At 41.6% G+C, this 65,499-nt stretch overlaps 3 protein-coding genes across 7 annotated transcripts; 2 read left to right on the top strand and 1 right to left on the bottom strand.

Moving 5' to 3' along the window:
- Window positions 1–5,626: 5,626 nt before the first annotated feature.
- Window positions 5,627–8,173, bottom strand: LOC308097052 (beta-crystallin B1-like; the record flags this gene model as incomplete). The annotated part of the gene is made up of 5 exons (XM_080444634.1): window positions 5,627–5,798; window positions 6,565–6,707; window positions 6,922–7,054; window positions 7,442–7,560; window positions 8,078–8,173. 5 exons carry the CDS (start codon window positions 8,171–8,173, stop codon window positions 5,627–5,629), a joined length of 663 nt encoding a protein of 220 aa, XP_080300760.1.
- Window positions 8,174–17,418: 9,245 nt separating this feature from the next.
- On the top strand, window positions 17,419–21,257 carry LOC308097061 (beta-crystallin A1-like; the record flags this gene model as incomplete). Its single annotated transcript, XM_080444645.1, has 5 exons — window positions 17,419–17,493; window positions 17,879–17,997; window positions 19,721–19,862; window positions 20,335–20,477; window positions 21,110–21,257. 5 exons carry the CDS (start codon window positions 17,419–17,421, stop codon window positions 21,255–21,257), a joined length of 627 nt encoding a protein of 208 aa, XP_080300771.1.
- A 5,646-nt stretch (window positions 21,258–26,903) lies between these two features.
- Window positions 26,904–64,439, top strand: ctnnd1 (catenin (cadherin-associated protein), delta 1). 5 transcript variants are annotated; one of them, XM_080444285.1, is made up of 21 exons: window positions 26,904–27,062; window positions 40,728–40,875; window positions 43,683–43,757; window positions 45,189–45,314; window positions 45,442–45,734; window positions 46,021–46,111; window positions 46,556–46,746; window positions 46,961–47,216; window positions 47,321–47,392; window positions 47,962–48,112; window positions 48,909–49,110; window positions 51,499–51,616; window positions 52,092–52,251; window positions 55,306–55,371; window positions 55,705–55,832; window positions 57,620–57,770; window positions 58,208–58,403; window positions 59,370–59,563; window positions 60,154–60,207; window positions 60,541–60,623; window positions 61,758–61,852. In XM_080444285.1, exons 2-21 carry the CDS (start codon window positions 40,735–40,737, stop codon window positions 61,815–61,817), a joined length of 2,808 nt encoding a protein of 935 aa, XP_080300411.1. In that variant the 5' UTR covers window positions 26,904–27,062; window positions 40,728–40,734; the 3' UTR covers window positions 61,818–61,852. The 5 variants fall into 5 exon arrangements, with proteins under 5 accessions (XP_080300411.1, XP_080300414.1, XP_080300415.1 ...); XM_080444286.1 differs by lacking the exon at window positions 26,904–27,062 and adding an exon at window positions 62,271–64,439 and having other exon boundaries at window positions 61,758–61,841; XM_080444288.1 differs by lacking the exon at window positions 40,728–40,875 and having other exon boundaries at window positions 26,924–27,062.
- The last annotated feature ends 1,060 nt before the right edge of the window (window positions 64,440–65,499 follow it).

Raw genomic sequence — 65,499 nt, 5'->3', positions numbered from 1 at the left:
TCTGAGACTTTTTCATAGATGCAGTGATTGAGCATCAGAACAGTAGGCCTATGACGCACACCAACTGTCGCTTTCAAGGTTGTGTGAGTGTGTGTGCATGTGTGTGTGTGTGTGTGTGTGTGTGTGTGTGTGTGTGTGTGTGTGTGTGTGTGTGTGTGTGTGTGTGTGCGTGTGCGTGTGCGTGTGTGTGTGTGTGTGTGAGCACACAAAAATAAATTTGGGAGCCTGACGTCCCCCCTTTTTTTGTAAAGATGAATCCTAAACGGTAACGTCAAATGCTGACAGAAGAGGTTACATTACTTATAATAAACACTTTTTTGAATAAACATTTATTGAAATATGTATTTGCCAATCCTCTCCTACTCAACATATGTACACATAATGGTTCCAAACATGTGCAACATTTACAGCAGCGCTACTCAACCCGCGGCCCGCGGGCCGCATGCGGCCCGAACGCAGCATCTTGGCGGCCCCCTCATGGTCAAAAAATAAAATAATAATAATATATATATATTTTTTTTTTCTAGCACAGGATAAAAATATACATTTCCGTTCAAATATATGGGTTGCTAAAACATTTTTAAAAAACAAACAGACAGACATACATACAGGTGCGTCAATTGTTACAGGTATAATGCATAGTTTTCAATGCGTCGCGATGCGACGCATTGTGAGCTTGTAGATCTGCTATTTCAATCTCTGGGAGTTGGCAACCCTAACCTTGCCATACCTTAGCTTTTGCTGAACTGATGCCACTGGACATACACACAAAATAAACTGGTACAGTGAAAAGAATATGATGTCAATGTACATTTTCTTGTGTGTTACAAAATCGAAAAATCCAAAATAGGACCGTCATTTTTATGGCGGCCCCTTGGACTTTTGGTATTTTGCTGAGTGGCCCCTGAGCCATCTTAAGTTGAGTAGCCCTGTTCTACACTATGGCATATACATGTATGGTTGTGTTTAAACATAGTACATACAGACTTCTGTTTAAACATAGTGTATGGTTGTGTTTAAACATAGCACATACAGGCTTCTGTTTATGGTTGTGTTTAAACATTGTACAATACATGTATGGCTGTGTTTAAACATACATAGTACAATACATGTGTGGTTGTGTTTAAACATAGTACACACGCCACTTAAACTATAATTTCTTGTCAAATACCGACAAAAGGTGTTTGTTCATCTATGACCAGTGGTGGACAGTAACGAAGTACATTTACTTGAGTACTGTACTTATGTACATGTTTTGAGTATCTGTACGTTACTTGAGTATTTGTATTTTTGTATACTTATGATTTTGACTCTGCTACATTTCAAAGACAAATATTGTACTTTTGACTGCACTAGGAAAAAAGTTAGGAATTAGGAATTAACCACTTAAGCCCTATTTCAAATATATTTCAAATGTAGTGAAAATAGCACATCAACAAGCTCACAACGTGTCGCATCGCAACGCGCTGTGAGCTTGTAGATCAACTATTTTCACTATTATTGATATTATTTGAAAAATGTCTGGAAAATCTTTGAAGTTTTTAACCCATTTAGACCTGTTACACCTTTACATTGTTATACCTTTTAAGCTGGGAACGCCTCTGTGTCATTTTAGTTGATATCGATGTTGGACAGAAACCTCTTATCTCTATATTCTAACTTTTTAATTTTTTCCTTAATTAATGCCCTATACTTGATCATACAACAGCCAGCGTCACACAAAATTATCAAAATTGGCAGATTCGCAAGCTCGAAATGCGGCTCGAAGTGCCGCGTTTTGAGCTAGTAGATCTACTGCTTAATTTTTTTTATTTGAATCCTGAAAAGTCACAGTTTTTGACATACTGGTTTCCACCCGACAGAGACGATATAGCAACATATTATTATTATTTTCCTCTTCTTTTTGGAAGTTTTTCAGAAAACAAGCAACTTTCACTTGTATATTTGACCAGGAGTATCTATACTTTGACTCAAGTACTGGAGTTGAGTACTTTGTCCAAGACTGCCTATGACATTCCAAGACGCTATGGATTCATGTGTTTATATATGCAGTGGTGTAAAAAGTTCTCAAATTCTTTACTTAAGTAAAAGTACCAATACTGCAATATAGAAATACTCTGTTACAAGTAAGAGTCCAGAATTCAAAATTTACTTGAGTAAAAGTACAAAAGTATTGGCATCAAAATGTACTTAAAGTACCAAAAGTAAAAGTACAAAAATATTTGAAAATAGCAGATCTACAAGCTCACAACGCGACGCGTTGTGAGCTTGTAGATCGGCTATTTTCAAATAGCCTAGGTATAAAATAGGCCTAAAGTGGTTAAAGTATGTTTCATAATATAATAATTTATATCTGAAAAGTAACTAGTAACTAAAGTTTTCAAATAATTGTAGTGGAGTAAAAGTACAATATTTGCCTCTGAGATGTAGTGGATTAGAAGTAAAAGTATTGTAAATTGGAAATACTCAAGTAAAGTACAGATACCTCAAAATTGTACTAAAGTACAGTACTTAAGTACATGTACTTAGTTACTTTCCACCACTGTATATATGTAGGTTTGTGTTTGTACAACATAGGGTTGATAAATCAAAGGAAACATATGAGTGACACAACAGCATCAATCCTCTTCTTTCTGATTTTCTCTGTTGGTTTAGTGAGTTCCTCAGCTATGAGAAAACTCTTAGCTTGCTGAAAATGCTATCTAAAGTAAGAATATACCCTTCCAATTACACATCTAGTAATTATAGATAAGGGATTTTATTTGTTATATTAACACTGACGATTTCACTTTATTTTATTGTGTTACTTTTTTACCAGAAAGAGGACAGGCACTAGGGCAGTGGACACTGGTTCTCAATATTGGGTCCCTTAGGGTCCATTTGGTTTCATTTGTTTACACTCTCAGAGTTCAAACTGATGATTTTACTGTTCAGATTGCAGTCCCAAAGACATAAAAATCATATCAAATTGGGGTCCGTGGCCTAATGCAAATCAAACTGGGGGTCCTTGAAAAGAAAAAGGTTGAGAATGATTGCACTATGGAATTACAGGCGGATGTTTGTCCTCTAGTGTTGTTGAGATAGTGTTTTACACCCTATAGAACACAATAAAATGGGTTGATGACTAATTGATGTCATCGACTCAAAATAAAAGATTCTGCGTGTTGAGCACTCAGAGAGAAAGTTCAGAACATGAGCATGGCCGCGCATCTAAACCACCAATAACCATGAGCCACTGAGGCAGCAGACAGGAGGAGCAGGGGAATTGGTAATGGAGCGGTTTTATTTGTGTGTGCGTGTGTGTGTGTGTGTGTGTGTGTGTGTGTGTGTGTGTGTGTGTGTGTGTGTGTGTGTGTGTGTGTGTGTGTGCGTGTGCGTGTGCGTGTGCGCGTGAGTGCGTATGTGTGTGTGTGCGCTTATGTGTCTCCTATCTTTCCCTTCGTTACCAGTTCACCCACCATGGTGTCATTCAGCTCTCAACAGCAATCCCATAATAACACCATGTGGCTGAGACGGTCCCCAATTCCCGCAATGACATCACAGGGCTGTGGGCAAGAATAGTTGCATCGTGTAAATGTGTGACTGCGTTGAATGAAGAGTGTGTACGTGCCTGTGCATACATGTATGTGTGCAGTCAGTAGCCTATGTCACATGACACGTACTGTACATTGGCATGTGTGTCAGCCTGACGTCAAAACTCCTACAATCTATATTTAACCTGTTAGTGGGAGAAAGACTTGCATCATTTCGTAGGTGTCTCGTTAAACTGTATTTATAAACTGAAATAAAAATGGTGTCTACCTGGCAGATGAAGCTGTCTCTCTAATTTGAAGGGAGACAAAGAGATATACACAGCCAGGAACTGCAGGGGGACCCCATGCTGGAGGCAGGTGAAGGTTTGCCTGCCTTCAAGTTGAATGGAAATGTAAAATAAATGCAGGAATGGGAAAGAGTGGGAAACTAGAAAAATGGGCTCCTAGGATTACAGGTCTCCGCCAGGCCAGGTAGTAGAAGTCAATCTTAGCCAATCAGGATACAATATGAAAAATCTGACAGGTCTGTCTTGATGACATGACTATAGAGATAATGTGTACCGATTAGCGTGATGTTTGGAAAAATATGTAGGAGTAATAGAACAAAAATTGTTTAGCAAAAATTGGCCTCCAGGCGGCGCTATTCACCTGCTTCCTAGGCTGTGTGTTTTCCACTTCCTGTCGATTTCATTGGATATCATTGGTCATCTGACCAGTTTCATTGGATTTCATTGGATCAAATCGACAGGAAGTGGAAAACACACAGCCTAGGAAACAGGTGAATATAAAAATGGTGGCCCAGGTTTTTCCTTGGCCTCTACACACACACACACACACACACACACACACACACACGTGACACTCTGCCAGGCTGAATGGATAGATTTTCACATAGCACAGACATGAGATAATGACATTAAACATGCTATGGTATGTTCTGTTGGGGACAAATGCTGACAAATGAATGCTAATGCTTATGAAGTAGCCTATGTTCATAATAATATGATATGTCATGAGCAATAATTCCTGAAAACTTCTGGGTATTTTGCGGTTTGCTACAGTAACTGTTCTCACTTCTCAGTGATAACATTATGTGATAACAGTAAGTGGAGTGCAACATTACATTTTCATATTACATTGTGGAAGTGCTTTTTAAATATTTAACAACAGTCCTAGAAAAGCAGGGAACAGAACTAAATAATTGAATGATGAATATCCATATAAAAGAAAGTGCTTGTTAATGCAGAAGAATGAGTCACTGTGCGATAGATAGATAGATAGATAGATAGTTGATTGATTGGTTGGTTGATTGATTGATTGATTGATTGATTGATTGATACTATAAGGAAAATGTGTTCAAGCAATGAGAATCTAAAGAATCAGACAGATCACATAGAGCAGTTCGAGAGAGCCTTTATTAGGGTTCAGGGAACATGTGGCTTCAGGATCCCAGTACAATGACTTGGAGAGAGCAGAGCAGACCACCGACCCCAAATCTCTTTACAGACCCCTGTTGAGGTCAACTCCTCCCTCTCCATATCAGAACCTCCACCACAAACATGCGCGCGCCCACACATGCACACACACACGCACACACAAACACACACCCCACAATCAGTCACATGATAGGCTGAGTGAAAGTTGAAGAGGGGTTAAGGATGGTGGTATTAGAAAACCAAGTATGTGAGGGGAAAAAGGGAGGGGAGGGGAAGGGAAGTGAAGATGAAGGGGGGGCTGACAAACAGAGATGGTAAAAAAAAGAGGGTAAATGGAGAGAATAAGGAGGGTTTATTGTTAGACCTGAACTCAGTGGTCCCTCAATGGTTTCCCAGCTATGGGGACAACAGCATGCTTGGCTCATCATCACATGCGTTTAATCAGCACTTGATCACATGTTTCACCAAGAACAACCCTCTAAATCCCTCTCCATCTCTGACTTAAATAACCAGGGGACTTCAGGGCTGAGGAGCACATTATCACACCCTCTCTCTCCTCCTCTCTTTCTTCGCCCGGCCTCCTCCCCCTCCATCTCTATGCCCGCCATCTCCCTCCATCTCTCCTCCGCCGCCTCTCTTCCTCGCCCTCAGTGGATTTCACTTGGCAGACATGGTGTAGCAGCCGTGCTGGTGCCACTGCATGTCGCGGATACGCCTCATGGACTGCATCTGGGGGCAGCGGGCACCGAACTCATTGAAATGCCTGTACTCGCCCTTCTCCAGCAGATACTGGCTACCACGGTATCCAGGGAACTGGTAACCCACCCAGCTGGTGAAACAGAGAGGGAGAGAGAGGGCAGAATGGGTATAGGTAGTTAGAAACAGAACGGTCACAGAGACCGAGAGTATGGAGAAAGAGAAGTGGTGGAGGATGTTTTCGATTGCGGAAAACTAGAAACAACAGGAGATAACCCACTGAAAAGGTGATTGCTTCAGAGCTCCTGCTTTCCAAGCAGCAGGTAGTGTTTAGAACAAAGTGATCACACCAGACTGAAACTGTCAAGATGTCACACGTCTCGATGTGTAGACACAGATAGACTGCTGAGCTGTGACGTCTATGACACTCTAGCAGGTAGCAGTCGATAAATAAGCTCTATTTTTACATACGTATCCTCCCAGACAAACAGCTATAGCGGCAGGTCAGATATCCTGTTGGTGACTACACATCTGTTTTTCTGATTATTATGTTGTGATTTTTTTCCCCGTAGTCATTGCCAATTCCTCTACTTGTTGGTCATGGGGAGAGGGTAGACAATCACATGTCTCCTCCAATACAGAGCCATGTCTTTTCATCTTAACAGTGGGGAGTTTCACCAGAAATGCTTAACGCGTGTGGAAGATCTGTATGTTACCGTTCAGTCTATGTTTGTTGCTTACTTGTTACCCTACTTTGTAGCTTATCCTACTCGTAGCACCAAACATCACTAATTCCTTGGTCACCCTGTTGTTATTTGACAAATGTTTATGGCACTTGCCCTTTTTAAAGTCACTCTGGATAAGAGCATCTGCTGTACGCCTAAACAAGGACGACTCACGTTCCGCAGCTAACGATGATGCTGGCCACCCTGTCAGTGAAACCATAGGCGAACAGGCTGGGGACGTCATCGTCCATGATCTCCATCTTACGGCCCTTGAACTCTCCCACCTCGTACAGGCAGATCTTGTGCTTCTCGGGGTCCTGGAAAAGAGAGAGAGAGGGGGGGGGGGGTTTAGTAAGAGGAAGGATAATAGCCTCTAAAGTTTGATTTATACTGTACTTGGCTACACGCCAGTGTCGTGCCATGGAGTGAGGCGTTGCAAGCTTGTAAACGTGATATTTTTGGTGCGCGACACCGGCACGCAATGAAGTATAATGGCCCTTTCAAGCCAGGATAGACAAAAAGATGGTTTACCATGCGGACGGGCCTGAAGGACAGCAGGTAGTCATTCTTCTGGCAGTTGCTCCAGGAGTCCCAGCGGGGGTACTCTCCCTTCTCCAGGATGAACATCTCCCCACAGAAGTTCATCTGCTCAAAACCCACAAAGCTAGGGGGAAAGGGGAAAGCGGTGCATCAGTGAAATTGTTGTTTTAACTGTACTGTACTGTATATAACACAAGCAGTTACAGTACTCCAAGGTTTTATTGCTATGAGCCAATTAAAAACTTGCTTCATTCAGGAGTCAGGACAACAAAGAAATTAGGAAATGAAGTACTGTAGGTCCCAAACTGGATCCCAAACTAGGACATAATGTGGTCAGTATATTACGTAATTGCTTTAGCCACCAGGGAATCCGAAATCTACTTGCATTTCTGACCTAATGCCTAATTTGTCTTTACTTGAAAATCTGTTCTTGTAGGAAAGCAACATCGTCGTGTGATGTAGTATAAATGAAGCTTTACAGAGTTGGTATGTTGGGGGGGAGGTTACTCACGGTCCACAGTCAACGCGCAGGGAACGCACCCTGTCCATTCCAAAGTCACACACGTTCACACACTCGCCGTTGATCTCAAAACAGCGTCCCTGGAAGTTCTCCTGATCATACACACTCATCTGGGGGGGACAGAATATTATAGAAAGCAAGAGGTTTAACGAGGCAATGACAAAGAAAGGAAGGTATGGGAAGACAGTGAAAGCTGACCATATTCACACAGCAGGCCATTATTTTCCCACCACGATTATGAGATAAATGGCTGCTATATGTGAGAGATTCTGGGAGGAGTGATTAAGAATAAGCATGGTGCGATGGCTTTGCCCTAGTCACAGCTTTCACTTCAAAGGAGGACCTCTTTGAAGAGAAAACCATACATGGTCTTGTGTCACTTCTGTTGGTCCAACGCCTCCACATATAGCTATGGCAACTGTAATGTTTGAATCTGAAATCTTTGTATATCATGCTGTGCAGGTGACAGCTGCGAGATTGAGCGAGGGTGTTTGCATTTGTGAGTACATTATGTTTGTGTGCATGCACAAGGTGTAATCCAATCCAAATGAAGTACTCACAATTGTCAGGTGTGTGTGTGTGTGTGTGTGTGTGTGTGTGTGTGTGTGTGGGGGGGGGGGGGTATACCTTGTAGGACATCATGCCCATCTCAGTCCTCTTGCCCTGAGCAGCTTTCCCGTCAGTCTGGGAAGCAGCCTTAGACTTCTCTCCTCCAGCAGACATGATGACTGGATTGAAGAGAAGAGAAGAGAAGAGAAGAGAAGAGAAGAGAAGAGAAGAGAAGAGAAGAGAAGAGAAGAGAAGAGAAGAGAAGAGAAGAGAAGAGAAGAGAAGAGAAGAGAAGAGAAGAGAGACATTCATACATTGATAATTATACCCGAGTCAAATCAATATATTGTCCACTGGTGAACTCTTTTGGGATTTTTAGGATCTCCCATATTTAGAACTAATTAGAGGTATATGGTAGTTACAAAACGTTTGATACCTATATGATACATTTGTATCATAAAGGAATATCTTTTGACTTAGCTTATACATTAGCACTAGTACAGCTTAATATAATTTACTGTGTACAGATCTACTTTATGGTAATTATGGTAAAAGTATTCTTCTTTTTAAACTGTAACTTTAATGTTGCCATTTTTTCCCGATACTTTCCGATTTTCCGTACTATATGTAAAAACTTGATGACTGCAACTCTGCATGGTGTAGTTTTGAAACCAATTTAGCTATGATGCTACATTCTACTTTTACACTGGCAAACATCAGTACCGTAACTTTGGAATAAACTAAAAGGCCTAAATGCATCAAGCACAGTTCTATTTCATTTGCTTTTGACATCTGTTTTGACCGGTATAATTGACCTTTGTCTAATCTTTTTGTTGTAATTGTAATTTACTCTTCTCTAAATTGCCCCTTTAGTTTATCTCTTTCGCTCATTCTGCCCCCTCCTCTCCCATTCTTTCTATCTCTCTTCCTTTATGTTGATTGACTACTGTCTTACCTGAGGCAGTATGTGCGTACAAGAGTAGATACGGGGCTGAGAATGGTGGTCTGTGTGTAGGTGCCCTGGGCCTCTCACCGCTTTTATATGCTGGCGCTTAGAGAGAGAGGATTATAGACATAGAAACAAAGTCGCTGAGCTCACAGCCCCATAGAATAGAATGACCCCATCATCAAAGAGAGAGAGAGAGAGAGAGACAGAGAGAGAGAGGCAGAGACAGAGACAGAGACAGAGAGACACAGAGAGACAGAGAGAGAGAGAGAGAGAGAGAGAGAGAGAGAGAGAGAGAGAAAGGGTGAGGGAGGCAGAGAGAGACAGGGGTAGAATGGCAGAGAGAGGGGACAGAAACAGAGAGAGAGACTGGGAGGTAGAGAAAGAGACAGGCAAGAGACATGGAGAGCAGAAGAAACCGTATGATAGTTGATATTGATGAATGATGATGAATTACAGCCCTCATTATTTGACTGATTTACTATTTATTTCACAAACTGATGAATGGATTTACCTGATTGGATACATTTCAGACACATTATTACAGCTGCAAATCAAAATACAAAGCTATGGTGAAAATCATGTTATACTGCTGCATCCAAAATTGTAACCATAATTAATTCAGGTCCGGTATTTTTATTGGTTAATTATTTGCTTTTATTTGTGTTTGTTGAGAACTTGTGCCAAGCAAACTAAAGCTCATAATCACATACCCAGCCATTATTTGACCTGGTAGAGTGTATGCATATACTAGTTCTTTCCTGAAAGATTACAGATATAGTTGTTATGTGAGGTAAGAAACCCTAGGAGGGCTTATAAGAGAACTTCACCGTTTACATTATATACAATTAGAATGTATTAATATTATTAATATTTAAAAAAAACAGATAAGAAAATAAGACAACAAAAATATAAAAGTACATACTGAGCAGAAAAGACAAAGACAAAAACATAAGACAAAGCAAAGACATAATGCTAACTCATGTGAAATAAGAAATGAAATGAAAATGAAAAGAGGTTTTATGTGACAATATAAATGTATTAATAGGGTGATAAGCTGCTGTACTTTCCCTAGGGATAATACACAGGTGCAGGCACGTGGACACAGTGCCCGAGCACCTACTTTTATGCCTATAATTCTTTCGTTTATATTTGTCTTGCCAAACCACAGTTGCTATCTGCCCTTGCTCTCATTCAATTCAAAGGCAAGTCCAGGTTGTTTTGTTTTCCCTTCCAGATAAGTCTGGTTTTAGAAAGAAACAAGGAACTGGCGTGCTCAACTCAAAGTTATTCAGAGTATGTTGGGTGTCAACCCAAAAGTAACAAATTAACAATTTAATAACGCACAGCAGCAGAAAAGGAAACGTCCCTAGACGTCCCTGACACGTGGATGTGAAGTAAGGGTTTAGGACATGGCTAGCACATCTCATGCACAGCAAGCCCAACAGTGTGAACTACATTCTGTTAATAGGCTCTTTGACCGGTTAATCAGCTAAACTTATTAGGGCTTAATTATTTTTAGGGTATTAATAATTATCATCCATGTTTAAAGAAGCAAATTAAACTATATTATTTTGTCTGGTGTTCATTCTGGTCCCCTCTTCTGGGACACCAAAGATAGAAATGCAGGGTGATGGGTCCACATTCAGTGCTAATATTTCGGAAATAATATCAAAGAAAGATCTCCAGTATTCCGTCAGGCTTGGGCATGACCAAAACATATGAGTCAGATCGGCTGGTGCCTGAGAGCATCTGTCACAGGCATCAGAGAGATCTGGGTATATTCTCGATAATCTAGCTTTGCTATAATGTATCCTATGAAGTACTTTGAATTGAATGAGACATAGTCTCGCACAAGAAGAGGCTGAATTAATAGTTTTTAATGCGGCATCCCAAAATGTGTCTGACAAAGTGATGCCCAGTTCAGATTCCCACCCGCCTTGATCTTAATCAAAGCGGGAGGGGTCGGTGCCGATAAAAGTTCATATAAAAAAGAAATGTGGCCTTTTGGCAATTGAGTAGCTGGTAGAATATGGTCAATACCCAAAGCCGGCGGATTCTGTGGAAATGATAAAGTATTGTGTCTAGCAAATACGAAATACGAAATAGAAAATATCTGAATAGATCAGAGTGTTGAAGGTTAACTATATCACGTATGCATACTTTTGCTTGCCTGGGTCTAGATTGTCCTTCAGTAATGAATATTATTTTCTTCTTGGAAATTATTGTTATCCAGCATGCACGTTTTTGTTCTTTTTTGTTTGTTTGTTTGTGTTTGTTTGTTTGTTCATTTGTTTGTTTGTTTGTTTGTTGGAGTGGTTTGTGTGTGTGTGTGTGTGTGTGTGTGTGTGTGTGTGTGTGTGTGTGTGTGTGTGTGTGTGTGTGTGTGTGTGTGTGTGTGTGTGTGTGTGTGTGTGTGTGTGTGTGTGTGTGTGTGTGTGTGTGTGTGTGTGTGTGTGTGTGTGTGTGTGTGTGTGTGTTTCTGTAAAGTGCCACTCTCACCATGAGTGACATCTGTCCTGAAGGAATTCACCATGTCAAACATAGATGAAGATCAGCGACCAAACTGGTGCAGATGGTTTGGTAAAATTATTGAGGATAACTGAGGATACACTGGAGTTTATCCAGATGCAAAGTAACACCAACACATATGTGTGAATAAATAATTTTATTATGGTATAGAATAAACAAATAATCACTCAGAATTCACCTTTCCTCAAGGTTATGCAACTGAGGTTGGATACTGATATTTCTCTATTCTTTACCCATTTCTGTCTTTCTTTTTCTTTTTACACCTTTTTCTCCCCAATATAGTCATTATGCCAATGAATTCCTCTCACCACACACATTTCTGTGTGTTGTCACTGCTGTTGTATCCTACTGTCTCACCTGTCAGTGAGGCGCACAATTACAAAAAATATCGCCCTCCACCCCCGGCTTCCCTTTCACCGAACACAGGCCAATTGTGTTCGTATAGATGCTCGACAAAGCCGGATGCACCGCGATGGATTCGAACCCCTAGACTCCATGCGCGCACGCACACACACACACACACACACACACACACACACACACACACACACACACACACACACACACACACACACACACACACACACACACACACACACACACACACACACACACACACACACACACACACACACACACACACACACACACACACACACTCAGAGACATTCAGAGACATTGGCGATAACAGGAGCACAACTTCCTGTGAGGAGTAGTCAGGGCGGCAACATAATTAGTTTCGATGGGCCTCGTACATTTTATGACCTCTCACAAAATATTGTGAGAGGTGTTGTATGGGTCTAATATAGTGCCTGCCGGCACTGGAAAAATAATAATGAGAAAAGCAATAAACCAAGGAAAACAAGGATCCAGAGGTTCAGTGTAGGTTCAGTGTAGCCATAGATATGAGGCAACATGTCACTTCAATCCCCGGTGAACAGTTTCAGGGCAGGGAAGCAAATTAATCAAGACAGCGAACTTCTGCCAGAAATGAATACAGTTGTGGCCACAACATACAAGTGGTTCACCCCAAGTCCGGTTTTCTTCAAGTATCTGCATGACATAGGTGGCCGCCTCTTTAGGAGACAAGAAGTAAGGTTGGAGTCTATTAATTCCAATGGGAGAGTCAACGTAAACACAGCTTCTGATTGATTCTTTAGCCCTCTAACTAAATATTGGACCCAATCGTCACAAGCCACACAATCTTCTGACACTAAAATGTTGTTTTAGTTTTTCTTTGTTATTGACCTTTCTCTGTCCCAGCAACACACTCTGGCAATATCTAGCACCAGTAAACATAGGACGTTCTTGAGATCTGCCATCAGACGGAGCCCACTTAGGAGACCATTTGCCTGCGGAGCTAGCTCAGACAGACAACTCAAGGCAGCGCGCCAAACCCTGATCAGGTGACCTTTCCTGCCTACCTGATCATTCCTCACTTCCTCTCGCTGCTTGCTGAGTTGCTCTGCTGCTGCTGCCCAATTGCCTCGCTGTCTGCTGCTGCCCTGTGAAGTTTTTCAATCCCACTGCCTCCCCAGCATCCACCAGGACTCTGTTTCTATTTTCCCCTTTGGGGTCTGAATTCATTCCCTGTAATTTTATTTGGCATAACACTTAATTGTAAAATGTTCATGCTGACAGGGAATGAATAGAGACAGAGCCCTGATGCGAAACTATGCTTCAGATATCTATGGTCAATTTGACCATAGATATCTGAAGCATAGTTCAGATATAGCATAGTATCAATAAAAAGATTATCAATTATTTATAACAAATAAAATTAATTCAAACCACTGACTGAACCATAAGTTATGAAGGTAACCCTTGGTTTGTGAATTCATGATTCACAAAACCTGGGTCTTCGTAACCTAAAGTTTTGTTTCATCTTATAAGGTCACTCATTATGGGAAAAAGATATGGAAACTCCCATGGCATGAATTGCCCAGAAGACCATGCGGCCTGCCAGTCCTGGGAGGTCGCATGACCCCGAGGGCCGGGGCGTACTGTGCATCCGCCGACCACTCGCACCGGGACACTGACTGTTTGTCCCGCCATCACAATACTCCACCGGGGTATTAGTGATGGCGGGCTCATGGATATGGATATGCAATATACCTGGCTGCGATGGGGGTTACATTATTTTTTATTATTATAAACATTATTATTATACCATGCAGTCACACACACAACAATTAACAGCTACTGACTGAGGCACACAACTGTGAACATAAAGTCTGTCGCGCATCATCTTTGGCGGGCTGCTGGGCAACCTGTAGGCTATTCTGCTGGCCCCACTGAAAACCCCCTGAAAAAGCCGTCCGAGAAGTGTGTGTGTGTGTGGGTGGGGGGGGGGCACAGGCACTCTCCGGCTCAGTCCCCAACTACCATGCTGCGCGTTTCTTTCTCCGCTCCGAGCGTCTGTCGGCTACTGTGTGGGCAGTCGCCACTCCTCAGACGGGGGAGGGGGAGGGAGTCTGCTTCTTGAGGTTACTTCAGGTTGTGGGCCTCTGGCTGCCGCTGAATCTTGGCCTGATGCAGCAGGGCCTCTTTGGGATCCTGAACTACCCTTGAGCTGCTGCTGCTTGCGCAAAGGTTCAGCGTTGAAGCTGCGGAGGGGGCTCCTTCCTGAGGAAACACGTTACCAAGGTCTCCCCATCCTTCTTTTCTTCGCAGTGATGCAGCATTATGTAGCAGGGTATTGCCTAACAGACCAGAAGGGCTCACCTCTGCGTCGAGCATAATCCTCTCAACCTCATTGAGCCAGGTGATTGTGGCTGATGTGGGAGCGTCTTCAGCTCGAGTGTGCATGTTGAATCCGTACTTCAGGAGGATGCGTCGAGGGCTCTCAAGGCAGTTGAAGAACAGGCATAGGGCTCTCTTTGCCAGAGAGGACTGCTGTATGTCGGCCATGGCAGAAAAGGTGGGCTCAGTGAGCAACTGGGACCTCTGACCCAGATGGGCATCGGGCACGGCATATGGAGCCGTCGCAGCTCCTTTGCCTTCTCACACTCCCAGACATGGGGACTTAGCAAAAGGGTGGTGTACAGTCTTTTCCAGCCTCGTCTCGGACTCCTTCCGACAGTGAGGAAAGACGGACATTATCTTCTTTGTGGCCTGCGAGGCCTTCGGGCACTCAGTCTGTCATAAGCTGACACAAGTCTGCCTTGTGACGCTCACCACAGGCCACAGGAGGTTTAGCTCTGCACAAGCAGCTTCACTGGGTCATATGCCCCACGTTCCAGCTGGGCCTTTCCCTTCACAGAAGTAGCCGGGATCATTTAAGGTGTGGGGGATGGAGGGTTGTTCTATTGCCTGTGGGGGGAGGAGGACTTGTGTAAATATCATAAAACCATAAATAAACACTTCCTGGCTACTGGCAAATATTGAGGCTATAGGCCCATCTGTCTCTGCATATTTAACACATAAGGGCCACAATAAAGATGTTTTCATCCGATATTCAGTGTGGATTTGATGTGAACTGTCGCTGTTATTATTATTATAGGGTGTAGTCATTGTCACGTCAATAACATATCTCCAAAAGTCCTACATTCACTTTGTAGATGTCATAAGAAAGAAAACATCATAATGCCTTTTACTGTAAGAAGTGCATGTTTATCCCGTCAGTTTAGCACTTTAGAGGGGCATGCAAAAAGCAAGTGCAAAACAGCACTGTCTGGAATCTCTCCTGTTATGGGGTCAGTCAGTGTACCTGCCGGGGGTGGGGGTGGGGGTGGGGGGGGGGGTTTGCAAGTCTATGGCAGGGGCTCATTGTCACATAATGTTTCTAACATGTACAGTAGATCTTGTCAATTGTTGTAGACGTGAATGATATAATTTCAACTAGGCTATAGCTCCATGGACCGAAACATGTGGAATGTGTTTTTAATTTGTTTGTATAATATATTATGAGGGATACATTGCCAGCTATTTTACACTTTCCTCAAATAAACTCAGAAAGGGTTCCAAAATGTCAACGTCAAACCCATCTCATTCTCTGCGTGACAATGGTCAGGGCTATCCTGACCATTGTCACGCTATACGATAGCACTGCTGACCTATACGAATAGGCTAACAACAGTGTAGGTCCCAGCGCGGGCCCCCCATTCATTCCCATGGCGGCCACGCGCCTGGCCTGTCCCCGGTGAAGGGCCCGTTGTGCTATATGATGTGCTGAGTCGACACTAGGCCCCATCATACCATTACACAGGGAAACACAAAGAGTGTGTCAAACACACTGGCGCGCACACGAGCCCTTTTACGCACAAACATGCAGTGGTGGAAAAAGTACTCACAGTTTTTACTCAGGTAAAAGTATCAATACTGCAATGTAGAAATACTCTGTTAAGTAAAAGTCCGCAATTCTAAATTTACTTGAGTAAAAGTACAAAAGTACCAAAGGTAGAAAATACTCATTATGCAGAATGTCCCATTTCACACAAATGTATAAAAATCATTTGAAAATAGCAGATCTACAAGCTCACAATGTGTCTCATTGCAATGCATTGTGAGCTTGTAGATAGGCTATTTTCAAATTGCCGAAATCAGTGGGTAATGTATGTTTTGTGGGGGGGGGGGGGCAACAGAAAATGGCCCGCAGTCAGTCTGAATGTGCGCGGCAGCGCGCAGGAATGTACAGTACTATAGCCTGCACTCACACAATCGTTTACGGCACGGGGGAACGCGCACGCGCGCGACCCCAAAGGGTGACCGTTGGACGCGCGCGGCCGACGTCGGTATAAAACTGAAGCGCCAGATTCCCACCAAAGTCTGTAAAAAGGATTGGCGCGTGCACAAGGAGAGAGGAGGCGATACAGGTAAGACCCTCAGGAGATGGATCACACAGGGTGGGCCTTTTTGACATGCTTCTGGACGTCACCATTATGGATCTATTACAGGGATCTTCAACGTTTTTCAGGCCAAGGACCCCCTAACTGAGAGAGAGAGATGAAGCAGGGACCCCCACTACCTATTATATATTGCAGATTAAACCATGTCATAGATTTCATAAATAGTATTCTGCTCTAGATTCAGGGGTCTTCAACCTTTTTCAAGCCAAGGACCCCCATAACTAAGAGATCTTCAACGTTTTTCAGGCCAAGGACCCCCTAACTGAGAGAGAGAGATGAAGCAGGGACCCCCCCCCCCCCACAACATATTGTATTTGTGTTAAATGTGTGTTTTCAGACATTTAACCCACTTAAACCTGGCTTCAATACTTTGTAAACTTGACCGTTGGCTCGGTACTTGGTCTGCTCTTTTCTCCCTCTACACCAAACCTTTGTCTAAAATAGCCGATCTACAAGCTCACAACGCCTCGCTGCGAGGCGTTGTAAGCTTGTAGATCTGCTATTTTTCGTTAATGTTCCCCCTCAGAATAGGGATGCTAGGGTTCAAGTGGTTAATGTGAAAATAGCTTCCTATCACACAAAGATTTGGCGGACCCCCTAGGAGTCCCAGACCCCCCTGTTGAAGACCCCCTGGTCTACTGGATTATGTTATGTATGATTATTATCATCATTGCTGTGATTTTGGGGAAGTTTTGATTAGCCTGCAAACTTTTTTTAACCCACTGCCAATCAAGAGGAATTTGAATACAAGTATAGCCAATAAATGTCCCAATGATTTTTTTTAAGGGATTTGTTCAGTTGTATTTATAGCCTATCTGTGAATTATCCAAATAGCCTATGATAATACTTAATCATCATTTACTAATTTACTAATTATGTATTTTCATGGGCCCTATTTCGTTTTATTTAATTTGTTAATTTTTTCCACCTTATTTTGGTTAGGCCTATGCTCTAATTTAGACAATATGTTGCTGAATGCAAGCACAGGCCTCTAGAAAATGTGTTTCATCAATTGATTGTTTTGGCTGCCATTCTAATGGATTTGTTTCTCTCTCTCTCCCCTTCTCTCTTTCTCTCTCACTCTCTTTCTAGAAATGAATAGGGCTACTAAATCTCACATGACCTCATCCATGTACTTCCCAGGCATGGGTATGGCCCCCTTTTTTAAGGTAACACACACACACACACACACATACACACACACGCGCGTGCGCCCACACGCACATGCACACGCACACTTACACACGCACACACATACACATACACACACATACAGAGAGAGAGAGTATAAAATCCACAGTATTAATGTGACACTTAAGACCTATTCAAACATTTTAAAAAGTAGCCTATCTACAAGCTCACAACACATCGCACCGTGACACGTTGAGCTTGACTTGTAGATATGGTATTTTTGAACATTTTTGAAAACCTTTGCCTATAATTAATGACACGCCGAAAATAGGGATGCCATGAGTGAAAGTTATTAAATGAACACATGTGCACCTTTCCATGCTGACAGCAGCACACTCATCATACACCTTTTCCCACCTGCAGGTGACGGTCTTTGAGCAGGAGCACTTCCAGGGCAGGTGCCAGGAGTTCACCGCTGAGTGCTGCAACATCCACGACTGTGGTTTTGACTACATCCGCTCTATCCGCGTGGAGAGTGGAGCGTGAGTCACACACCCTGTACGCATGTCTTTGTGAACGACTGATTGTGTGTGTGTGTGTGTGTGTGTGTGTGTGTGTGTGTGTGTGTGTGTGCACACGTGCTTGCGTGCGTGCGTACGTCTGAAAGTGAGCTCAGTGTGAGAAAGAGAGACAGAGTGTGATAGAGGTAGAAAATTAGATTGATGCTGTGGTGTATGATTTGTCATGTCCCTATATAATGGAACCGGAAATATAGCATGTCACCTTTCTTTCTGACGTCAGTCAGTCCTCTGTACTGGCAAGAACATGACTGAAAGCTTTGTTCCAAAATAGTAACTGTACAGATAAAACGCTACTAGCAGGGTACCCAGCGTTGCGTGGGGGAAATAGGACAAAGTACTTAGAGGCCAGTCTTGGAGGTCATCTATGATGTCAGCTCCTCAGAGAACTACATATCTATATATAAGTTTCTCACACCTTGAGAATGCAACAACATAAGGAACTAGAAAATGTGCTCCTCGGAGCACAAGTCTCCGCCAGCAGACCCGTGCTATTTTAATCAAATGAAATCACTCACGGACGGGTGATTTGTACTGGAAGGTACTGTTCCAATCAAGACTGATTGATCCTGTCTTTTTGAAGTGACACACCTATTTATAGGATTTTATTTCGTCATGCGTCCCTCTAGCCAATCAAAGGCATTGGTGTCAACATATTGACACGTGTCACGTGGAGCTTGACCAATGTTAGCTTGGCTAGGAGGGAGGTGAACACACAGCGGGACGAAGCGAAAACATACTCTCTGCCTCCGGCGGAGACAATAAGCACTTCAGGTTATTTCCTGCGAAATATCTGCCCAGGTTAATATCAAAGCACTCAGAAACTTCAATATTTGAATTTCACATGACTATACTGGCAGGCCATAAACAATACATTTTAGGAAGGATGCCACGGGCCATTTAAAATCTGTCCTCGTGCCATGATTGGCCCCCGGGCTGTACTTTGTCTGATGTAGTTGTGAGTAAACATTATGAGACAATGAGACTTGTATGTCAACAGTAATTTTTCATTAAATCCTAGTTGTGTACCTGCCAGATAACTTTTGGTGGTGCTGTTACACTTTCCGAAGGGTGCTATCTACTTAAATGCACGAAAGTGTGTGTTCACACCTGACAAGTAGAAACACTTTGTTTCCACAAGAACAACCTGGTATGGAATTTACCACCATGTCCAGAGGTGAAAATGATTCACGTCAGTAGTAGTTTTTCAAAAAGTTTAACTTTTCTCAACTTTTGGAAGCCTATCGCCTGAGACCTTTCTTTATTTTTTTTTACTAACTCACAATTCATAGTATGTATTTAATTAAAGTTGGTCCGCACTAATGCTCATTATGAAATGGCACCATTTCTGTCTAATCACTCTGTGTCTCAGAGGAGGGCTGTGGACAGATCAGAAACCTGCCTACCAATGACATGATACAGACAGTCTCTTCCTGGAAAATTAGCATGCTGAAATAGACTGTTCTATAATTAAGTTTTAAATATTGTTGCCTACCGATGATGTCACTGGTAGGTAGGTTTCTGAGCTGTCCCCAGCCTCATCTGAGAAACAGACCTAATAGACAAAACATTTTACCATCTTTTAATAAGCATTAGTGAGTAGAAAAGTACTCAAAAGTATGAAGATACGTTGAAAATTAGTGACGTGGTCCTCCAATCAATGTCTTGCTTTCATCCCTCTGTCCAGTTGGGTGGGTTATGAGCACCATGACTTCCAGGGACAGCAGTTCATTCTGGAGAGGGGAGAGTACCCCCACTGGGATGCCTACAGCGGTTCCCTGTCCTACCATGTGGAGCGCCTCATGTCCTTCCGCCCCATCTACTGTGCCGTGAGTAGCTTACCTGGGAGTCGATAAGAGGGAGAGGGAGAGAGAGAGAGAGAGAGAGAGAGAGAGAGAGAGAGAGAGAGAGAGAGAGAGAGAGAGAGCATGAGTGCAAGTGAGGGACAGAGAGAAAGAGATACCCATCTCTTGTGATGGTTGTTGTGAGTCAGTGGGAGGAAGAATGCTTAGGAAAAGTATAGGAGAGGGAGAAAAGATGAGTGAGTGAGTGAGTGAGTGAGTGAATGAAGATACCCCTCCTTATTCTTTCACTGAGCATGTCGATTCACGAAAAACATTAACTCTGGCTAATTGAAATAGAAATTTCACTCCTAATCTACAAGCTAACAACACTTTGTGACACGTTGTTAGCTTGTAGATCAGTTCTTTGTGGCACGCAACACCGTCGTACTGTGGGGTATGACTTAGGCTTAACACACTCTCTCTTCCTCTTTATCCATTTCCGACAACCCCCCCCCAGGCTCACCAGAGCAGCCGTATGACCATCTTCGAGAGGGAGAACTTCATGGGCCGTTGCACTGAGCTGTGTGACGACTACCCCTCACTGCAGGCCATGGGCTGGTGCATGCCTGAGGTGGGCTCCATGCACGTGCAGTGTGGAGCGTAAGTTTAATGGTCACACGCTCACTCATACGATCAGAATCATCAGTTTATGTTTCACTTTCTCCAACAAGCTTTTCGGTATAGTAGCTGCATTGTGGGGACAAACATTTTTATTGATACTGAAAAACAGTCAAATCTCCATTTGGTTACATTTGTACATTCTGAGTTAGAAATTGATTAATTAAACATTAAGGACTTTACTGTGTAAATGTCTCCCCTCTGCATATCTGGCCCGCTGATCAAACCAATGTGTTGGAACTTTGATAATTTTGTTACCATGAAATTCAAAACCATTAGGGTCTTTAATCACAGAATTGTGAAAGATTTAACTGCCAGCATGAGATTAGTTTAGATCTAAACCCTCTAGACTTAGTTGGACCTGAGTTGGCTCTGTACTTTGACAAATGTGTAGTTTTTTCTCTCTACACCAAATCTCTTTGCCAAAATGTGCCGATCTACAAGCTCACAACGCGTCACACAAATTCTGAATAATTCTGAACATCTTCTTCTGTACATTTTTGAAAAATATAAAATGCCAAATGTCACGATAAGATGCAACTTGTGACTTATTATCGAACTTTCCTCATCACTCCTCTCCCTCCCTCTCTCTCTCTCTCTCTCTCTCTCTCTAGGTTTGTGTGCTATGAGTACCCTGGCTACAGAGGCCAGCAGTACATCATGGAGTGTGAAAGACACAGTGGAGACTATCAGCACTGGAGGAACTGGGGCTCTCACTGTCAGACCCCTAAGATCCAGTCCATCAGACGCATCTATCATTAAGAGACCAGACCAATCGGGGGGAGAAAGAGCCTTGGTCTGGGCTTAAACTTGGATCTGGTTCTCCTGTATGGGTCCTCATGGTCCCTGGGCCAAGAGTCTGAGTTTGGACCTGGGCTGATACTTCCAATCCCACTTTTCAGATGCGCAACCAACAGTCCCAAACAGATTATGTTCCCCATAACATTCATACTACATTCATGCCTCTGTTTTATTCTTTGTTAATTCACTGACAGAGAATTATTTTTTCTTTTCTTTCTGTATTTTCTTTTTTCTTTTTCTTTTTTTTTAAAATATGACTGAAATAAAATTTAGAGTCTGTGCATGAGAAATAATTTCTATCATTTCTGTGTGAATGTGAGCACGCATGATTGGTTGTTTCAAGTAGACTCAAGCACCTAATGGTGAAAAATTGGAAGTTAGTCCACCACAAGCAGGAAGGAGAGAGAAAGGGAGAAAATAGATATCAATACTACAGAGACATTTAAACATGCAATTCATGTTAAATAACTATCCTGTAACACCAGTAGTCATGTATGCTCTCCCCAAGGTGCACAAGTCCTTGGAAAAAACAACCTGGTCACCCTATAGCAGCCCCTAAGCCGGATAATTTGTTATCGACCTATCTAGACAGCTGCTTACACCCTCATCTTATTTGAAAGACACAGGGGACTTAATTAAGAACTTAACTGACACTAATGTCCAATCACCAACATCTGAAGTGTATATCTTGTCCCATGTTGTCACTATGGATGTTGTCTCATTGTACACCACCAATTATCCCAAGTAGCGTTAAAGACCTAACGCTGTTATTTTTCTGGTATCCATGGCTGATCCTGTTTTGACTTGAAACACTTTTGTGTTTGGTGAGCTGTTCTATTTGCTACTCAGGTGGTGTCAGTGGCTTCAGGTTTTGGCCCTGATTTTGCCAAACTGTGTATAAGCTACTTGGAACATAATTTGACTCTTCAAAATAAACCTTTATCTGACCATAGTCGTATGTATAAGAAATATATTGATACCCCCTACTATCATATTTAATATTGAGTATAGCAGGCTACTCATGGGGTTTCTTTTCTTCACAGTAGAATCCTGAGTGTTAAAGCAATATTGGAACTTTGGTTGAACCTTGTTGTGTAGCTACCTAGCCTAGTCCAAATATGGTTGATAATTTCCGCTGTTGCTTCTTTGATCGAGGACCCGGATTCCATTCAAAAATGTACAAAAGTCCCACTTTTAGCACATAACAAAAAAATGTCATCGTCACTCCTGTTACCTACACATTTTTCAACAATATTCGGATTTATGTCTGCACTTACATCCTGTCCAGCTGTACAAAGTTCAACATTGCTTTAACTCTTGGAGCACAACAATGAACATTCAACTGGGTGACACTTCGTGTCTTCAAGACAAGCAGAAATGGACCGGAGGTAGGGTTAGAGGTTGGCAGTAGTCGTTTGGAATATATACTATGCTGCTAATATTATAGTATTACAGGATTTCAGAAACAGCAGGGCTGAGGTCTGGTGGGGGACTAAATCCAGTGGGGACTATATTCCAGCCTAGCTGGAATATAAACTTTTAATATATGATTAATTATCTAATTTCAGAACTCTTGGATTGAATAAAATATTTTTATTGAGCATAGAATTTGAGCATCATTTGAAGCATATAGTTTGGCATCAGGGCTCTGTCACTATTCATTCCTTGTAAGCATGACAAATGTATTATTAAGTGATACAGGAATTAATGAAGACCCCAAAGGGGAATATAGAAATGGAGCCCATAGGTGGATGCTGGGGCGGCGGTGGGATTGCAAAACGTATAGGGCAGCAGCAGACAGCGAGGCAATGGACTGCAGAGGCAGCAGCAGCAGGGCAGCACAGCGAGCCTCGAGGAGGAGGTGCAAGGAATGATCAGGTAGGCAGGGAACTTTACTGTAAATAGCCTGCCCTGATCAGGTGAAGAGTGCATGTGACTGGTCACCTGTCCAGGGTTTGGCGAGCTGCTTTGAGTTGTCTGCCTGAACTACCACTGCAGACTTCGCATCATATAAATTATATTATAATATAATATAAATATAACATAAATGATACTATATCATTAACTCTTTCACTGCCAATCTTCAGATAATGATATCTTGGGTTCTGAACACTTTAAAAAAAAAAAAAAACTCGGGATTTCTCGTTCTGGCACTGAGGGTATAACCATAAAACTCGGGATAACTCGGGGCTTGGCACTGAGAGAGTATAGAATTTATCTGAAGCTATCAACTAATCTAGTGGTTCTCAAACCACTTTCAAGGACCCCCATAACAATAAGAGTGTATAATGGACCCTTACGGTACTTTTGGTTCCATTTATACTCTCAGAGTTACAGACCTGTAAGGGTCCATTTGAAACCCCCTCAAGGAACGCTGAGGGTCCCTGGACCCACTTTGAGAACCATTGAACTAATCTGTTGAATTCTCTAAGATGAGCAACTGTGAACTCACATGGTAACACAAATGCCTGACAAATCAGACCATATAAGATGAAGGCTTAGATTATGGCACTATTTTATGAAACTATAAGTCAAGTCTCTTGTCTCTTTTTTTTCATCTCTGCTGGAAAGTTGTCCTTCAGAAGATCTGTGAACCACTGTAGCTGAATGTGTCATATAGCACTGAATAACATGTTTTTGTCCATTTAATTTTCAAGTTATATTCATAGCTGTTGCAGACAAATGGTGTTGTAATAACAAAATGAGTTAAGTAGCCTACAGTCCTGGTCATCATTCCCACATGAAATTTGGTCGGTTGGTTGGTTGGTTGGTTGGTTGGTGTTGTCGTTGGTGTTGTTGTTGTTGTTGTTGTTGTTGTTGTTGTTGTTCTGAGTTGTGTCTCAGTTTTCTCAATCTGGATTTGTCTTGAGAGACTAATCCATACAGCCAAGAAATGCATGTATACTTCACACTATACAAAATGGACCCTGAGGCTACAATATTTTTAAGACACATTTATTCATCACTCAAAATATGCTTTGCTCCTATATTATTTTTTTAAACATACAAAGTAGATTTTTCTGGACATGAAAAATATGAAGCTGCTTGCTTTCTGTTCACTTGTCATTTGAAGTGTGCTATGTGCCTTGTGAGCCATTAGATGGCAGCAATAATGTATTTATGCAAATGATTTGTTCCCCAACCTCCACACCCTCCTCTTGATATTTTGTCTTGCCTGATCTCAACTTTAAAGCCCTATGAGTTATAATGTATGCAACAATAACACATACATTATAAGCCTTGCATTATGTTGCGTGTTTGAGAAAAATAAAAATGAAATGGAGAATCTGCTTTGAAGAAGAAAAAGGAGGAGGAACAAGCAGTGATCAGGATTAACCCTGATCACGTGAAATGGTGATTGATGTCAAACTGTGATAATCAATGATGGCAATTATTTGGTTGTAACTCTTTGTAGCCCCTCTGATCATTACGTCCCATAGCCTATCATAGCCCCTGGGCAGTAATTCATAAACTCATGCCCATTGTTTTATGAAGCACAGCAGTTTCCTGGTATGGGTGAATATCTCAAATGTTATTGATTAAATAATAATCACTGTCAGGGACAGTCTACAATGGTACCCAATGGTACCAGTTCCTCCTGTTTTTGAGTTACACATTGGCTGTGTTTGCCATCATACTTGGATGAGACCTCTACTCATGCAGCTGAATATGGGTTTAAAGGTACTGACAAAATATAATATGAAAACATATAGCTAGTGAAATTTGAAGGTTTTCGAAGACATTCAGTTTTAGTCACAACTTGATTGTGTGATGATCAAATTTGATTCAAATTTCAAGGTTAGTGTTTTCAGAGCTGCCTTTTTTGTTAAGGCAAGTACTGTATTCATTTAAACAGTGTGTTCAGAAAAGAATGACACATCAGCTAAACTGAGACAAATTGTGTACAATTGCATTCACAATATGGTCCAGGTTTAAGTAAAACATCCTCACTGTCCCATTGTAGCTGAACATTATAGGTGAAATTGGAGTATGGAACACATGTTCAAGTTAAGTTAAAGTTTATTTATGAAGCACATACAAATGTATCTCAAGGTGCATTCACAAATGAACACAGAAGTGCACACACACAGCAGACAAACACCACAAACACCAATCAACATAATATTCAGTATTATTAACATGTAAGCTGAAAGAGACATTTTAGTGTAATGTCTGGGCATTTAATAGGAGCACAAATAATAAATGTTTAGTTCACCAGATTTTGATCTTGACGTATTCAGATACAACAGGGTGCCTTTCCAAATGCATAAAATTGAAAGTGACAGAAAAACAAAGTTGTAGTCAACTATTGTAAGAGAAATGGTGTGGTGGTATTTTAATCAACAACAACAATCTAATACATGTATGTGGACAAGTGGTGTAAAGTAACTACATTTACTTAAGTACTGTACTTAAGTACAATTGTTGAGGAATCTTTTACTTTAGTGTAGCATTAAAAAAAAATTGTGGAAAATGTTGTACTTGTACTCCACTACAATTATTTGAAAACTTTAGTTACTAGTTACGTTTTAGATTTAGATTGTTATTACTAAACATACATTAACCACTTCAATTAACCGCTCTCTATATATTTCGGCTATTTTAAAATAGCGTTGCATCGCGATGCGTTGTGAGCTTGCAGATCTGCTATTTTATTGTACTTTCACTTTTGGTACTTTAAGTACCAAAAGTGTACCTTGAGGCCAATACTTTTGTACTTTTACTCAAGTCAATTCTGAATACCATACTTTTTGTGGTATTGATACTTTTACTCAAGTAAGAAAAAATATACTTCTTCCAGTGTCCCACTTTAGCAAAAAGTCAGCCTAGAGAGAGATAAAAGAAATGCACAAAAATGCATCAAAACTTGTTTCGGTTATGTCTAGACTAGAGTAGACAAGTGTCCCAGTTTAATTGAATTCACTTAACACGCTTCAAATAGATTTCCCATGTACTGACAAAAATATGCAAATACATTTTGGACATTCAAATATATTTTCATGCACACACTATACAGTTAAGTTTTCAGATATACAGGCCTACTTTATATGTGCATAAGCTTATCATATACAATATTATGCACAGCATAATACTTGCATATGCATGCATATAATATGCATATAGATAAATATTATTTACACTGTTTATTTAAATAAATAAACAAACAGCGTATATTTGTTTATTTTACGTATTTTTTTCTTTCTTTTATGAAATGAGCAACCCTAATAGTTAGTGGCGAGCGCATCCGGTGAAAGCCGGAATTACACTTAATGTAAACAGGAAATAAAACGAGGGGGGAAATGGTGTTCGGCCACAGACGGGATTAAAACACATATATATTAAAAAATACGCACTAATACATTGCACAAAGACTCCGAAGCGCGAGTTCACACTTGGGGCAACCGGGTAAATACCTTATATACATTTTTTTGTATAGGTACGGAGAAGTACGGGCTTTACTGGTGAAAGCGCAGGACGCACTGGGTGCTAGCCAAGACTATCGTAGTCGTAGATACGAAAGTAAAAGTCAATACTCGATAAAATACATATGATTTATGATAGCCTTGATCCGAGGCTACAGTAGACGGTCAGTTACTGTTTACACATGACATTTTTGTTGCACATAGAAAAAGCTTCACCTGATTTGGGCCCTACCTTTCCCGGAGCCCCCTCCCTTTCCCCCAGCGAGGAGAGAGAGAGGAAGGAAGAGGAGGACAAGTGAACAAGCAGCCGCCCAGAGAGAGGAGCACAACAAACTTTATCTAGGTGGGTGTCTCGCTGTTTTTACCATTCTCTTGTGATTTGTCAGTGTGTAGACCTATAGTTCAGATTTAGGCGTTTATTTGATCATGCTATGTGCACATTGTTATCTTACAACCGTGCTCAAATCGAAGTGCAATAAAAGCCTACAGATCGAGCAGCGAGCCAAACACCTACCTAACTCGTCCCGATCCCGAACAGAGAGCACTCGTAGCATACGTTGTGTTTTTGCCCTAAAACGTCACCAGCCACATTTCCCCTTACTTATAACAGTGATTCTCAAACTTTTCAGGCCGTGACCCCCCAAAATAATTATTATTTGAACTGGACACCCCCCAAAATAATCATATTTGAACTGGAGACCCCACCCACCCTGACAAGCACTTGCTGCTATTTTGAGAAGCCCCGGGGTACTTGGAGATTTTCACCATTTATCTGTGGAACCGAGTCAAACTAAATGTAATCTCCATACATTCCAAGTGCTTGTCAGGGTCAACAAATACGGAATGTATGTGTTGATCCCGGTTCCACAGATAAATATGGTGAAAATAGCAGATAAACAAGCTTGTAGATCGGCTGTATTCACAATGTTTGCCTCGTTCTTATATTATTTGACAATGTGGCCAATGTTGGTCAGTTTTTACATTATCATTTGTTGACACATTTTGTTGCAGTAATGGTCTAATTACATGGGTATTAAAAATGTCTTAAAAGTCCTTAAATGGTCACTTTACTGTCATCTGGGGACCCCCCAAAATCATGTGGAGGGTCACTGTTGGTCACAGGTTGAGAACCACTGACTTGTTAGAGCAGGGCACTTGCCAAACACAGGAACATTCCACATTGGATGTGTAAAATGTTGGTGGCAAAAAAGTACCCTAGGCGCAGCAGCAGCCAGAGTTGGTCGGCGCTTGGAGAGACAGGAGAGGCAGGCCTAAAAACGGTCGCTTACACTCTGGACCTTTTGAAAAAACAAGACGCGACATTCTCCTGACTGGGTAATAATGTGCTGCTTTGTAATTTTTATGGTTTGATACGGCCGTTTTTTCCACAGTTATAATAATTTGGGGGGTAAAATAGAGGCTTTTTACTGAATTTAGTTAACTTAAAAAAAAGTGTTATTGATAGCGTAACGTTAATGGCGAGCTAGGTCGGCTAGCTAGCTAACGCTAGTTTAGCTGGCACTTAGTGTTTTTACACTAGTTAGCGACGTTAACGAGTTTACACAGCTGCGTTGTCCAAAGAGCACACTATTGCTCTTCATTAAGAAAAAAAGAGAAAAGAAAAGCACTGGTGGCGTTAGTAGCTGTTTAAAATGTCATTTGCTGCATCTCTAGTATTCACCAAGCGAGCTTTCTTTAGGGTTTTTTTTTTTAAGTTATTGAACGGCTTGATTTGTGGGTGGAAATCTCGTGCTCGTCGTTGTCTGCTGCTTTTGAGTAGAGAATGTAGTGCTAGTTAGCTGTTATGTGTGTTTATATCAATGCAACAGAATCTAGAACTAGACTCTAGAGATTCAATGGGGGATGACAACCAACTTTGCAGGTGAGAAGAATATACGGAAGTCCCCTCTCTGGCGTGTCATCCACCATAGGAATCAAAGTCCACTCACTCTCGGCTTATTAATTTGTCATGAATTACATCATGCCACTTTGAATTCCACCTGAAACGCCCACTGATTTCTACTGTTCTTTGCAAGCTACAGTGTGTGTGTGTGTGTGTGTATGGAAGCATTTGGCTAAACGCTTTTCAGTATTGTTAAGTTGGAATGAATATTATTGTCTGTATTGGCAACACCCCTTTCATGCTCCACCTGGTCTTTGATGTGGTCTGCCACATCGAAAAATACTTGGTCATGGTGTGTGTGTGTGTGTGTGTGTGTGTGTGTGTGTGTGTGTTTGGGGGGGGGGGGATAGGGGGAGCAGAACCTGTTTGTGTGGGGTGTGGTAGGGTGTTGGGCGTGGTTGTTGTTACATTATTCACGGCCTCTTGTCTAGAGGCTTCCGTCGCTGACACCTTCTCAACTTACAGTACTTCAGTGGCAAGGGATACCTCAAAGGGAAACCACCAAATACTTTTGGAGTAGTAGTTTTCAAAGATTCAAAGAGGTTTTAGTTGTTTGACACTCACTCATACACGTTTGTGAAGTGACTACATGTTCACAACACATGAAATGTTGGTAGTTCCTTGTGTATTACATGGCCACACTGGCTGTCCATCAACGTTACTATATATGTGCTTGTTTTAGCCAGCGGGCCTACTTGCAGTTCTGGACTTCATATTACAATGCCTATTCTCTAATAGACATTCTTTTAAACAAAGAGATTGTAAAGCTGAATCGCTACATGTCGGCTGATCTAAAGTAACTGTGATTAGATATATCAAAGTGGCATAACCAGGCTACAACACATTTTCTTGTCTTGCAGTGTCTGACAATTCCCAAAAGTCACCCTGTCAGGTTTTAGCTATTATTTATTTTAATAGCCAGCATGATTTTTAGAATAGAACAGGGCTGCTATTTGTTTTTTTGCCTGACAAACTGGGCTGTAAAGTAAATTTAATCAGACGGCCAAATTCTATATTTACCAGCATTTGGACGGTTACATATGTAAATTATGTCACATCGTTATAATCAGCTGATCGGAAAGCTAATCTATTACAAAGAGATGTTTGTCATACTTGTCCATTCAGAACCCCTGCAGTCATAGGATATCTGAGGAAACAGAAGCCCTTTTCATAGATGGATCCCACAATATTGATAATCTTACATCATTATGCTGGCTTTGCTTTTTTACACAGAACCAAACAATGTTGGTGTAAACTCTTCACCATGTGTGCTTTGACATGGCATGCTGGTGTTCCTGAATCAGATGTGTTATTTGTAACACACAACAGCGTCTGATTGATTTTCTTTGATTTACATCTTTATTGACTAAATGCATGCATATGCATATTGCATAAACATACACTCCGGTATTAAGGCTGGGACAGGTGGATTTTTGTAGGACAAGTGGAAGAGAGATGTACTTATCTGACTGGAAAAGTTAAAAGTTTTGCAATGAAAAACGAAATGAAAACACCCGGAGGTCAGATTCGATTGAAAGTTGAAACTGCTCAAATGTGGAGAGGGACTGACAAGTGAGTATTGACGTCATAGATGACAGGCCACATGACCTCGGTCATCCACATGGAACTCACACCATTATTAGACTCTTGTTCTCTATTCCTCTCTCACACATGTGCACAGATCTTGAGATGACAGCTGTTGTCGGTGGATATGGAGCTGGGTAAATGACGGCACTCATATCATCCGCCTTATTTACTACTCATTTTCAGTGCTTCCAGATTACATAGGGTGGAAGGAAGCATTTGGATTGCGGAAGCCAACGCATCTTGAGAGACTAGTTCAGGACAGACTCACTCCTATAGTAAGTTCCATGGAAAATACTGTGTCTTTAATGACAGTGGTTCAGGTTGTAAAAATAGATGTGTTGAAGCGCTTGAAATGATTTTAAAATGCGGCAAAAATACATCACTAGTGTGCGTTTGTGTGTGAGAGAGAGAGACAACATGAGATGCATCAGAAATAGGTTGGAGGAGAAAGTGAAGAGAATCAGGGAGCGGTTGGAGGCAGAAAGCTGCATGGACATGGGACATGACACACCTCTGTCCTGCCATATCGGCTGTCCCTTTTACACAAATGTTAATTTGGCTCTGTGACTACCCCCGCTGCCAGGCTTGCCCCCATTCCTGTGTCCGTACCAAGAGGTCGGCAGAATACATTCCCGCCTAGAACAGGCTGTCTAGATTTGGAAGTGATTGTGAATGAGTTTGGAGATGTTGCTGGCTTTTCATGAATTACCTCTTTATTTGACATCATATTGACCCTAGAGTTCCTCAGAAAATTCTGGATTTGCATCGATGTGTTCATTGTGTTGTTCATTTGTATGCACCTAAACGCATCCATTTATTTCATTTTTTCCTTTTGTTTTATTGAACCTGGCTTTATCCAATTGATTGATGGTACTTCTGCATTTCACTATCATACTTTATGCTCATTGTGTTATAATGCTGTAATTTAAGAGACGGAAGGAATAAGGGAAAGAGGCACAATCTGTGCCGAGAGAGTGAGAGTGTTTTGTATGTCTGTGTAACAGTTTTTTGTTATGTTTTGTTTGCGTTTTACATTTTGTATACATCTGAAATGTATCCAAATTATTTGTTTGTCTTTTTCTTGTTTTATATTTTATACTTGTTTGTTATATTCTTATGTCATTGTCATACATATTTAGAAAACCCCAATAGAAACATCTGGATTTGACTTTTCTCCTGCCTGCCAGAATGTATTACTAGTGCTCATCTAAAGCTGACCATGGTTGTAGTTGCTCTGCTCAGCCAGTCACTCTAGCCAGAGGTATCATTTTTGAGCCTCGGTAATGACGGGCTTTCAGAGTGCACCATGGGTGTGTCCCGCTGACACACGGAAGCTGTTTTCTTTTTTTACATTTGCCCTTCCTCTCTCACTCCCGACCCCTCCAAATGGCTTCACCTGTGGTCTGTGTTGCTGTTAGAATTGTCTGTCAGTGTCTTTTTTTCATTCTTATCAAGGCAAGTGTTGAGAACGCCTAATAATAATAAGTGATCATACAGGGCAGGCCAAGTAGAGGAATCCCAGTGCAGAGTAGCAGTCAGTCAGTCCATAGTTGTATGGCTTTGGCTTTTATAACTGACTTGAATAGGAGGCTAGCTGAATTCAGAGTGCTGCTGTTTGACTTACTTTATGATTAACCACTGGTCACTGACTCACTGTACCTTGTTGGCAGATGCCACCACTAGCCTCAACTGTAAGTACCACATTCCTGATAGTTTTTTGTCTGGGTCGTTTGCATGTTTTGTAATAAAATTAAGACATCAGATTTATGTTTTGTGGGACATAAAACCCATTTTCGTTTTGAAAGGCAGATGATAGATGGATAGATGCATACAATGGATGGATGGATAGATAGATTATGGTTTTCCTATTTTTGTGTGCTTTTTTCCTCCACTATTGTGTGATCAGGGTAGGGGCCTGAAACTGAGTGACAGGTGTGTATCTGGTTGCCTGGCAACATCAAGGCAGTAAGGCACTGCAAAGTGCAAACTGCTGTGCTTTGTAGACTGCACAGAAAAGGCAGTGTGCACGTCCTGTGTTTTTCGCCCTGCAAACGGTGTCTGGTTGGATCGACCAATGCCCTGTTTTGTGAAAGACTCATCAGATTTTTTCCCAGCGCAGTTGAACATGTTGACAGAACTAGTCGCTTGGGCTGAAGAAGGGTGAACTGCCATCCAGAGAGTCGTTTGTATAGCCAGTTGTCCAGAACAGTCAATCCGACCGATATGCCCATATTTAGGCAAATATGGAGATCCTGCTGTCCAGAAACGATCCATCAGGGATCTCCATATATGGGCATAAAAGGGAAACAGGCGGACAGACAGAAACGGAGATCTCCATATATAGACATAAAAGGGACACAGACGGGTACGGACTTGCATAGTTCCAGAGTATTATTTTATTAAAATTGATTATTTTTATTAGGCTAACTGTTGGCCTACAGAGGAGGAAGTTAGGATGAGACACTAGGGTAAACCTGTACTTTTTCTGTACTATGGTTCTCTAGTCTCCCATGAATCTGCAATTATAGTTGTTTTCAGCATGTTTCCTTCCTCCCTTAAAATAGTAAATTGTGGCACCGCATCTTAGAAGGCCAGTCTTGCAAAAGTCCCTGACTGTGTGTGTGTGTGTGTGTGTGTGTGTTACATTCTGTGCCTAGACTGTGGGCCCTATATAGGTCGCATAAAAGTGCTTCATGGGCCGAAGTCTAACGATGGCAAAGGCGGTAGTGTTTGGACACAACCTGAGCCAACACACGCACACACACACACACACACACACACACACACACACACACACACACACACACACACACACACACACACACACACACACACAGGCCAAATCTCTGTGACCATTCAAATGTGACTGAGTCAGCAGAGCACTAGCCAAGCCACAATAGCAATTTACCATAGCTTAGCCTCAGCTGTGTGTGTCTGTGTAGTAGATTTAACAGAATGTATGTTGTCTCCCTGCCTGCCACGAGTACCAGTGATTGAAAAGGCTGTGTAGTAATGGCTTCGATATGATAATGGTGCATTCCAATCTTAGTATACACAGCTGCATGCTTTTGTTGTTGTTGTTTTCATTCTTGATGAAAGATTTGCTGGACCATTGGGCAATATTTCTTTGTGCCTGCCTTCCCTTGTGGCATATTTATGTGTGCATGTGGTTTATGTGTTGGCTAATGGTAGTAAGTGACTAAACCGTGTAAATGCCAGGGCTTTCCCATTAGCAGACCCACATGAGTTACTAATGGCCTTACAATAGGCTATCGATGGGGCTTAGAAATGCTAAAGCCATTTGAACTGCACTCATTAGCAACAGCTAGGTAACACGATAATATTAGTGGTGAGACTCATGTTTACTATCAAAGTAAAACAGTTATTTATTGACTGCAATTCAATGTACACCCACCTCATAACTGTACACCCACCCCATAACTTAACATAATGCTACTACAGCAATAGTTATCGTTATCAAACATTATCAAAATATGAAGTCAGGTGTCTTTGAGATTGACAGTGTCGCGGAGTCAACGGCTAAAGTCCTTGATGATAATGTCTGTCTATCAGTCCCCCCCTGGTACAAACAACACCACTGACCGCTTTCTATTTCTGATACACACTGAGGAAGGCTTGATGCTGAAAAAAAAGTACCAGTAGGACTTTGAGTGCTGGCTATTCTTTGTTTTATACATAGTGAGCCGTGAACCTGGCAAATTGTTGAATGGGCTGAGTGTGCTCGTTTGTTTCTACCTCTTTCTTTTTCTCCTAACTGAAGCCAGTGTGGATCGTATTCTGCAGCTAGCGTTACATCCTTATAACCCTATGACAGGAGTGCCCAACCAATCGCCCGCGGGCTGATTGCCAGTGGACCACAAGTTTATTTTGGATAAATTATTTGATATATTTGGACCCATGGTCCCATGAAAGGATATTGACTGCCACACCTACCATTGAGCTCGATGCATAGTATATACTATGGTAGTAGTATGGAAAATAGCAGATGTACCAGCTCACAATGCATTGCAACCACGAGTGTTAAAAAAGTAGATCTGTTTTCAGTGCGCAATGACGTGCATAAATCAAGCATTAGGAGCTAGGACAGGGGTCTTCAACGTTTTCAGGCCAAGGACCCCCTAGCTGAGAGGGAGATGAAGCAGGGACCCCCTCTATGTTGTATAAAATTGTGTTTCAACTTTTTTTGTTTACTTGGTCTGCTCTTTTTTCCCTCTACACCTATACTTCTTTGCCAAAAATAGCCGATCTACAAGCTCACAACGCCTCGCAGCGTGAGGCGGTGTGAGCTTGTAGATCTGCTATTTTTGGCTTAAGTTCTCCACAGAAAAGAGATGCTAGGGTTCAAAAAAATCATATCACACAGAGATTTGGTGGACCCCCTGTAGTAACTCTGAGGACCCCTAGGGGTCCCGGACCCCCTGTTGAAGACCCCTGAGCTAGGAGGTATCATTGTCAATAAACAGGGAAGGTGGTGCTGAAAATATCAGATCTACAAGATCACAACGCATTGCATCCACAAGTGTTGTGGCCTTGTATATCTGTTTTCAACGTGCGGCACGTGCATAAATTAAGCATTATGGTTACCTCCCACCAGATCATTACTCCTCACTCACTGTATTGTGTATTCGAGTTGCCACAGTTCAATGCATATAGTTGAAACACATTACAGCTTCTTCCACTTGCTGGAGTAGTAAAAGTAAAGTTTATTCCAAGGTTGGCAAAAATGGTGCCAACAGTTTATTTTTAAAGGGCATATTTTCCCAAGATCTGAATAAACACTTGTATTTTAATTTTAATCATGATTGGCAAGTGTTGTGTCACTTCATACAACCTTAATTACACTAGAGACATTTGCCAAAATCCACTACCACTTAACCTGTTGGTTGGTTCATGGACTTGCACTTTGTAACTCACTCTGGATGAAAACATTTACTAAATATCTTAAATTGTAAATTGGCTTTCTGCCAAATCAAGACCCATTTCTATGTGCTCAGGGTTGGCCAAGTTCTGTCAAGTATGGAACGTGGACTCAAAATAAATTAGAATTTAGATTGATGCACTGATAAACCTACATTACAGTGTCAGAGTTGGATACCCCCATTTAAAGTCATGCTGAACAGCTGGTCAATGTTTATTGTCTAATATAATAGCAGCACTAAAGGCAGCGACATTTCAAGCTCCTCTGTATGCATAACAATAAAATAATGTAGGAATAAGATAAAATAAGAATAAAAACAAGCAACATAGCTGTACAAATAGGCAGTATTACTATTAACAGTCCTGTACAGTATGTATATATACATGGTGATGTAGGGATGGTTACTGGGAACCGGTACCAATTGGGTATGAGCCCTGACTGGTTCAAAACCGAAATACCAATAAACTCCTGGATAAAAGGTGCAGCTATCAGTGTTTGAGAGTGAGTTAATTCTAGTAGCGTTTCACAAACAGGCTTCACACGGGTCAAGTGCCGTAGCACCAACAGGCTGTCATAACTATTAACATAATCGTCTAATCACAATTATTTGAGATAAAAATAGCAGATCTTCAATCGTCACTTTTATCTAGAAATCGTTGGGTCGTTGAAGAGTGCTGGCATTCATCTAGCGCTGCCGGTGTCGGGATTATATATGAAAAATAATGGAGTGGCTGTTATGATGAGCACTGTTTGCCAGTATTTTTTTTGCCTATATTTTTTAGCCTTTTACTAGGACAGGTGTCCCAGTATATTAATAACCACAGAAGTTGGGGATGTGTGCAGCAGCAACACATTTTTACTGACGCTTAAACAACGATCCCTAACTGAGGTATAGACTATTTGACAATCCACAAAAGCAAGTTTCTATTTTTCTAAGTCCAAGAAAACAATGGCATCTGCGATTGATTAACTAGCAGACAGTCACCTCTTGGTCTGTCCCTGCCATCCATGTTCATTCACACTACACACAGTGGCCTCGCAGCATTATGTTAGAAGACATGGTCACCAACTGCTTATTGTGTATTTATTCTCTGACTTCGGCATGAGCTTCGAATTCTATGAAATTAAGCTGAAACTATTGACTTATCTTGTAACCGTATCTACCAACACAGCATTGGTAGTAAATGGCTTGTTGAGGGTCTAGATCTCATAACCTAGAAGAGCTGGGTTTGGCAGGTACATTTGGGATTCAGCCAATGTTTTCTAGATGGTGGGCCAGAACGTGACAGACCGCCTTGGGTGACAGGTCTTGGGAGATGCAGAGAATGTAAATAAACAAGCTGTTTATTCCCGTTTCCATTGTTGTGAATAATAAATGTGTGGACTGACCATGTAGCAGAGCCTAACTTATTCTTCTAATAATAATGATTTGACATTTTTTTTCTCAACAATTACCCCCACCTCCCAGACGTACAACATCACAGTATTACTGGATTGATTGTTTTTGTGCTGGGGGTTGCTACACTACGTGTGCATCCTGCTTGATTGAGAAGTTCACTAAACATTTGATCTGCTGCTATTTAACAAGAGAAACATGGCACTATCTAAATGTTTAAAGAGGAAAGTTGACAGCAGAAACGAGGCATTTAAAGAGGAATGGACAGCAAACTATGTATTCATCCTACTACTTTTCATCAATGCAAAGCCATTATGACTTACCTGCAACAAAGTTGTGGCTGCTTGCAAGGAATATGATTTTAGACTGCACCACAAGATGAAGCTTGGTGCCTTCAAAGACAAGTAGTCTTTCCACACAAGACTGTCACGAAAGCGCAAGAATTTAGCACTGACAGCAGATATGCGCACAGCAGCAGGATCAGTACTTGTTTCACAGTGATTAGCGCCACATTGCACTCCACTGCTTGCTTGATTGTCTGCCTGGTATTCACTCTCAACTTGGATAAAAGTATTATAAGCATTCTTCAGGTGGGGATAGATTCTGTATTTGGCCTATGTGTGGGTCTGTCGGTCCGATATTGTCAAATTAAAAGAAAATCATAATATAAATATAAACGTTTCAATACTTAAATAAAGATTTGTTAAGTTGATAAACAGTATCGATAGTTTAAGTTGTAATGATAAGCAGTATTCATAGTTTTTTGATCAATATAGATAATATTGATGAAGAACAATAAATAGATAAAATCCTAATCAAATCCATCCCCAACTATGTATATTTTTATATATATATTATTTAGCCATCATAGAATCACTGCATTTGAGTGGGTCAGACAAAGTAACCACGCCCGCCTTGTCTCATCGTTAATTAATTGGTTAGGTAGAGAAAAAAAGTATGATGCAACAGATGGATGAACTCTGTAAGGGGAAAGAGGCAAGGATTACCCCTTTTCACGATAGCTTTCAACAGCTGGGACAAGATATAACATGCAAAAGCTCCCTACTGGAATGTGTGACGACTGACGATGGTGTGTAGTTCTGTCTCGTTGTCGACCTGTGTGGTTAATGTATGCATGCTTCCCATGGAAAAGGAAAGGAATGGGGAAGACGGGATTAATTTCACCGAAACTCACTGCTGCTCTGTTTGAGTTTTCAAGGATAAAACAAACGTCAGCCACATACCCCCAACCCCTCCCCTCTTCTTTCTCTTTCTCTCTCTCACACACTCACTCACAAACACACACACACACACACACACACACACACTTTTATTTAGTGTGTCAGCCTCTCTTTCTGGCTCGTAGACACATACACTTACACCGGCATACTCAAACTCAATACAGGTCTCATTGTTCACAAAGCCACCACAGACAGGTGGGTGGGTGTGTGTGTGTGTGTGTGTGTGTGTGTGTGAGTCAGAGAGGTAGACGGGGCCTGCCAATAGTGAATACAGTGGGGTGCTGATTTGATCTTCCTGAGTCAGTAGACTCTGAAGTAGAAAATGATTTTTACCAATTTTGGAGATGAGCCCTGCATCTGTCATCAAATGTGTCATTTGTAGACAGAAGGTTGAAAAGGACTTTCCCTGACTCATTCATTTCTCAAATTCTCCCTCACCAGCTTCTCTGAAGACCAGGATCAGTGGAGAAGTATTTGGAAAGTGCCAAACTTGTGAGATTTTATGATTTGGGTTTAGATTGTCTTATGTTTTATGGCAGGCTATTGTCCGTGGACCGTGATGTGTCTGTCTTTGTTTGTTTGTTTAAACAAAGTAACTTGAGAATGAGGGGTGGGGGTCATGACACCTGGTGGGAATGATCAGTAGGCCCTGAAGAGATTTTGAAGGTGATGTCATGGGCAGGTTAAGTGTTTGTTCCAGGTTTTGTCAATGGAATGCTGCTTTTTCTTGCATTTCTTGTGGTGGTAGTAGTACTTATTTAATCCATATATTTTTTAAATTGACATTTGTAAGATACATGTAATTGAGATGGGATTAGATTAGAATTGTTGGCCTTTGTCTTTGTTTCTGTTGAAAGTTTAGGTAGTGGGAGTGACGTCAGGATTTAGGTACTCTATAAGAATGGTCTCAGAGGCACAATATGAGTGCTTTGTGTAATTTTGAACAAATCTCATTACATAGTTTGAAACTATGCATTATTTAGGCTACGCATGCATGGCATGCATAATCTCAGCCAGACTCCACTGTCAACACAACCTCTGCCAGGGTCTCTAATGCTTTACATATTGAGGTTTCCGTTGTAAGACTACTGTTTACAGGGATGTCTGTGCATCAAGAGTTGATTGTTCAACAGACTATCCTAATTCCTTGCTACCTCCAGTGCATATAAATTTATCACCACCTGAAAAAGATTCTGCTTTTTATATGGCAATTTTAAATATTATCAGTAGATATATCATTGTTTTTTTTTGTTTTTTTAATATATGTTCGGGAGAGTAACACACAGCTAAGGCTGTTGGGCTCGGGAATCAAACCTGCGATTCGTTGTAGGCTGCACTTGAGGCGAACGGCCTTATTCCATGCAGTTGAAGCACAAGGGGGCGGGGCTGGCAGGCTATGTTAGTGCAGTGAGTGGCAGTTGGGGAAAACGCAGTCCCCACAACATTTACAATTCTGTGCCTATCGGTACATAACTCGGACGGCGCTTAGTCGACTAGCAGCCCATCGGCCGGTCGGCGCGGGCACTCGCGCCTGGAGGCGCTCGGGCGTGCCTCCTCGGCCTCAAGGTCTGCTGAGTCGGCGCGCCTCCGTCATGGTCCAAAACTATACTTTGTCGGCGAAAAAAAGTAGTCCGCCGTTGTTTGAAAAAGTATTGTCCCGAGCGGGAGTCGAACCCAGACTCCCAGAGGTTGTGGATCGGCAGTCCAATGATTATCGAGGTGCGCCACTGAGATTGGGTATTAAGGCTGTATTAGAATGTGATATCCTAACTCTTCTAATGTAGAGAAAAGAAGTCCCCGCCCGTGCGCCAGCCCAATAGGGGAAGCCTTTGGGGCGAGGCTTCAACCCAACTGCATGGAATAAGGCTGTTCGCGCACTTGAGCCTATATGTGGTATGCGCCTTAACCACTAGACCATCGGCACCCCACTATCATTGTTGTTTTAACTTCTAAAATATCTATATCCTTTAGATCCTTTTTTAATTTCAGTGTCTGCATACAGTATATATTGCCGCCAACTGACAGTGTAAACTTGCCTCCCTGAAATATTTCTGACTTGCATCTGTCTCTCTCTCTCTCATATATGCATTTATCTCCCTTCCATCTCTCCCTCCTTTTTCTCTTTCCTCCACCCAGTTGGAACAGAGATAGAAGTGCTAACAAGCATCACACGCTGTCCATGAAAACACACTGTGATAATCTCTCTCTTTTCGCTTCTGCTCTAGTTTCTCTCACCTTTCCGCTATTTTTAAATCTGTTTTTGGCAGAGGAGTTGCAATGCAAGTCATATGCTGTGTTAGTTTAGTCTAGGACTGCATGATTAGGGCTAAAATGATTATCTCTATTATTTTGTTTAAATTTTAATCATGATCACAATTACTGGTGATGATGGTTTTTGGTGGGAAAATATATTTGTGGAAGACTTTCCAAAGGTCTTTGTGGCTCATTGTGCTTGTTCAAATGGTATTTAATGGCCTCTGTGATTTTATTGTTGCGGAGATGGATTGTAGATTGTGATGGTTATTATTAACTCTCTTCTGATAAAAAGAAAAGGGAAACGTGCAATGCTGCAAAATAAGGTGTTTGAATTAATTGCCAAGTTTCATGACTAAACTGTGGAACTCTCTGTACTCTCTTCCTCACATCCCAGTGTCAGACTTCTCACCCCTGCTTATCAACTGAATTTACTCCTGATGTTCACAGTACAGATGGGTTAGCTATATCCTGACTGTATCCTAACTTGTTGGTTCACTTGTTTGTAGGTTTTGGGTGTTTTGTCTTACCCGTTTCTACTGTAAATCATATTGGTGCCTTACTCTTTACACTGGATGCCAGCGTGCCATAGGCAGATTTCCATTTTATGTTCAATTTAATGGACAATAAAGTTTTCTTTATCTTTATGATCGCTCCGGTGTTTACCCTGTGCTCTGCTCTGCTCTCAGTGTGTGAATGGAGCAGTGTGCGAGCACAGCCTCCCTGCTAGCCTCGGTGCGGGAGCAGGAGAGGCAGTTTGAGATGCTGAGCCGAGCTCTGGAGGACGAGCGCAGGTCATGCACTGGTACCCTGCCCCGCCCCCTCCCCACCATGCAGGTAAACGTCAAACAACCCCTCTCCAGTCTCCACCACCTCCACCCTTCCTCTGAAAAGACCTCCGGACCCTGTCTGGGTTCGAGGGAGTTCACCCATTGTCATCAATCATCCTCATCCCATCGCTGACTATCTGACAGTAGGCTAAGAAGCCTGGGTTCAAAATGCCTCCTCAGTTTGTCTCAATTTGGATCTGGTCTGGATACTTGAGTTGGGCTTGATTTTTTTGTTAGATGCCCTGGAGAAAGGTTTTAACTTATTGAAAATGAGAAAGTTGTCTGAAGTCAGGCACCAAGTTAAAACTAGCGGTAGGCAGAAATTTTTTAGACTGATATCATATTTATGGACCAAACTTATTTGAAATGTCCTTAGAGTTCCCTCATTATTTCCATGTTTTCCTTATACTTCAGTTCGTATACATCAACAATATAATGAAATATATTTTATATATATATATTTTATAAAATGAATCTAGTGGACAGAGTAAAGTGCTTGATTTATTTGGGGAAATATTTTTCATATTAAGTTCATATATTTATTGGTAAAATGTATTCATTTGCCCAAATTGCCCAGTATTGTTTACAGTGTAGCTTATCTGAGGAGGCGGGTCACCCATGGCTTCCCTGTTATCTGTTGCCTCATCCATTGGCGATCATCACGATTCACGCATCGTTTCCTCCCTCCATCGGATTCTCTGTAACCCTCCGTGTCTCATTTGTGAATAACAGCCCCCCATCATCTCCCTCTGTCAGTCATACCAACGGAATTCCGTTGTGCCTTCACTACATGTTTGCATGCAAAGATCGATAGCTTGCTTGATATTGTCATTGATGTGTGCTGGTTGTGCTTTTTGTTTGGATCATGATGTGTGTTCTCAAAAAGCATTCATGATTGTAATGTCATTTGAGTCTGAATCCTTACTCGGGGGATTAATCCTGGTTCATGTCAGTCATGGATAATGGACAGGTCTTGGTATTACTGTTAATTTCTAGAACCGATGTAGACTTTTTTTCCTCTTGTTTTCTTCTACTCCCCCACCTGTATGATCAGGGAGTCAGTCACTTGGTTTAGAGACTGAAAAGTGACATCATCCTCGTTATTTCCTCTGACACATAGATATACAGACAGCCTGACCCGCTCATTCATTCACATAACTCCTTGGCAGACATGTTCAGTTGTGTACTACTGTGCATACGTACCCTTTCACCTGGCCCTAAGGCTACTTTTCAAACACAAACAGAAACTAGCACTGTCCCAGCTGATCACTTTCTCTGCATCATTATTGCCTGTGCACACACATTAACAGGGTCAAGTCTCAAGTCTGATTCCCAGGTAATCTCTGTGGTTGATAAGCGGAATGCACAGAATGTAGCACAGAATGTAGGTAGTGTAACGGCGTGCGTGTGTGAGAAATGTGGCCTGTGCTCGTTCTTATCTCAGCTGTGTGTTTACAAAGGCCAGAGGCTTCGACATGCCTCTGCCTCTCCCTCACAGGCAACCAAACACCACCGTCAGTCTTAACTGACAGGTTCTCACTTGTTCTCTTCTGCCAGCCCTCTCTGCTTCCCTGCTGTGTTCTATTCTCGGGAGCTTCCAATTTGAATTTAGTCCTGTCTATCTGATCCTGTTGCGCATGGCTTTTTCTAAAGTATTGTCCCCACTTCTCTCCCAAGTGGCATTAAAACTTCTTTCTATGGCTGACTCGCTGTGAAAACCTGATACTACTCTTGTGTTTTTGGATACGAGTGCAGCCCATTCCTTACAGTGTTGTTGAGCAACCAGCCCTCTCTGTGTACTTCTTTACACCCTTTGTTGAGGACATAAAGCTGTAAATTGTCGTTCAAATTGGTTGCGCCCCCCATGTGGCTGGAATGGGCAAACACACCACACCCAATATCACCATGTGGTCTGGTAATGTTGACAAATGTTGGAAATAAGTAAAAGAAGAAATATATATATTTCTCTCTGATTGTTTATCTCATGACTTTGTTATGTTGTTGAGGAGTGTATGGATAAAAAGCGCTGTAGTCTCTTGTGTTTGTGCATGTGTGCATGCAGCCACGCACATTTTTATGTGTGACACATTATGTCATTCCCATTGTTGGGTAAGTAAGTAACCTGCTGCTCCAAATGTTTGGAATAATTCAGCTGCTTGAACAGTGGTGTACTTAATGTACAATTATTATATATGCACCTTGTGTCGCTGTGTCCACATCTGTGTGTCCATCCCTGTCGCTTCCTGTGTTCAAACGTGTGCATGGCCCCTGATGTAGCTGTTTCATGTAGCCTGGGAAGCTTACCTTTTCGGGTCTATGATCCGGTCGGGAGCGGAAGTAACCCCACGTCACCAGGCGCGTCATCTGCGTCATCAGGCGGCTGGAACAGCAAATCCGGAAAGACTTCACCCAAAAATAGGTCCGTTCACGGGCCTACCTAATAAAATCCTTGATGCGGCGTAGTTTAGCTTATTTTAAAAATATAAATGTGAGTGTACTTTCCGGAGACTAGTTAGCGTCTGTCTACCTTTATTATCCCACGGGGAAATTCTATTCCATTTAAATAGGGATTGGGGAAACAAACAGGGGGAACCAAAACAAAGCGGCTCCGCCAAACCGGAACTGCAAATTCCGGAAAGAGGAATTGCTTCTTTCTTTTTTTCAGTTGGCTTGGCCTAGACCGGATCACACGGGCCATTAATAACGAATACCAGTCTTTCCTCCGAGGTGGAAAGACTGGTGACGCGAGGTTAGTTTCATATAGTAGCTTTGTTTGCATGGCATTTCCTTACATGTCTTACGTTCTCCCTGCAGAACGGGTGTATTCCTTGTGATGCAGACTTGGAGAGGCTCACACTGAACGAGGGATACATCAACGGAACACATCACGTAAGTGTTTCTGACTATAGGTAGACATGGCTTACACTATTATCAGATGGATAACCCTGATGAAGACACATTGGTTTGTTAAAATAGAGGTATTGTTCTTAATACTTGCTGGAATACCTCTATAATTCTCAGATCATCTGTTTATACTCTGCACCTTGCAGGTGGGTGACCCTGTACTGTAACTCAAGCATACCCTGTGTGAAAGTGTATCTTAACTTCCATTGAGCTCAAATAAACTATTTGAGGAGGTAAGAAGAAAGCACTGGAGCAACTCAGACAATTGGAGCCAATAGAGCAGGGTGCAAGCAAGGCAGGAATGACAATGTTTCGATGTCCGTTACATCTTCATCAGGTCATACCTGCTCTTTTAAAGAAAAGGCTCCAATTGTCAGAGTTGCTCCAGTGCTTTCTTCTTACCTGCTATATGTGTCTTGCTCCTGAGATGCACCATACCAGCCTGATTTTGGCTTGAGGGGTGTAGGAACCTCCCTTTAATTGTGTATTTGAAGAATTTGGTATGAAAACAAGATTTAGTCTTAAAAAAGAAAAAGAACAGTATTTTTAAAGGATGGTTGTGTACAGAAACTTAACAAAATTAAAGTTACAGAGCCTCAATATTATTGACAAACTCAAAGCAGTGCCAAGCTTTTGTATCATTTCTGTTTGTGTCTTGACTCTTCAGAGGATGTCTTCCCTAGAAGAGATGTCTTCGCTGTTTATATTGGTTTATTTTTGTAAGCTGCAAGCTTCCCTGTCAAACAGGCAAATAGAAACATTACATTATTACATTAATATTAATATTGCATCACTTCATTCAAAATAACATGCCTGTCATGTCTCGCCAAAGTGAATGCACCTACTCAACAACCAGGAAATGAAGAGAATGTGGAATGTCTTGATCCACTTTTTTGCATTGTTGTTATGAAGCTGTCTTTATTAACAGAAGTGTTTAAAAAGATTTAAGTAAAATGTCAAATAACAAAACAATATCATGTATATTATGTACATAAGGTGTATAATAAAATAATAAAGGCAAGAGTACCCCAGTTTCTTGTGCAAGTAGCAGCCATATGAAATATTCTTAATGAACTATTGGGCATGTCCATAGAAAAACAGCATTTTAACACTTCCGCCATATACAATAATAATAGCCAATGATTTAGGACGAAATATCACTGTGGCACTCCATCTTAAAGGTAGATGTCCTTCCACTACAATCTGATATTTAAACATTTTTAGTAATTACCCCTACATATCAGACGGTAGTGAATTGTGGTGGCTTTGAGTCAGTTCCTTTTTACAATTTCACTTACTCAACTTAGTGAAAGTTGGCCAACTATTCTATTTGTACTGTTTTACTTGACTTGTTACATCTGCAAATTAGGTTCTTCCTTGCATACATAAAACATTTGTTTTGATTGTCGTGTGTAGTTCAGGATGGAGCCTGGTCAAGTGATGCAGGAGACGTACACGGTGGAGGAAGACCCTCAGGAATCTATCCCCGTTATCTCTGTGGAAACCAGCGATGATGGCACCACACGTCGCACAGAAACCAAGGTATATAGATCAGATCTGCTATTTTGGTGACAACGACTGGCACGCCTTAGTATAATGTGTGCTCTGCAAAGGTATTTATGTTTTATTACTGGTTTAGTTTGATGTCTTTTTTTCTCTTCTCTCACAGGTGAAGAAGGTGATAAAGACCACGACCACTCGAACAGTCATTCCCTCCATGTCGGACACAATGTCCTTGGACGGTGGGGGGTCCGTGACGGGGGTGGGGGGATACACCACTCCCATGGACCGGGTCTACAGGCAGGCCCCGGGAGGAGGGGTGCCCATGGACTACCCCACCCTCACAGTGCCCCGCAACTATCACTACGGACCCCCGGGGGGATATGATGACTACCGTCCTGGACCCCCCTCCGAAACCTACGCCAGTCTGACCAGAGGTGCACGCATGGATGACCGCTACAGGTACAGTGTGACTGTATGTGTTTGAATAGAACAACTGTTCGTCACACGTCGTTTGCTAAAATAATTGTTTGTTAATTCCTCAGACATTCTTACATTCACTAATTGTTTTGATCGTACATTACTCAAAATGAGCGTCTGCTCTCTCTGGTCTTTGCCTTCTCCCTTTCTTTTCCTTTGTTTCCTGGCCCGTTGCATCTTTATTGTCCCTATTTGGCCTCTCTTTGCCCCTCTCCTTCCTCTTCTCATTCTCATCGTCGTCTTGACCTCTCCCTTGTTGCCCCCCCAGACCAGTCCACCCAGATGGCTACAGAACTCTGGATCCAAGTTACAGAGCTCCCAGCAGGAACCAGCTGGACCCCTATGCTGCTCAGCCACAGGTGTGTATGTACAGTATGTGTATGTGAGCTGCAAACACATTAGTATCACTCCTAAGCACTTTTTTTTTTACAATGAAGTTTGGCTCTGGCACTCAGAGCCAAACTGCCAGAAATAAGTCAGGCACTGAATGAGTTAATTAACATTACATCTCTGGTGTCAGTACCATGTCACGGTGAATATTCATTGATTGACATGAGAGCACGCTTGGTGGTACTAGTGTTGAAGGTGATCTGGGAAGAATTATAACCGGTGTTAAAAAATCGTACCCACCGTGACAAGCCGATGTGTCAGAAGATATATCATTATTAGTCACAAAGAGAATAATGTGACAAACAGTGTTTTCTCGATAAATTAACTATTCAGTAGCTTGATAACATCTTACTTTACTTCTTAAATTGGAGACAGGCGTGCTGGTAACAACAATGTGTTTTCCTGGTGTGTAGGTTGGTCGCATGGGCAGTAACATGGAGCTGTCAGGCCTTCAGAGGTTTGTTCCAGAACCCTATGGCCTGGAGGACGACCAGCGCAGCATGGGCTATGATGAACCTGACTATGGAATGGGACCCCCCATTCACTACAGCACCGTACCTCGCAACCACCATGCCTTCCTCCATGGACCCCCGCGCAGGACCGGGTAAGAGGATGTTTGTATTATATTATTGATGAAATAGTTAATGTGTGTGTCCCTTTGGTGATGATATCATGTTCATACACCTAAAGCCTAACGCTTCGCATTGAGAAAAGAACAGATTTTTCAATCAAACATGTTTCGTAGGCCGTTGTTTGGAGTCTTTAAGTTGGTTTGGGTACTGTTTGTCTGTAGCCTAACTGACCTCGCCTCTCCACAGGAGCTATGAGGGAACACTAGATGGGGACATGAGCGGTGCAGGGGACATGTATTACTGGGGAGGCGGAGCGCCACTGGCCCAGGGCGAACGAGGAAGCATGGCCTCACTGGACAGTACCCTGAGGAAAGGTCCCCCACCCGGAAGCTGGCGCCAGCCGGAGCTGCCTGAGGTCATTGCCATGCTCAACTATAGGCTGGACCCTGTGAAGAGTAATGCAGCAGCATACCTACAGCATCTCACGTTCAAGAACGACAAGGTAAGAGGCGAATACACCCATGTATAATTTGTCTTTAGGTGTTATTTGCTGATGTGTTGTGCAAAGGGACTTTAACGAGTGCCATGTGTGAATTTATTTTCTAGGTGAAGACTGATGTGCGTCGTATGAAGGGCATCCCATCGTTAGTCAGCATGTTGGACAACCCCAAGAAGGAGGTCAGTCGCTGGCACGTTATGCCCCTGTATCTGCTGTGTTTTTCCAATACATCTGTATGGATCATTGACTTTTATTTTAAAGTAATGTCTTAAAACAAGGATAAGCTGTTACAAAAACGTTAATATTTTTGGGTTAAAAAAATAAAAGAATTAATGGTTAAAGCTCTATATTCTGATAGTAATCATTGCTATAGAGCAGTGGTTCTCAACCTTTTCAGGCCGCGACCCCCCAAAATAATCATATTTGAACTGGGGACCCAAGATCTGGAGAGACATGGAGACTCCTGTTAATGAACAAACACTATATAGAGCAATGAGTACTATCAGAATATAGAGCAATTTAACACTTATATTAACCAAAGAAAATCACTTACCCTACCTAAGTAATGGGAGCCATGCCATTCATTCCTGTTCGTTATTTTCTTTCCACCTTCAGGTGAAGAAACAATCTGTGTTATTATGTTTTATAATTATATGCCAGGTATAATCCATCATAGTGCAATTGGTCCTGAAGTTAAAATTGTGCTACTTGTTCAGCAGTAGGGATAACATCTTGTCGCTCTGTGTAGGTGCACCATGCGGCCTGTGGAGCTCTGAAGAATATCTCCTATGGTAGAGATCCTGACAATAAGATTGCCATTAAAAACTGTGATGGAGTCCCTGCCCTGATCAGGCTGTTGAGGAAGACTCGTGATCAGGACCTCACTGACACCATTACAGGTAAAACACAAATGATGTGGATTTACTTCCTTGGCCTTTCCCTAAGCCCTGCACTTCAAAATGACCCCCTTTTTCAAAATGAAAACCAGCTAAATGTGCATTATGAGTTCCAAACGTGAGGAAACTATAGGAAAACACGCAATATTAAATACACACACAATATTACATTTACTTTGATTAACAACTTTCAACTGGGCTTCCTTATTTTGAACATGCATTATTATTATTAAAAAAATGTGAAAAGAGAAGATCTACAAGCTCACAAAGCATCGTGATGTGATGCATTGTGAGCTTGTAGGTAGTCCTTTTTCGGCAATTGGCAAACGATGAAATATATACTCTAGGCCAGGGCTTAAAGGGGAATACCACTCATTTTCAACATTGAACTATGTTGCCCCCAGGGCTAATGAGTGGTATTCCCCTTTAAAGCTGCACTCTGTCACCTTCATGTCCTAACCAGAATTCAATCAAACCTGGGTTCCCAGTGCAAGTGCTGACGTTTGTACCACTGAGCTAGTAGAGCACACCTGCTTGATCATGGGAGAAATAGAATTTTGACCTTAAGGCAGTACCACTTAATAATGATAATACATTTTATTTGTAGCACACTTGAGTGGTCAAACCCTCCCACAGTTACTAAATACATACTCTACCATACAGATACTTTTTTTCACCAAAGAAAAGTTATAGTGTAGCTTCAAGTGCTTAATTTCCAAAGCTTATGAGTATTGTTTTATGAAATGTATGACATTGTACATTTGAGGGTTCTGATGACTGTCTCCCCTCCCGTCTCCAGGCACGCTGTGGAACTTGTCATCTCATGACTCAGTAAAAATGGAGATTGTGGACCACGCACTGCACGCCCTCTCTGACGAGGTCATGGTCGCCCACTCAGGCTGGGAGAGAGGGATCAACGGAGCAGGTGGAGGAGAAGAGAACTGCAAGCCCAGGCATCTAGAGTGGGAGACGTCTCTCACCAACACAGCTGGATGTCTGAGGTATGAAGGGATGGAATGGAACAGTAGAGGGGATAATTGTTTCATAAATGAATTCCCTATTCTATGTTTTAGTATAACTGTCGTATGACAGTGTCGCGCATAGGTAATACAAATGTGACACGTCGAGAGCTTGTAGATATTTTCGCGGAACAATTTTGCCTTTATGATATGGCCAAAATGGGGGCACCAGCTTGAAAGTGGTTATATTAAGTCTGTCTGTGCTGTGGTTTTTATAAATATTTCACCAATGAAAAGTGTTCGCATGCGCTTGTGACTAAATAACAACATTGGATCCATTGGAACACAGGTACTTTTTTTCAATTTCCTGAATGGTTTTGGACGTACTATATCCTTAGGACATACAAGGTTTCTGCCCAACATCGACGATATGCACTTTTGACTGTAAAATCTACGGGGCATTTTATGAAATGTAGGTCTCCCTTATAATAAAGCAAAGAACATTCCATAAAGAACAGAGTGGCCACCCTGTCTAATCTTTTTAGTTATCCATGGAAAGTTGCTAGGTGTGTGGTTTGGGAAAGAATCGTTATTTTCATTACCGTTCGTGGTGTGTGTACTCTGATGCAGTGAGTCGTGGCGTTAAAACAGGGATGCAATGAATGGTTCAATGCTGTTTCATGGTGTGTAGGCCATGTCTGTTGTCTCTGCAACGGTTTTGTTTTCAGTTTCATGACTTAATGCAAGTAGCACCGTGATTTGTGATTAGTCTATTAGGCTAAGCAATCAGACACTCACAAGGTGCACATGGTCCTTTTTATTATAGGATTATTATATGAATTGGACATATTGTCTGTGGCCTTGTAAGCAACAGCTGCCTTCCAGGTGTCACTGAGCTCTATTGTTATTACTCTACCCATCTTGCCGTTCACATATTTCAGAGTAGGACATATGAGGCAGTTATGAAGTTATCCCACAGCTACTTGCTTTGTGTGTGTGTGTGTGTGTGTGTGTGTGTGTGTGTGTGTGTGTGTGTCGCTTGACTGATCACAACCAGTAAACCGCTTGACTGATCACAACCAAACCTTGTATGCATGCTGCCAGTAGGCTATAGAAGTACCTCCACTATATTATATATATTTATATCAATATGTATTTACTGCAATAATGCAGCCTACTTTAATCACAATTTGGGTAGACTGAGCATTTAACGATAATGGTGTGCATGGCAAAGACTGTGCTTCAGAGGTGGGAAGTCACAACTGGATACAGTTTAGAACAGCCTAAATGTTCAGCAAAATACTGCTGAAAATACGTAGGAATTATTTCCAAGGTTAAGAAATGTGATAAAAAACAAAACCGGTTTTGGGCTGGTTAGTGCCAATTCTCTACTCTGTGTCACTTGCCTACCAGCCCTGAGCTCTGGGCCAACTTGCCTGACTGCCAATGAATATGGAGGAGGTGAAAAGAAGGAGTGAGTAGTTGTAGAAGGAAGACATTGTAGACACTTGATAAATTGTTACAAGTAACACAGATGGGAAGGAATGAGAGGGCAACAGAGGACAAACCAAGACATTTTGGTCAGGGGAAGGAACGGAAGAGGCATTGAAAAGGAGAGGTGTGACCATTTGAAAATAATGGGAGAGATGTAAAGGACAGGATTCCTACATATTGCAGTTCTGTGAACAAAAATATTGATTACTGATCAGACCTAAAGGTTTTTATTTTGCAGGGGACAAGCAGTGAGTTAGCTCAGTACACACACAGATAATGTGTCTACAGAATTTACTTTTAATGCAAGTATTAAACCTTTATTGAATTAAATTGTTTATAAAATGCAACTAAATTAATATGAAAATCAATAGTTTCTGTTTCCTGGACAATAAGCTGGATGCACCCTCTACTGTGGTAGGAAATGTGTTCCATGTTGAGCATGTCAGTCACTGTGCAAAAAAGGCCAGTATAAAAGACCTAGGCTGAGTACCATTTCACAAACCTTCCTTTTCCCTGCATACTTTCTTCACTCGTTTACAAATGCAAGGTGACTACTGTCGGTTGCTCTTAGCTGCCTACCTCAATGCTGCTTGCACACATCCAGCCACTGTAGATCTGAACATAGATCAGATCTATGTGATGAATGACGGAACAAATGAACGGAATGCTGCCCCAGAGTTGTGCAACCGGAACCGGGTCAAAGCTCTCTCTTATTCTCTCTATAGAGCACTGGACTTTCACACAAACTACACTGTGGTTTATGTCTGAGCATTGTGTGCTGGAATCCCTTTCTAACCACCAAAATTGACTCATTTGATTCCTCTCTTTTCCCCCTCCCATTGTTTTCTCTCTCGTTCCCACAACGGTGCTTTTTGCTACTCTTAATCCTTTGTTCTTCCACCTCTCTCCCCCTTCTCACCTTTCTACCATCTTCAGGAATGTGAGTTCAGAACGCAGTGAGGCGAGGAGAAAGCTAAGGGAGTGCACAGGATTGGTCGACTCGCTCATGTACATTGTCCAATCCCAGATTGACTGTAAAGACGTGGACAACAAGGTGTGTTGAAACATCTTCTCTTACTTTAATTTCACCCACTCTTGCACCTGTAAACTTGTTAGCCTGGTTCCAGACAAATCTGCCATCTGCCAAAAAGAATGCCCGTGGCAGATTAGGTCTGGCCCCTCTCAATAGAGATTCTACTTCTCTCCCTCCGAGGTTGTGAGGGACCAATCAGGGCCCAGTATGCAAATATGGGGTGGGTTTATCACCAGGGGCGTTTTTTTTTTTTGCTCCTCGGAAATGCAGGTTCCACACAGAGATTCCAGACTAATATCTACGCAGTGATATTAGTCTGGCCTTGCCAGGCTATAAACTTGTGATGTGACAATAAAGTTGAAGTTGAGTTCAATTTGTCATAAGAAGAGTACAATTAATTTGAAATGGGAATAAGTCCACAACCATATCGAATATGAAATTGACCTAAACCAAGGTTTAGGTAAAATAATTAACCTTTTCTCTTTCACTTCTACAGTTGATAGAGAACAGTGTGTGTCTGCTGAGGAACTTGTCCTATCATGTGCACCGTGAAATCCCAGGCTTTGAGCGCTACCAGGAGGCCCTGCCTCTCAACCAGGGTCCCGCCCCTGCCACCAACCAGAAGAGTGGCTGTTTCAGTTCCCGGAAGGGCAAAGGTCTGTCCGAATGTCCGTCCATCTGTCTGTATATGTTTTTGTGCTCTCGTGCCTGCCTTTCGCCGGGACGAGATATCCTCTCAAGGATACAAAGAAAGAAAGCTAGTCTTCAAGTTTCAAGGTGCTGTTGTTGGTTGTGTGTAGGATATGGATTAAGGTTAGGGAATTAATGTAGTACATTGAAATCGGTGAACAAAATTGTAAAAGATAAATGGTGCATTTATATAGCTCCTTTATCCAAAGCGCTTTACAATGTGCATTACGTTCATCCCATTTACACACACATTCACACACTGACAGCAAGTTAGGAGTTCAGTGTCTTGCTCAAGGACACTTCGACACTAACGCAGGGGGAGACGGGGATAGAACCTGGTCGTACGGCCGCTCTACCTCTTGAGCCTCTGCCGCCCCTAGTACACAAGTGTTATAGTACAAACCTGTGTCTGTGTGTTACGTCAGAGGGAGGAGTGTCTTGTGTGCTGAAAGGCAATATAATGGCTTTTATAGCCGTGCAAATCAGTCACGGTAGAGATGGAGAGAACTATATTTACTCAGTCGATGGGAGGCATATGGAGGGTAGTGATGATGTAATGTTGACTCTAGCGTCTTATGCGAGTGCTACTGAATTTGTAGACAGTGAAACACACATCACAACACACACACACACACACACACAGGAAGCTGCCCAAGTCTGAGTCAACACACGCAAACAACTCAAGAGGCGGGTATTGGTATGTTAAGAACTCTAAGAATGTCCATCTCTCTGATTGAGCTAATGTTTGTGTTTAACTGAGCGATTAATGTGGATCTATTCATCTATGCCAAGTCACCAATTAGTTGACTTCATTAAAGTCATACTGTGCAACCTGCAGCATTCGTTTTGAAGCGGTAGTGCCATGGTTTTGTTTCGAACTGAATTCTGGGAATTGCAGTTCTATCAGACTATAGACGAATGCTGTAATGACAATGGAGCTACCAGAGGTGTTGCCAAGAAGACTGCTAAATTGAATGTTACATAGTATTACTTATAAATATATTTAATAAGGACGATTTATTTTAATCAACATAATTAGGAATGGGTCAGATTTATAATCCAAGGTAGAGCACGTGCATCCAAAAAGTTGACAGGTGCTGCGTGCTGGACAAAAGTATGTACATGACAAAAGAAGAAAGGTCCACACACTGTGCTAAAGCGCCCAATTAAAATGTTAATAGCAGGAATGGACAACGTTTGAAACTGTCAGTCTTCGTCAGGTCTGAATGTTACAAAGTAGTAAGCGTACTAAATACTTGAACAATGGGCGGGGCACAATCATGCAGAGACAAGACAAGCCTGTGTTTTTTCATTATGATATGGTTGATTTCCTTGTTATGTCTAGCCGTTTTTTAATATTAACTGACATGTTTTTTCAGACAGTGTTGTGTGGGACTTGTCTTATTATTTGAGATGTCTTCTTTAACCACTTGACCCCAACATCCTCTTATTTGGAGATCAGTTCTCCTGTCTCACTATTTTGTTTTCATAGTAACATCCCCAGCTTCTTTATCAGATCTGTAGGCCCATAGTCTGTCACCTTTTGAGTTCAGGGTGGACCTGCAGATCTGGTTGGTTTTCAAGTGGTTAATTACTACAGCTTGTCTGTGCATCCGATTTAGCCAGCCTGCTAAGTGGGGATTCTAGCCATCTAGAACAATGGTAAAGTGGTCCATTTCATAAAGCCTCTTGAGTCTTAACTTCTTGTTAATTGTTGTCTCTTTGCCCTCTTTGCCGACTGTCACATGGCTGATTATATCTTTTTGGTGCAGCAGTGCCACTGGGATGTAAACAAATGTAAATTTTGGTGGCTGGGATATGGCTGCTTGCCTCTCACTTAATTGCTCTCTCTCTCTTTCCTCCATCCTTGCCATCCTCTCCTCCTCTTTTCATCTCCCATTTTTCTTTTCCCCTTCCTCTCATGTACCCCTCCATCTCCTCTGCTTATTGGCCTGGGCTACAGATGAGTGGTTTTCCAAAGGTAAGCTCTTGCTGCTATGTGACCTGTGCTTTGCTTCAGCTGCATGCTGTAGTAATAATAATGAGTCTGAGCTAACCACAGATCTTTGTAGCTGTATACTAACCTTAACCTTACTTTTTAGAGTTGTAGCAGATGGTCAGTTGGAGCCATTTAGTATGTGTGTGTGTGTGCAGCAATGTGCTCCCAACTTAAGTTTTGGAGCACCCACAAACTGTAGGCCCTGTTTAGACGGCTACGGTCTTTAGCGAAAACGGCTAAATAAGATGTCAGATGTGCCTTCCGTTTAGACGGCAACAGTGTTTTCGGGGGTTGTAAACGCAACAAAGTGAAACCTCCTTCCAGAGTGGAAATCTTTGAAAACGCTCCACCTCCCGTCTCCACGTAAACGGGCAATACGGGAGAAACGGCAAAACGTGTAGACATCATGGCTCACGTCGGCTCACGCCACGTGCTCGATGTAAACGGCTGTGATGGGGAAGTAGAGCGGAGTGGTTCTACGCATGCGTGACTGGTCTATCTGGTAGCGCGTCGCCGCCACCTAGCCACCTAGCATGCAAACGACAGCATTTTCAAACACTGTTGCGTCACCGTGTAAACGCAGAATAAAAAGTGAGAACGTAACAGCATTTTGTCGTTTTCTATTCTCATCGTTGCCGTGTAAATGTGGCCTTAATTGATACAAAAAATAACAACAATACAGTTTAAAGGTAACATAAAACGGTGTAAGTATCCTTACAAATGCATGGTAGGCCACCACTAGGGATTTATGCAGTAATCTGAGGTCAGGATGTTAAAGGTTGGTCTCCTGACTGTCTATCCAGCCTCCATCCATCTTTTCACTGAGACCAAAACTGAGCCCAAAACGGTCTAAATTTTAAGCCCTGGTGTGAGGCTCACCATCTCAATAAACGAAATTTTATACTCATTAGTGGTGTAACCAGACAAGTCTGACCAGGCAGTTTTGGAATCTGCACTGACTCTGGAATGTTTGTTTGTTGCAAGTTGCTAAGCTGTTGTGGTGGTGTTCAATGTGTTTCAGGGAGGAAAGATGAGGATGCTGCAGCAGATACAATAGACATTCCAAAGCGGACCACACCTGCCAAAGGTAAAGAAGTCATCCAACAGCTCTCTATCCCTATGCTTTCTGCTAAAAAAGACACACACAAAAAACTACCAAACAAATGTTCATATGTTCATAATCCTTCCTCATCCCTGGTCCTTTTCACCTACCTTGCCAGGATGTAGAACATACAGGAATGGGTTTTGGTTAGACATAGGTGCAAAAACATCCTCCTCACCCCCCACTCCTGCACAACATTCCTATCTATTTATGTATGATCATATATAGATAATACTTTCTATATTAACCATGGAATGTGACTACTATACTCATAGTCATTTTCTATTTACTTTTTTTCTCTTCCATCCTGTCCACCAGGTTATGAACTGTTGTTCCAGCCGGAGGTGGTGCGTATCTACACCTCACTGCTGAAGGAGTCTCAGAACCCCACGGTGCTGGAGGCCTCAGCTGGAGCTGTACAGAACCTCTGTGCCGGACGCTGGACTGTAAGTGGATCTGCTTTAATTGCTGCTTTACATGATAGGACCACTTTTTTTTCATGTTCCGTACATAGAGAAAGCAGCGCAGATGTTGGTGAAATTAATTCATGCATGGAATAGGTCTGTAACCTTAGACAAGAATTCAAAATACATTTACAATTTGAGTTCACAATTACATTTTTGATTCTTTAGGCTTTTAAAATTCATGCAACAGAGCTCTAATCATAAATTGTGTATATATGCCACACATCTTGATTTGGCTCAGAAATAAGTAACATTTTGAATTGGCCTTACTGTGCACTTAACCAAAAGCAATTTTCTCACTGCAACTTTATGTTTGAGGACGGGGAGGCTGAGAAGCTTGAGGAAGTGACGCAATCTATAAAATATTAACCTATTTAGTACAACCAAAAATAGTTTTCTTACATTTTAGGCGAGAAATAGGCCATGTAGTTGCTTGATTCATTTCACGACGACTGAAGAATTATTTTCATATTTTTTTAGCCAGTGCCAGAGTTTTTCATTGGAAAAAAAAAGTACTCAGGAGCCGAAATACAGACTTTTTAAGTTAACAAGGGAAGTGGATAGGAGTCTAGATCTTCTACTAATCAGATCTCCTTGGTCTTTGGTGAAATTGGAAAAAAAAAAACGTTTTTTTTTCATTTTTTTTTTTCACTTCACGTAGATCTACGCGATTGGCACGTGGCGGCTTTAAAGCGGTTCGCGTAGATCTACGTGATTGGCAGTCAATGTGTTAATATATCGCCACTAATTGGGAGATTGTGTTATCTAGCGTGATTTCCCGGCAGCTCATCCCAGCAACTGTGCCGACAGGGAGGCCACAGGTGGGGAGGAAGTACAGACTCGCTGTGACTGTCTGGTTGTGCTAAAGTACAATGGCAGCTTGTCTGGAAACTATGTATATTTCCTAGTTCCTGTTTCAACATTTTAGTTGAGAAATAGTCCTGATTGGCCATCACTCAGGGTCGCTCAAATCTCTTGCTGCCTATTAGCATAAAGTCAAAATGTTTCAACTTTTTTTGTGGTCACCAAGTCACAGTGATTTCATGCCAGTGTCTCGTCACTCTAATAAGTAGCATAGGAAAAGAATGACTGCTGGTCACTTTGTTGCTTGTTTTTGCTTTTGGTGTAAGTCCTGAAAAGCTCCCTTTCGGTCTACAGTAGCGAAGGAGTTGTTCATCCCCTGGGTCATTGTAATAGTTCTGATTAGTGATTTTGACATTTTAATTAGATTGATCATTTTAATGCTTCACTGTTAACATCTTGGTAAAAGCCATAATATTCCCAAATACAAGAGATTAAGTTGTCTTTGATACTTAAAGGTCGTCCATGTTGGCATGTTCCATGCTGTGACTGAACCACCCCATAAACGATGAAGCTTATTTAGTCCAATAATGGTATTTTATTATACTCTCTTAATAACTGGTTAACTTCAATACTACAATAAATCTCAGCAAACATATTCCAGCTCTGTCTCAAAACCAATACAGCATGCGGTGCCTTCCGTATTGCCACAATTCCTCTTACGCTGTACATGGTGAATCTTTACCTTATATGACCCTCCTACACTTATCGTGCATAACCGATTTTAATGGCACAAATCATTATATGAAAATAGCGAGCACCGCACAAGCCTAATGGAGAGAGCCTAAGACGTTGTACCTAAGACGTTGTACCTCATTTTCTATACAGTTCACTTCATAGTTGGTACTTAATAATTTACCTCCCCACCAAGTCTTCTAATGTACATTTTTATGTGTTCGTCCCTGCAGTATGGTCGTTACATCCGCGCCTTGCTGCGTCAGGAGAAAGGCTTACCCATGATGACTGAGCTGTTGGCCCACAGCAATGACCGTGTGGTCCGGGCAATGTCTGGTTCCCTCCGTAACCTGGCTATCGACGCACGCAACCGAGACCTACTAGGTAAGACCCTGTGCTCTGTGCATACACTTGTTTTTGTTTATCTTATCTGGGGATGTTTTTAACAGACTGGGGTCCCCTTCAGGGGGTCCAAATGGTTCTGTTATGCATTTTTCTGACATGGTTTGGGTCCACTTGTCCCTTAGAGGGAAGGGTCACTGCAAATCAATACAAAGTTGCTCAGAGTGATCCCCTTTATATCCTTTGAACAATGCCCCCATCCGCAGGGCATGAGGGGTCACTTAATGATTTGAAGAGTAGGAAAATTATGTGAATCATATGCTATGGCCTTCCCAGTTACCAGAACACCTTACTAAGGACACTTATGCAACTAGGTTTTATTTTTGTGGGAGGGGGGGGGGGCTTGTCAGCCATCTGTATGTCTACATATCTAAACCTGTGTGTGTGTGTGTGTGTGTGTGTGTGTGTTTGTGTGTCAGGAAAACATGCAGTGCCTCATTTGGTGGCCAACCTGCCGGGCGGTGGTCAGAGCCAACCTGTACGAGCACTGTCAGAGGAGACGGTGGTGTCCGTACTGAGCACGCTCCATGAGGTGCTGGGCTCCAGCCTGGACTCAGCCAAAACCCTCAGAGCCTCACAGGGCATCGAAAGACTTGTCCTTATCAACAAAGATGGGTAAGGGTCTGTGAGAGGGAGAGTATGCATGCATTAGGATGGGGTCAGTGTAAACATTTGCTAACAGCCAAGTACTTGTTGCAAATATAATACATGGTTGGAAACATATAGGGGAACAGATAATGGTAGGAATATGGTTGTGTTCTGGTTTTTGACTTGGTCCTGTATTCATTTTATTGTTCCATAATCTACTATAGCATCACACAGCATATCCTATCTGATCAATTGTATCTAATTTTATGTAATCTTTCTTGGACTTGAAATCCAATGCCATATAGGCTTTTTATTTGTCTTCGACATTAAGGGCCTTGTACACAATACAGTGTCAGATTTTCAGCGTGCTGGTTTTTAATTGGTTACCAGCATAATATTTACCAGATAATCAATTCCTGTTACTTGTAAACGACAGCAGTAAACAACCCTCATTCTGTGTCACCCTTCATCGCATTTCTCCGCTTCATTTCTAGCTAATGGGTGGAAGACAACCCTAAAGTTAAATTGGGTCAATTCTTAAAGACAGAGCTGGTGTGCAAACAATATTAAAAGGCGTGCATCTGGAGCATGTTTACATTGGTAGACTAGATAATTGAAAATCTGATCTAAGCTCATACATTTTACGGGACCATTAAAACCTGAAACCGATTCAACCACAGCACGTGTGATAGTTGGAGGCAGTGAGTGAGCAGCTTGAGTGTGGGGGTGTGAATATATCTGGAAGAGATTGAATGAATGCACAAGAGAGTTCGAAATGGCTGGTTGTGCGTATGAGACTAGAGCAACACTTGCTAGTGTGGAGAGGGCATCTCAGAACAGAGAAGAGTTCTAACAATCTTTCTGTCAAATTTTGTGTACCATTCTGAGGGTAAATATTTCATACTTGGGATGCTTTTTCAATTTATACGGACTTACTAACACCAACTATTTGTCCTCTTCTTTTGACTCTGTTCTTCCTTCTTTGTCCACCAGTAACCGTTCTGAACGTGAGGTGCGAGGTGCAGGCCTGGTGCTGCAGACAGTGTGGGGATACAAGGAGCTGAGGCGCACTCTGGAAAAGGACGGCTGGAAGAAGACAGACTTCATGGTCAACCTAAGTCCTCCCACTATCAACACCAGGGCCAATGGAGGTTATGAGGATAGCACCCTGCCGCTCATAGATAAAGGTTAGAGACAGAGAAACACATGCACTGCTAGACCAGGTTGTAATCATTATTAGTATTCCCTCTTATGTACTTAGAGTATTAGACATGAGCACTGGGGTTTACCACACTGGGACAAAAACAAACCGTCAAAACAAGCTACAGAACTGTAGTTCCTGCAAGCAACAGGTCCAACTCCGTCGGATTACTGTAATTCTTGTAACCTTGTGCATGGTCAATCTTCACTGTATAATATGACTTCCACCGATTTTTAATGGCCACAAATCACGATAGGAAAATAGCCCAAGTATTGCCAAAGCCTACTTCCGACTCCATGGAGTTGATTCAATAGATTTTAGTCTTTTTGTAGACTATGTTGACAATAAGAAGACTAAAATACACTGGCCTAATTCTTTAATCTTCTCGGCATTCTTTGTATTGTCCATTGGGGCAGTTCCCACCTGTCTTGTACTTCAGCCAATTCCCAGGTATCTTGCGCTAAAGTAGATAAAAAGAAAGTTTAACTACGGCAGTGGCAGAGACCTTTATCTCAATGAGAAGCATTGATGTACTGTATATGCTTATTGTGTCTGTGTCTTTGATTTTCATTTCAGGGGCGAAAGCAGACAGTGAAAGAGACATGATTCCAATGAACGACTTGGGACCGGGTAAGTTTGAATGCAGCGCGCTAATGCACACACACTATGCCTTGGAGACAAGTCTCTTATTACAGGAGTAGGTTTTATTTATTTACGGGATCAGGTGACCGCAGACCAAGCTGAGACTGAGAGTAGTGCACCCAGCCCTAGGTGTCATAAATTTAACGGAGATCAGTAAGCCGTATTTAATGTAAATTCTGGTTGATTTCATCCTCTTTTTTATGTTTCAGTTGATTTGGACATTTGTGCTCAGATTGCACACACACACAAACCGAGAAACACAAACAAAATGCAGAAATACAAAAGCCTGTCAGTGTCTTTACATGTTTCTGTCTTCCCCAGATGCCTATTCCACACTGGACCAGAGAGGGAGGAGAAACACTATTGATGACACACTTGAGCCTGCTGATAAAGATACAGTGCAGGTACACATGCACCATGTGCGCGCGAGTACACACACACACACACACACACAAACACACACACTTATACTCTGTCCCTTGTTAATCTCTGTGTTCATCATCTGCATTAACCACTCAAATCGTATTTTATTATCTTAGTTGTATGATGGTTTTGTATAATTTCTTTTAAAATAGCAGATACTGTATGCAAGCTAAAAATGCATCGCATTGCAATGTTATGAGCTTGTAAATCTGCTATTTTTGCACTTTTTTATTTTCCCAGAATGACATTCCCAAAATAGGGGGTCTAAGCATGGTTTAGTTCAAAATACACACAACACGCCTTACCTTACTCTTTACTCCAATTCTAACTCCAGCAAGGAAAACAACCCCTCCTGATCCTCACAAGAAACCACTTTCCAGTGTTTATTTTGTTTTGTGGACATTTGGACTTACTGGGTGGCTAAAAGCAGAGGACACACAGTCACATGCTCTGATATTTTATCTGCTTTTAATTTGTTTTGCATTGATCCACTTAAATTAAAATGAAATCCAGTGGAATAGTGTCCTTTCAGACAGCATTGTTTAATACAAGTCCATCTTTGTATTAGAGCATTGACAAACCATGTTTTCAATATGATGGGAAAGGGTCAGGAAATGTCACAGGAAGAAATTAAACATCCATTATCCAAATCTGAGAAAGCTCGCAGCAGAACAACTTGAACTCAAGGATACATTTGTACTTGATTGTACATGAAGGCCAGTTACATCACTTTACTGTGAAAGGAGTGGGTGCTTGCGTGCACGTGCGTGCACACACACACACACACACACACACACACACACGGAGCATGTTGATGCATGTTGATGCATGTTTTACTAACACCATTGTTAATCTGTTTCTCACTTATATAGCCCCTCACTAACTTGTCTTTTTCTTCTTGACCTGTTCTTGGACTAAACTTGTAAACTTTCTCTCCTTTCTTGTCTGTGTGTGATGCACTGTGTGCCTCATTTCTGTTTTTGTCCACTCTGGTCCTGAACACATCCGTCTTTCTTCTACTTTTCTACTCTTCTTTCTTCCCAACCCTCTTCCTACTACTCGCCATGCTAATTGATCACTGTCTCTCTCTATCGTTCTGTCATTGTGTCTCTCAGGGAGGGATGTATGGGGAGAGGCAGGCCTCTTTGCCTCTCATGGATTCATATGATGGTTAGGCTACACCTACAGTCACACTGCATGTGAGTGCATGGTATGTGTATCCTACTGGCCCTCACTGCATGGCCTAAAATCTTACACACGTGTGTGTGTGTGTGTGTGTGTCGCAGCGTGAGCTTGTGTGTGTGTGTGTCGAGTGTATGAGTGAACTGCCTTAGTTATTTGGACTGTATTATTGCTCCCCCTGCTGGCAAACCACAGTGATTTTTCTTTCTCTTTTTTTTTCATTTGGTGGAATTCTCTGTGTACAGTCAGATCTTGTGAGATGTGTGCTAATTGTATTGTCCGCCACTGCTGATGTCTATCGTACTGTGTACCATATTGCCAAAAACCTCCATATATGCTGCATATTTCAATATTGTGTTTGAGTGTCGATTCATACCTACTAGGCATTGTTTTAATGTTATCCACTCACCCTCTTTCAACCCACACTCCTGTGTCTTTTCTTTCAGAAAAACTGATCGTGTGCATCAGTAGACGACAGCCACCTCCCGCCTACTGCCCCTGCTGATCTGATAACACTCACCAAGGGACCACAGCCACTACACTACAGACTCCACTCTTTCTCTCTCTCTCTCTCTGTCTGTTTCTTACATTCCTGTGCTGAATCAGACAGACCGACTTTAGCCACTATTGAAATAACTGGGATATAAAAGACATGACTTTACTCTCCCTGTGGACAGTTGACATGACACAATAACCACTTCTTGTTTTTTTTTGTTTTTTTTTACTCTAATCGGTCTCCTACAACCTCGCCTCGTAACACAGCCAACGCACACAGCAAAAGAGGAGCCTGGAACTTTTTGGAACACACTAAGTAAAATACACTACACTTGCCAAACACATCAAAAGGGAAACTTTTGGAATTTTAACAGGACCCTTTCCAGAAAATAGCTGTGTAAAATATGATAATTCATTTAACCACTTCGCCTCAAACGTGAAGAAAAACGTTTTTCCTTATGGTTAAATACTACAATTTTCTTTTCTTACAACAGAAGAACCAATGTTCATTGATTGCATTAGATATCTGTGATGCTTCTACTCCTGTTTTGATGGTGATTGTTATGATCTTGCTTTATGTTGTACTGCAGTATCGTACATGTGCCAAATGACACCGCTACTGCCGCAACCGTAGAATCCCACCTACTGACACCTTTCTCCCCTCGCTAAAAACTAATTTACACTGAATTGACTTGTGATTGATTGGCTTATGTTCTGTGTATTTTAAGAGTTTCAAGAGTCTTATCATAGTCCATGGTAGAACTCAGATGGGGATGATGTGTTTTATTAAGTATGAATTTCACAGACCAAAATAACAGAGGTGTTGGTACCGAGTATTCCAGGACTACTAGATAGAAATAGAGTGAATAGGGTAAACAACATATTTCTCCGCCATGCTCTACAATACTTTTTTTTCCTCAATATGTTCCTTCTATCACAGCTAAGCATCTACTTTAGTATTCTTGGGAGACCACACAGGATTTGATTAGTATTGATTCATTGAGTGCATTTTTTTTTATCTGAAAATCTATTATGAATTATAAATGTGTAAATATGAGACTGCCTCTAACAAAATGTCAGCGTGGACTAACTGGAGTGCCTCATTCATGCACAATGGGTCTGATGTGGATGTGTCCAAGATGATTTGGGTAACCATTCGGGAGGTGTTTTTATTTGCAAGTTACTACTTCAGAATGTATGGATCTCAACAGTTCTATATTCCACGTGCTATTGGAATGTATGAACTTACATGTTTGTATGTAAGGCTGTATGTATCATAGTCTGGTTTCTGCATTGTTTTATATAGAATATAAAACTCTTGATTTCCACAAACTCATGGTCTACCTAACTTGGCTGGTAGTCATTCAAGGTTACAGAACGACACTTGGGTGAGAGGACACATTCTTGCGTGTTTTTTGTAGTGCTTGTTCTGTAGAAGATTGCATATTCTTAGTGCAGAGTAAGATGTAGATATTTACTGAGCGGATGATTTTGGAAAGAAGGCGCTGGGTGGATTCTCTTTTCCCCTTTTTCATGCCACTTCAAACACTACAAAAGCGTTACAATTGACTCATGTTGCCTTCAAGAGTGAATGGACAGATTGTATAACTCTTAATTCTTGAACAGGTGTGAAGCAAGGAGTTTTGCTGGACTTAAGGAGGGGAATAGGGGAGAGCAAGGGCCCAATTTAGAAGATTTGTAAAACCTCAGTTTGTGGAGGCAGAGACCAGACATTGATTGTTTGCTTAGATAACGTGAAAATTAAATAAAAGCACATTTAAACTATATATACCAGAGAATATTTGTTAATTTTAATGGTTTTATGTATTTCGTTTTTTATATTTTAGGATTTGGGTTAATCGTTTTGGGTGCTCTGGGTGAATGCATATGCAATCCTTTTTTTTTTTTTGGTCTGATTTAAAACATTTAAAGGTTATTTTAATTAAAGACAAAACGAGCAAAAACTGAAACTCATGTCAGCCACCTGATATTGAAACACTAATCAAAAAGCTGAAAACCTTAATCTCTGCCTTGGCTCTTAATGTTGCACAGTTCTCATTGGTGAATCAAATATGTAACTAGCAATACAGTTTTTAATAAAAAAAAATGATTTTTCAGAACCCTGTTTTGTTTTGATTCATCCAGCACTGGAACACGTAGGTAGGCTACAGTGGTTCTCAACCTTTTCAGGCCGCGACCCCCCCCCCAAAATCATATTTGAACTGGGGACCCCCAACCCTGACAAGCACTTGGAATGTAGGAGTTGAGGCATTACATTCTGTTTGACTTGGTTCCACATATAAATATTGTTAAAATAGCAGATCTACAAGCTCTCAATGCTCGTGTTGTGAGCTTGTAGATATGACAATTTGGCAAATGTTTTACCAGTTTTTATAGTATAGTTTGTTGATTACTTTTGATGCAGTAATGTTCTTATTTATTTTCTTTATTTTTTTCTTTTAAGTCCTTAAATTGTCACCCCCACCCCCAGTAGCTACGTTTTTGGACAATTGACTTATTTGTGTTTCCCAAAGGTCAAATTACCCTCAGTGGTTTTATTGTCGTTGAGCTGAGGCGTTCCTTATTGGCTACATCTTAAAGTAGGTGTTTAAACCAATGAGTTTCATAATGGCGTCACTGTGCTACTCGAAAAGACTGATAATGAAGGCATGGAAAGTGTTTGCTAAGTTAGTCATTGAAATAAGTTGCAGTGTATAATTTCCATTGTTCAGAAAACGTAAGTTACTGCAGCTGCAGATGTCATGAATTTCTAATCAACGTCGTGTTGTGGTTATCTAGCGTCGCATTAGTAGACAGCCTTCTCAAATAGTGATTGTTAAATCACTAAATTAGTTGGAGAAAGTTGTAGCTTTGGAATTTAGAATAGTGTTAAAGTCGCAGCTATAATGTATCGACATTGTTTAGGATTTGCTGGAGAGGTTTATATTCAGAGAATCGTAATAACGTTAATTATCGACACCTGTAAACTTACGCACAGTACTTTTACTTCTACTCCACTACATTTCAAAGGCAAATATTGTACTTTTACTCCAGTACAGTTATTTGAAAACTTTAGATTCTTGTTACTTTGTTGATTGTGATTATTATTACAAAATATATAAATAATATAAAATTTGGCCATTTGAAAATAGCCGATCTCCAAGCTCACAATGTGTCTCA

This window comes from Gymnoscopelus braueri, assembly GCF_963280865.1.
Source record: "Gymnoscopelus braueri genome assembly, chromosome: 2".
Taxonomy (NCBI): Eukaryota; Metazoa; Chordata; class Actinopteri; order Myctophiformes; family Myctophidae; genus Gymnoscopelus; species Gymnoscopelus braueri.
The sequence above is the reverse complement of the archived record's forward strand: the minus strand, read 5'-3'. Positions and strand labels throughout refer to the sequence as shown.

What these genes read in the sequence shown, in the direction of transcription:
- ctnnd1 (XM_080444286.1), top strand. Translation starts at nt 40,735, where the DNA reads ATGGAGCAGTGTGCGAGCACAGCCTCCCTGCTAGCCTCGGTGCGGGAG. An exon ending in GCGGACCACACCTGCCAAAG is followed by an intron (nt 55,372 to 55,704) that starts GTAAAGAAGTCA and finishes CCTGTCCACCAG; the next exon opens with GTTATGAACTGTTGTTCCAG. An exon ending in GTCCTTATCAACAAAGATGG is followed by an intron (nt 58,404 to 59,369) that starts GTAAGGGTCTGT and finishes TTTGTCCACCAG; the next exon opens with TAACCGTTCTGAACGTGAGG.